This window comes from Lates calcarifer, linkage group LG2, assembly GCF_001640805.2.
Source record: "Lates calcarifer isolate ASB-BC8 linkage group LG2, TLL_Latcal_v3, whole genome shotgun sequence".
NCBI lineage: Eukaryota > Metazoa > Chordata > Actinopteri > Centropomidae > Lates > Lates calcarifer.
In genome coordinates, this window is record NC_066834.1 from 15,353,594 (window position 1) to 15,423,568 (window position 69,975).

The following is a 69,975-nucleotide window of genomic DNA, read 5'->3' on the forward strand; positions in this document are numbered from 1 at the left end:
AATAATATAAAATATGTCTTCATAGCATGATGAAAGTTATGATTATTGACAAATTGTGTACATTCATACATTAACACTTAAAATACAACTACATTATAGTGTAAATGTTTATATAGTGCTCAATAATGCTAAATGAGGAGGGAGTTAAGTAAAGTTAGGGTGCTATATTGGATGATTGCACAGTATTGTAGTGTATATAAAACTAGCCCTCACAGCTAGTAGCTTCACAGTTTTTGGCAGATAAATAAAAATAAATCTTAAACCTGCTCCACAAAGTTTGCCCCTGTGTGTTTTATATCACACATACAGTATGAATAGTATTTAATGTGAAATCCCACACACAGGTGTTATGTTGACATGTGTTAATCCATCCAGAAAAAGCAGCAGTTTTATCAGATTCACTCCCCATATTGGCACATCCCAGCTACTGCCCAGTGTGTGCTACTGGCATCAAGTGAGGTACTTGTTTCTGTGTGTTTTGCTCTAAAAAGAAAGAGTATCACTGCCAGTGTAGCAGAAAGAGGTGTGCAGGAGAAAAAGGGTGTTAATAAGGAAGGAAGCACAGGACTGAACAGTAATAACAAGAGCTTGAAATCAGAGCGAAATTCAGAGTATGTACAAACATTGCATGCCAGCTAGAGACGTTCTCATCAGAGGGTTGTGACTTATCACTTGGTACTGGACTTTGTAATTATCTCATTCTGTGTTGAAGAATGAATTTTCAACTTAACCTATTAAAATAAATCAGGTTACAAGGAACCAAACATAGTTATTTCTGACAGATTTACAGTAATACATCTCACCAGTAATCCACCTGCATTGTCTATGCATTTATGCAACTGTTATGGAAATTTTCCGGTCTGCCTGTAGAGAGTCAAAGAACAAGACTGGTAAGGTAGCATGCACCAAGATGTTTAATCTCTATAGAGAGGAAGCAACACACAGAACCACACGGCAGTAAGCAGTTCAGAGGTGTGCCCCCTGACCAAACTTTTCACTTCCCTTTTATACTTTGTAGTATGTCTCTGGCCCTCTGATTGAACTGCCAGATAACATTTCTTTTGCAACTCAGTAAACACTTGGGGTACAATAAAAGACAGTTGTGACCTCTATCAGGAATTTACAACTGGTGTAATCTCCTGTGCTGATGAAGATACCATTTGCCATCTTCTTCTTCAGGAAGGTATTTACGGTGGGATTATAATAGTAAGTTCATCAGGTCATCCTTGATGAGTAAAACAGCACAACTAAAGCTACAGACTAATTACACTAAGAATATAAGATAAATTCATTGTAATACAAAGCATGCAAAATTCCACCACACAACTAAAATAGCTTGCCTAGTAATTACTGTCTCATTGTTATGTTGATTAATGACATATAACTTTTGATGACAAGTGGCTCAACGCGCTCTAATGAAGACATGTATAATAGACATTATTGTTTACACCTCTACATGTTTTAAATCATGGCAAATAACCTTTTAGAATAAAGGAAGAAAGGCTGAGACCTGCTTATCTCAGCTTTCTGTCAGAAATCTTAAGTCACATCAACTCAATAAAACCATATGTATACATTTTCTTTACAGTCAAGTATTTTTTATTCAGTTTTTAAATTTTTATTTCATTTCTTTTGAATTGGTTTCTGTCCTTCTAATTTGTGTTTTTTGTTTGTTTTCATCACAATACCTAAAGCACCTTGAATTACATTTGTGTATGAAATGTGCTGTAGAAATAAAGCTGTCAAAATCTTTTTATTTCCTGGAAAACTGGAAGACCACACGTTAACCAGCCAACATGCTGATCATCATGCATATTAATTTATTGTAAGCAGGAAAAATACAGATTGTCCCATGATACACACAGTAACTGGTGACAGTGTGTTTTTAGTTATGTTATCCTCTTGCTGTACAGTATTATATTACTACACTGGAGTGAAGACAAGGTGGATCATTTCTGGTGGAAATACCATCATCATTCAAACTTTCTGCATAATCAGTCAAAAATCACCCCTCGTTAATAGATAAATTGCCTTATCTTGTGTACAAGTTGCAATTAAGTCAGACAACTCACATTTGAATTGAGTGTTACAGCAGCACATAGTTAGAATTTGGCATCTAGGCTCTGATCTCAGGAGCAAATATTTTAAAGCCCTGCTGCTGGATGCTGGGGTGGTGGTGGGGCTGAAACAACAGGCAGCAATACAGATGCAGGGCAACAGTGGTGTTGACAGGGAAAGGGAGAGAAGCTTAAAGGGTGGTTCTTAAAAGTTTGTAGCTCACTCCTTTGTGCGACTGTTGTCACACATACGTATGTTCACCTGAATGTGTAGATTGAAAGATTATGCAAGTTTAGTTATATTATCTGATTAAGATTACAGATGAATTAACACGTTGTAGCAGCTAATTTTGACTGTTTGAATAGTTATTTGACTGTATAATGTAGCTTTAACTGGATGACAATCAAGTGTCACAAACAGAAAGTGATAGTATGTTAAGGTTTTCTTTTAACTAATAGTCTTCAGTAATTCCCTCCTCTAGACTAAGTTGATGCCAAGATTCACCTTGTCATGTACTGTGTGACTGTGATTTCTGACATTGTCTCATGCCAGAAGTGGAAAGTTTCAACACCTCAGCTCACAGATGTGTCCCTCCATACAATGACATGCAGGTTTAAAAAAACCTAAAAACAGACAGAGTACATTTCAATTGAATTGTTTTTTTTCCCAATCCCCTGAACTGTATCCTGGTCCCCAAAAAATGAAGCCATGACCCCGCATTACTGCCATAGACTGTTGCATGCATGCTTCGTCAGTACACACCCATCAAAGCCTTTTGTTCTTCCAGTGCTTGTTTGTCTATTTTGCATTTCTGCAAGTGTCGCACCCAATGAACCACTGAGACAATGCAGCGGAAAAATCCACCAAATTTTACTTGTGAATTGTTTTTACTGACAATACCTGCTGCTGATCAGCAGTGATGCATGTTCAGTCATGGCTGAAAGGCAGGTTACCATCATCCCGTAAGTTGGAGATTGTCAGTGCCCTTTGTGACATTCTTGCTTGTCACATACTTGAGATGTTCAGTTACGGGAAGCAGCTCATGTTTGAGTGAAGTTGGACACAGTTCTGATGTTAATCTGGAATTAAGAAATAAGTGTGCAAAAATGTGTGTGTGTGTGTGTGTTTCTGATGCTTCTATGCTCACTCAAGTCAAAGACAATGCAGTTTATTTTATTAAGGGTGAAAAAAGGACAGAAAAAAAAACTCAAAATGTTTAATGTTGTCCATGGTTGTTTATTTTTGTCATTTCATTTTGTGTAACTGAGCCATATTTTAACCACGCCTGACAGATAAAAATGATGTGGTTAACCACTCAAAGCCAGTTGAAAGACTGCTCAGTAACAGCCAAGATGCGTCCTCTCTGATTTAATTAGTCTTTCTTCCAGTCTGTCAACTGAAGTGCCAACTGAAAGCATATGGAAGAGCAAGAATCTCATATCACTGCTAAACAAAGAAACATTGTTCAGAGAAATTGTTGGCATGTCTAGCAGATGAGATTGTCATCTGTGAGACTAAGATTTACTGTATGCAGTTTACATTTTATTTGCACACATATATAAAAGACAATTATCACTGTGAGCATGTTTGCAGGTTGAAGCATTTATTTCAAAGCACCGCTGCATAGCAGGAGACTTCTAATGCTGTGCTGCAATTTCATTCTACATACTGAATATATACAGTATACTGTATAATGTACATTCATTGTGTTAATATACTGTTTTCGCAGTTAGCATACAAAATAATTAGCATACCTAACCTCATTTTTATTTACAGGAATTATATCAATCAAGCTGCATCTTTGTCACTGATGATTAAACTTCTAAAATAAATATCTGAATGTTTTTCCAAGGATTTAATTGTTATTTTTAGTTTCTTTTAGTTTATTTGTTGACCAACTGAGAGAAGGTTCTCTTCCTCCTTTGTGCAATCCGCTGTTGGACATTACTGTATATCAACAGAACTCTGAAACAGCGTCAGTTACGCATGAATTCTACAAGATGTTGGAAACTTTCCTCTGACATTCTGCTCCATGACTAAGATGCATTATCAATCACCTGCCAGTTACATTAATACACTATCTTCAGCCATTTCTGGTATATTATATACTCAATCATATAAAGTCAAAGAAAATGCAGTTTATTTCAATTATGTGAAAAAAGGAGATAAAAGAAAACAACTTCACCTGAAGATATTAAATGTCGTCCATGGTTGTTTTTGTCATTTCATATTCTGTAACTGGGTCATACTTTAACCACGCCTGTGGGAAAACTTTAATCAGCTTTTAGAAACAGGAGAGGCAGCATTCACAGGGAAAAACAACAATATGTGGCAATTAATTAATTAATCAAATAATGTGCAGCTGTTAAATGATGGTATCACATTAGTGAATGTAAAATGCCAGCCTCAGTTCTTTGTGGACTCTACAAGATGTTGGAAATTTTCTTGTTCATGCTGCCAATTTCCTGTTCGACCACATCCCAAAAGTGTTCCACTGAAATTCACTGAACTCATGAAACCAGTTTCATGCTGGAAGTAGCCATTAGAAGATGGTAAACGGTGGCCATAATGCGATGAACATGGTCGGCAACAGATCGGCTGTGGCATTCAAACCATGACTGACCCAATGTGTGCCTAGAAAACATTCCCCACATCATTACAGCAGGACCACCAGCCTGGACTGTTGACACATGATTGGCTGATAGGATAACTGCATGAATTAGCAGGTGCACAGGTGCTATGTGAAAGTACATAAGTAATACAGTATAAACATACTTAAGAAACAGCAAAACAAACACATATGGAAATTCAGGTGGTGAAGATGCACACTGTAACATGATGTGAGAACTTCATGTCACCTCCCATCTCAAATTTCTTCCCCCTCTCTGTCTAACTTGAACTGTAGCTAATAATAAAGGCAAACATGAAACATTTGGATGAAAGGCAGCAGACTATAAAGACAGATTATGACTGAGCTGTCAGTTATCATATTACAGAAGAGAGCAGTGAGCAGAAAGTTTCTGGCAGATGTTGTTGCACGTGTCAGAAGACTTGGATGACGGTAAATGCACTCCTGCCACATGATTAGCTGATTGATATCCATGATTGTGTTACAGTAAACAGTTTCTTCCTTATGTGTCAGATGATTGGCATGAGATGAAGTTATAGGCTATGTTTCTAGTAAGTGAATTTGAATCATATATATTTGAATTGGAACTGCACAACTTGGATAATTTGAAATTGAACGTATTTGTTTGGAACTGAATTCCAATTTAAACTTAAGCCTAAATGTAATGAAAATGAATTAATTTCCCTGAAACTGGATTAGATCCTCACTGACAGCTGAAACCTCTGCATACTTCCACATTCAGCTTTCACAACTCTAAATCAGTTTACTGATGCATAAATGTGGTTACTAAGGAAAAGCCATTAATTCCAGATCCACAGAACTCCTTTTCATGATTTTAAAATTTTCTGGACTGAATTAGTAACAATATGCAAGCATAAGCATTGATAGAAAAGGACTTATTGCTGGAACTGAGACACATAGATAACCTCTACAACTGAGCCATCATCCTCCTTCAGCCATTGTGGGTTACTAAATCTAATATTCTTTAGCTTGCGCTGGAAGCTAGCTAGTAGTTTGTTAACTCTGACTAGTATGCTATCTCACCAGCCAATCAAATGACATGGAAATGCTTACATTAGCGTAGGCCTGTTAGATGGCCCCAGGATCTGTGAGGCAACAGTTTCATCACCATTGATTTGAAATTACATGGGCCTGCGCTGTCGATTCTGAAGGCCTCAAGGCAGATTTCTTTTAACTTGGCAACACAGGGCTGAAATCTGATTGGATAAAAGCTCTACATAAACAGACTGTATTGGAATCAGTGTAACCAAAAGGAAAGCTATGAGATAAAGAAAAAAGATTATTGGGAACAACTGCTAAAATTCCTCTTATAAGCTAGAGGTTTCACATTAATTGATTAAGTGGTGCCCCCTAACTCAACACAGATCAGCGTGACCAATCAAAGTGACTGCATTTTCAGTTTTCAGTGACACATTGTGTTGTCACAATAAACAGAAAGTACTTTGGTGACATTTAACACCAATTGTCCATAAAAGTGTGTTTCTATTCAGATTTATGTATTTACGTATGTATATGTATGTATTTTGATAATTATTAAAGCATTTTATAAGCACTATTATAACTTTTTATTCTTCAAAGCATTTAAAAATCACCAAAGCTTCACAGTTCAGTTTAGTTTAGTTTAGTTTAGCTTAGCTTAGCTTAGCTTAGCTTAGCTTAGCTTAGCTTAGTTTAGCTTAGCTTAGCTTAGTTTAGCTTAGCTTAGATGATGGATGAATGTATAGGTCGGTGACTGGATGGCTACAATATTCAGTCTATGACTTTTGCAAAAGTATGAATAATTTCTAGTGAGTCAGACTCATGACTGAGCGTGTTATTTGGCTGTAGAGTGACTTACAGGTGATACACCATAAAATTTTACAGTTGCACACAAGAGGCACAAAGGTAAACCACACTCACAACATGGCAGCAAATTACAGAAAAACTGAGCTGGGTATCAACAAACAAATGAGTGACTGTGTTGGTGAAGACTGGACTGAAAAAGAGTTCTGCCAAATATCAATGTGGTGTGAAATCTACCGTGTGTGGGTAAAAGTGGACATGGACTTTATGTACGATAATCAGTATGACACTGATTATGCTGCTGTTGTCCTTATTTTCATGTACTGACTTTCAATTTTCAATCACCCAAAACAGAAAAACCACAAAAGTTATTAATTTTTGCTCATAGATTAATGATTATATACATAAAGTGTTGAATAAGTGGCAGCATCATCTTTACAAAAAATGTAATAAGTGCATGTTTTTATTTTAAATCTTCTGCAGATCAGCAGTATAACATAAGTATACTTTTTTTCATATGAACTGAATCTCAGCTGTCGTCTGGTGTTGGCAGTTCCTCCTCCAGAGTCTGTGATCAGTGTCTGATCATCTGTGCTGATCATCAGTCACAGCCCGAGCTGGGATTCCACCTTCTCATCTTGTTGTATATGCAAATAATCAGAATAATAATCAGCCCCAAATATCAATGCAACTTGTTAATGAGGAATCAAGACAAACAAAAATAAACCCACAAACACACACACACACACACACACACACACACACACAGTTAAATATGTTTATGTGATTAAGACTTTAAAGTGAGTGTCAATATAAATCATCTCAGAAAAACTGCATGTTTACTCAAACAGATTTTAAGCTAAAAATGTAACATATTATTATTAAGTGTATTTTATGTTTCAGTGGCATAATCTGTGACCCAGATGTAGACACCACCAGCTGAAAATATTTGAAGAGGCTATCACAACCAAAGTGTTTGACATGTCTTTCAATAAATAGACTAACATAACAACTAGTCACATTAAAGGTGTGTGGAGTGTGTTTACAAAAAGTTTAAGGACAGCAGCAACATAAAAATCCTGTAAAACCAGACACAGTGGAAATGTTGGCCAATCTATGAATAGTCTAAAACTGGTTAAGTGAGGTCTGAACAGCCAGGAACAGAAACCAAAATCACTTTTATTTTCTGTACGGTGCAATGACCTGAGCCTTTGACAGTGTAGAGAGACAGAGATGCATCTTAGACCAGCCCACCACCACCGTATGATGCTCCTTCATAAAGATTCTTATGAACTTTGAAAAACATTTTAAAGGACAGGTTCGCAATTTTTCCAATTTCTCTTAAAACAGTAGCCAGTAGTTCACACGAATGCTGAAACTGGTTTTGCTTGCTGTTATCATTCCTCGCATTCACACTGGTCATTAAAGGATAACTCTGGTATTTTGAACCCAAGCCTCATTTTCCCATGTTTTTGCACTATTGAGCAAGAACGGCCACTGCAATGTAATCTGATGGGCATCAAAGTATGTCCACTAAAGTCCTTGTTTTGTCACTGACTGGCTCAGTTTGTGATTCTAAGTGTCTGACAACATTTTGGATAGGATTTATATCAGACAGACAAAAACAGTAATTTTACTGGGCAGAACACAGGAGCTGCTGGAATACCACTGCCTCCATCGGTTTGTTTGTGTTGCTGTGTGACTTTCAGCGGTGGGAAAAGTATTCAGATCCTTTACATAAGTAAAAGTATGTTCTGCAAAGTAAAATGACTGTTTCAAGTTAAACAAAATGGATTTTACTCTCTGATAAGAAGGTCTATCTCTGTAGAAATCCCAGCAAGTCTCATGTTCTGCTTGATAAAATTACTGTTTTTGTCAATGGAGTCTGGTAGCCATATATAGCGATGATGTAGTCTGAGTTAGACAAACCAGGTGAGTATCCTACAGAGTTACAGTCTTGTAAGTGCTAACTTCCCTAATTGTCTCACTATCCCTCAACAGACTACTGCAGCCTCATATTAGCTTCAAATAAGCTTTGCAAATGTTCAAAACACATTAAAAGGGATCTTTAAGTGGCCAATGTGAACAGGAGGAATGATGAATGACTGTACATATAAATAATGTGAACCTGTCCTTTAATTTAAAAAAAATGGTATGTTCAACTGAGATTAGTCAGGTTTAGTTTTCCCAGCCCACTATAAGAGCATTGCGGTCCTCTTCCTGTCTCTTCTTCCTGAAGTAACGAACAAGGATGGCCATCACCACCACTGACACTAAGAAGGCGGAGGCGAAGAAGATGGTGCTGATGTTGGTATTGAGGAGCTGCTTGATTTCCCAATGTCCTCCGTTTGATTTGGTGTCTGGAGAAACTGGTGGAGGAATAATCACTGGAAGACAACAACAGAACAGGTTTTAGATGGATAGATAGATCGATAGATCGATAGATCGATAGATAGATAGATATTAACCTGCAGGGGCCTCCTCACTCTTTTTTACCACATTGTTGTCATCAACGGCTGCACCGGGGTCTGCCAGTCTGACAAACTGCAAAGGACCCTGGGTAATGTAGTGGCTGCCCGTCTCCCTGCCCAGCCCTCGTCTGCGTCTATGGGATGGGTTCTTCAAACAACCCTGGGCACATCTGGAAAAGGGACTGTCGGGTTCACACAGGATGACGGAGCAGGTGATGTACACCTGTGAGGAGGCAAGAGAGAGTTTTTTGTTTGTTTGTTTGTTTTAGTTCATAAGTAATCGAGTAATGAAGTAATCCTTTAATTTTGTATTCAACTAAACTGCATCAGCAAACAAGTTAAACACTGAATGGATGATGCTCAGGATGAGTGTTTGTTTTGTTTTTTAAATGAATGAATGAAGCACTACTTTTATTTAAGGCAGCAGAATCAGCAGTAGGTGGGTTGGGCTGGATGGCAGGTCAACAAAGGGCACAACTGCCACGCAAGAGACCAGGTTCACATCCAAAGTCCTGTCTGTGGTTCAAACATCTAAAGCTCTTTGGTTAACATCAGGAAAAGATGGTGGTTTTACTTCAATATAAATGAACAGGTTATGTCTGAAGTCACTGTGAACTTTTTCTCTAGTAAACCAGACCAGGGTCTGACAGAAAATGTTATACTGTAGTTTTTTTGTATATGAATGTAGTTTCTAGAAGACATAGAGCCTTGGCTCCTCTTGAATGCAACCTTGTCTATATGTACCTAGCCCCACCCCTTTTCTTCCCTTCTCTGGTAGCCCTTTCACCTGGAAGTACTTGGCAATAAACCAAATACAAGGGCCACATGCTCAAACATACAAAAGAATAGTGAGGAAAAAGCCACTAGAAGTATGTTGCATTGTTTTAGCCTTGTATTGTATGTATGTATGGACATATATATTCTTGTACTTGAGGTGAATCAACTTTGATTGGGTGACCATGGAGTAACAAAGAAAGGCAAAAGAGTCCTAGACTAGTCCTGCTTCACCTGGTGTAAAGCCACTGCTATACTATCAGCAAAAGAAAATAAATGCACATTTGATATTTTTGAGTTTGCTGTGATTGTAGTGTGTATGTGTTGGAGGTGGTTATACACAACTACAGGCAGACTTTGGCGTCTTTTCTCTTGGTCCCGTTCAGGCATTGCTGTCCCCAAAACCTTCATTACTCTTCTTGGTTGAATCCTAGAGATCCAATTAAAAACTTTGTGTCTTTTTTTTTTTGATGATTTTATGCTAAATCTGTCAACTTTAAAGGTTAAAAGCCTAATTTCTCTTGTTAATTCAAATCCACTTTTATGGCATCCTTACCATACCATTTGGTATGATTTAGCATTCAGTCTTGTCCACAGTTACCTGTTCATAGTTTCCGGTAAATTTGAAAGCTTGAACCTCAAAGTTGAATGACGTTTGGTCAGATGGGTGAACTCTAACTGTTTCATCCTCCAGACACCTGTAAGAAAAATGACTTGTAAGAAATCACACACTGACCTGAAAGACTGTCATTACCTTCTAGAGATAATGGAGACAATCAACTAGATAAGAAAATAAAAAGGTTCCCATAATGCATCAGCACACTCGCCCGTTTTTGATGATGTCGTAGGAGAGGGTGTTTTCAGGGTTGTCATCAGGAGTGGCTTTGCATGATTCGACAAACAGTTTCACATCAGGTAGTTCAGACTGGGCTTGGATGCCCATGTAGATGGTCTCCAGCAGCTTGACCTCCACTGGATAAGCTTTAGCTTCCACCTTATTAGTGAAGTTTTCATTGCGGAAAATCTCAAAGGTGTAGCCAAAGCTGCCAAAGCTGGACTCAGTGAAGATGTAGTCAGACTTGTGGAGATTGTAGTAGTTGGAGATGCTGAGGCTTTTGGGAAACTGGCAAGAGAACCCGATCTTAACTGTTCTTCTGCGGGTTATAACCTCGTTGGGAAGCTCGAAGGAGTTGATCTCATTCTTGAAAGCGATAAAGTCGCCTTTATCCTGTATTTATGAAAAGACAAGTGAGAGGAGAGAAGCAGTGAGTAGCTGAGAAGAGAAACGTAATTCTTCTTCTCATTCATCATTTGGATTTTTGTATAGATGTTTTTCCACACCTCAAATCTGGTGCCACAGGTGCTGAGCGACATGCTGCCCATGATGTGAGTGCTGTTGGAAGTGAGAGAGCATGATGGGTCGTTCAGCTTCAGGTAGGTCTCGTCGATGCCGGGCATGGAGGCTTTGTTCAGGGCCACCGTCATCTTGTTGGGGGAGCACTCAACAGTCGCTTTGCCTTTAAATCACAGGGACGATATCATTTCAGAGTATTAATAGCAAACTCATATTCAAACAATGTTTTTAAACATAGATAACTGATGATAAACAAACCTTGAATGACAGATGCTTGGGTCACCATGACAACAACACACCTCATCTCTGACTGGCTGAATGACAAAAGGAAGAAAATATGTTTCAGTGCAAAACTACACAATTCTAATTATTTATGTCACTGATAACACCTGGTGCAACAATTTAGTGAATAATTTAAATGCTTTACCAACAGGGAAGAGATTTTTAAAACATTTGTTCTGTTAGATCAGTTTTGACTGTAAGCATGTAGGCTAGGATCTGGAAAATGCAAAAAAGAAACCAAAGAGATTTGATGTCTTAAACCAATAGATTCACATTTTTTCCTTCATTAGTGCTGGCTAAAACCCACAGTGAAGGGTTTGATAAAGGTTTCATTAAATCCTTTATCCACAAACTCATATCTTGTAGATATTAAAAAGCTTAACTCGTTACACACCTACAAAATTGTTAAACATATGTAGTATATTCAGTTTATAATTCTAAACATTTGTGACCATGAAAACATAAGAACATTGACATTCCTACTGCCCACTGTCTATTTATTTGTTATTCATATGTTAATTGTTTTGTCCTTGGACTTGCTGTTTTTTTTAATCTTGTGGTGTATTATTTTGGACAACAATGGAAATACTCCTTCAGGCTTTATTGTGTTTTTATTGATCATTGAATAAATTCATTCTCTGCTGCCATGACACAAATGAGTAAACAGGAAATTATGATACAGACTTTTCCAGTTCATGCACATAAAAACACTCACGTTTCATTTGTCTCTGCGGTGAAGCAGACTGGGACGAATCTGTACAGATCGCTGTGCTGTGGCATCCAACTCACTGTCACTTCAGCTTTTCCATTTTCATCATCTTTGAACACTTTGCTCATGTTCTGAGGCCCGCTGATCTGGAAGTCGTGTATGCTTAAGGAAAGAAACATTATTATCCTCTCTTTTCCAGAGATGATGGGTTTTTCACTGTCATGGTTAACAAATGTGAGAACTAAATACCTGGCATGATGAGCCTGTGCTTGGGCGTAAAGCTGGAACATCTGACCCACAGTGGCATGAAGAACATCGCTGTGTGACGGAGTCTTAGACAAGAACATGGGCTGCACATGACCGACTTCACAGCTGGGTATAGGTGGAAGGACTGATACAGAAACAAGAGGCTATTCCACAGCAATTCACAGGGAAATTAAGTATTTACTTCCCCCAATTTATTTTACTGCCATAGTTAGTAGTTGCTGTGATGTGCTCATTGTAACTTGTCCCAAAACTAACAGAAAAACCCCTGAAAACATTATTTTCTAGCTTGTTGTACAAGATAAAAACTTATCATCCTTCAGGACTTTGGGTGATCCATAAACACTTTGAATGGGGCCATTCCTCACAATGAGTACTTTTACTTTAAGTACATTTTGCAGATAAAACCTATTTATTTACTTAACAAGAAGATTGTTTTAGTTTGTAGCATTGGTTCTTTGTTGCACAGTTGCAAATAACAGTCAATATTTTAGGAAAAAGGCAAGACAGAGAATAAAAGGTGGGAAAATATAATGAGGAAGTTGGTGTAATGTTGTGATATTATGGAAATACAATCACAATATTTTTGAGGAAAATTTTACTGTGAAGTCTCATTAAAATGTGATAAAATATTGACATATGTTCTCTCTATAATCACAACTTAATTATCATCAAAGATCAACTTCACAATGATCACATTCATGTATTTTACTCCATTAGATGTAAATTTTCTGGACTTTGTGTATGTGTGACTTACTCTCCACTGAGAACTGGAGCTTTACTTTGCACAGAGGCTGTGAGTTTGTGTCTGCAGCCTCTCGAAACACTGATGATCCATCAGCGTAGGTCAGAGTGATGTTTTTGGTTGAGAAGTCCTCCAGCATCAGCTCAAACACATGGACACCAACACTGACTTCACCTGAACTCATCAGTGTGCACGCAGCCTGGGAGGACATAAAGGAGTTAAATGAAGGTTTGAGTGTTTGATGATTTCAGCCCCTGTGAGTCTGTCTTGATGTGATGTGGATTTACCTTGTCCAGAGTAAAGTTTGAGGGAACTGAGGCGTCTGAACTGAAGCGGCACCTCACGTTGTCTCCGTCTGGATCATGGGCCAGAAGACGAACCCTCGAGAAACAGTTCTGAGGAACCCTGTGTGAAAACACAACATATTTTAATCACCTGATGAAACTTTTGTAAAAATAACCCAACAGCCATTTTTCATGTACATGCATTTAGTGTTTTTTTGTTGTGGTTTTATCAACATTTGGACCACCTGACATCTTGGCTTGTTTGGGGTTTTTGTTTGCTTGTCTGTTCCTGTAGCAACTATGGGATTTGCAGAAGAATAATTATAAATATTATAAATGTTTATCACACTGTTCTAAGGATTTTATACTCAAAGGAAATTTAAAAAAAATACTTGAATACACTTGAAAACCTGTAATTCTGTAGTTCTGTAATTTGCTGTGCCACACATTTTGTTCAGTGAGAAAATGAAAACAAACAAGCAAATGAACAAGAATCCTGTCTGAAACATTAATTTAAATGTAAATACAAATAATGAACAAAGGGAAAAAGAAAAAAGAAAAACTAGGAAAAACAGTGATCAGGTTTCTTCCCATTTGTTTTTGCATCTATTGTTACCAATTTTCTGTTATTCTGTTTCCCCTGACAGATACTGAATATTGTTAATGGTGTTGTTTGTGTTCAGTTTTATCTGCTCCGCATTCTTCATATTTTGTGTGAAAATCAGAGGTTTGTACCTCAGAGAAGACACCGTTGTTGTGACTGGACAGCTGTTGAGGGCGTGCGAGTCAGATCGAGTTCCAAGGTCCAGCTCTGCTTGAGTCGTCCAGTTTGTGTTTCCGTTGACATTAGACACCCAGCAGCAGCCAGAGCCCCTGAACAGAGAGAGGAGGGAGGTGGAACCATTCAAAAATATTTTCAGAAATATAATTACAATCAGGTTACAGCCCTGACAGCTGAGAGCTGAAAGAGATGGAGATGTATCACAACTTACCTGAACTCTGCACCTTATAAATTACACCTACACACAGAGAGTAATGCATTCTCCTCTATATTATTATTCCTATTCCACCTGCTGCTTGGTACCACATAATTAAAGGGACATTTACTGTATATTCGTAAGGCTTGGTTTTGCTTGCATATAAAATGTACATTATTTTTAAACAAATATTGTATAACAAGTGTCATGTTGAGCTTCAGTTCATAACTGAAATAAACATAAAACAAAACATGAGAGAGAAAAAGGCAATAAAGTGGCAGAAAGTTATCAAAAAAACAGCACGATTAAACAAAAAGAAATTCAATCTCTGAGAAACTTTCATATCAAATATACAAACATGTCCTGTAAATTAAAGAAATCAAAATAAATTACCTAAAATACATAAAATATCCCAGGAGTTAGTTAGCCTGACATTACTATAAGATTCAACACAAAGGAGGAAAAAAAGAAACTGGTTTATGATTGGCAGAGGACAGGAGTTTGATTTAAATCAGATGAAACTACTGTGTACTGTGTCTGATATTTACTGCAGCTGATAGGTGAGATGCAACAGAATATCTGATGATTTTACATTAAACAAACTAATAGACATTCACCAAAACAGTATAGAGCCAGTTTGGGTTTGAAATGGTGTACCTTTTCTAATCTAAGCCAAGATTATAAGTGTCTGTGATCAGTATTTGTGAAAGTAGAATAACAACTAATAACAATTAAAGTCCTGGACAAGAACAATGTGTTTATCACATATTTCTGACAGAAATATAAGAAAGTGATTTTACAGCAGCTGCTCTTTGAATGTGAATGTCCTAACTACACTGACCTGCTTCCTTGATATTTTTATATTTTTCTATAGAAAAGAATGGGTGAGCAGCCACCAACCAAACTCTGCTAAAGTGACTTAGTAATTAAAACACATCACACTACATTTATTCATTTAATGTTTCTATCATATTCTCTGTACATTTTATTTAACTGCATTGTTTCAAGCCCGTCTCAGTCTCTACACCGTCATGTCCTGTAAATCTGGTGGAAAATACGAAGCAACTTTTTAACCTTGACACTATCAAATTTGATGATTAAAAAATATTAAAATGTTCCTTTAAAACGTAATATTAGAATATTAAAGCCCATTAAATGATGACTACAGCCTTGACAGAATAAATCTTTTATTATTATATTATTGTTTTGGGGCTTTTTTGCCTTCATTAGATAGGACAGTGGAGAAAGACAGGAATTTAGTCTATTTTAAGCCTTCATTTCCTTCATGAAATTATTTTATTGTTGTGGCATGTGTTCAGTTGAGTTTTTGAAGAACTGTGAAGTATTTCATGATTTTATTTTGAAGTCATGCACAAATAAAGGTTATTACTACTGTTAAATTATCCATACAATGTTTTACTTGCTTTGTTGTTGTAAGTCAAGCACTGAGTTTTACTTGTTTTAATATCCCATGATTTTGTCTCTACGCACAGACAGAATTCCCAAAACACCACAAACATCCACAGGCCTGATGCCAGAAATGCTTCCACCTGTGAACTGGACTCACCTCAGAGTGAAGGAGGTTTTATTGGTCGACATGGTCACCGTCGTGAGTCCTTCGGTCTGGCACCACCTGCCCTGACCTGTGCCACCCTGATCTGTCTGCAAGACACTTGACTTGTTGAAGCTTGTGCAGACGCCGCCATCACAGGTAAAGGACGACTGATCCTGACAGCTGCTCCTGCCGTTCTGCCTGTGGTGGAAGGTCACCTGCAGGGTTAAAGTAAAGCATTGATACTGTGCAGAAAGGAGAATCAACCTAATCTGGATTAAATAAATAAATTTGTCTCTGCAGTTTGCAAAAAATCCAGAAAGTTTTGTAGAAGCAAGTCATTTAATATTTTATAGATGACAACCATACACCTGCTACATGGCTGCATGGTTCCTTAAGAATGTAAACTTGCACTACAGACTGCAGACTTAGACACACTACAGACTAAGAAAGCACAATTACACTGATTTTAACAACATTTACAGCATAAGTCATCATTAAATAAGGTTTTTTGTTTTGTTTTTACTCTTTTGTTATGATTCATTTTCCACTTCTCTTTTATATAAAAATATGATAAATATGAAAGATTAAAGCAGATTAAAGAAGGTAACAATAGAACTACTGTACCCTAAAAGTCCCATCCTTCTTCCTCTGTGGTGGCATGAAACTAATGCTGTCTCCATAAAAGCTGAGAGTCCGACGTGGTGCCCAGTAAGGCGACCAGCAGTAGGAGATGAGCACCTGCCTCCATCATGTCTCACAGAGTCTGATTGTGTGAAAGCTTGTTCAGGTGGTTTCAGCAGCAATGGGAGAGGCAGCTCCCACAGAACAGGACTAACCAGATCTGGACTGAACTGAAACAATTAATGGTTTTACTTTTTGTTTTCTTCTATTGTGATAAGCTATGAGAACAGATTACACATACATTTTGTTCCTGGATGGTATGTGTTATTTCTTAATTGCTTGTGTTAGTAGAGAAAATGTCATTATTCCCTTCAGGCTTTGCTCTTATGACCCTAATAATGAAATTTAGAAATTCATCTATTTGTATTTCTGTGTAAAAACAGGCAAATTTGCACATTTTCATTTACATTAGGTCTGAATACAACAGCATATGAATCAAGATTTACATGTATTTATACTAAAATTACACAAAAATGAGTAGTTTGTTGAGTCTCCTATCATGTTCTCGTTATACGCTCAAAGTACAGTATATCTTGGAAAGACCTTGAGTATGAACTCATGTTCTCCATGAATTTATCAAGGATATGAACTTTCAGGGACATCCTGCAGCCAATTTTACCATAGTTCTTCACCAGAGGTTAGATTAGATTCCATTTAACTTTATTGTCCACCTAGAAATTTGTCTTTGACTTCTCTCCAAACACAATGAAGAATTACAGAAGTACATACGTAATCCAGAAGTATAATATCCAGCATAAACTACATACAATAGTGCAACAAGCAGATAACAGCAATGTCAAAAAGCAGGTCTTATAAATAACAATGTGTCATTCTGTGTTCAGGGCCTGTATGACATTAGGAATAAAAGATGTCTTGTATACGATCCAGCTCTTGGGATTGACAGCTCTGAACTGACAGCCAGATGTGAGCAGCTCAGACTCTGGGTGTGGAGGGTGTGCGGTATCTGCAATTATGTGCTTAACCTTCTAGTCAAATATGTTGCAAACTTGTTTTTGTGACTTGCCAATCACCTTCTCTGCAATTTGAACAATTTTGGAGAGCTAGTTTTTGGTCTTTAGACTCAAGTTACTGTATCAGGCTGTTATGTTAAATGATAATATACTTTTAATCAGGCTCCTGTTGGTCATTTCAAGTATCTGTTGGCTATTGCCAAAGCTCCTCAGCTCCCCTAAAATGCTCTCTGAGTTTTCATTAAAAGTTAGGGTTTGATCAATAATTCCCAAGTTCTTAAAATGTTCTGCCTCCTCTACAGGTTGGTTATTGAAAACAAGATAGTGGCAGTCTCTATCAACACATTCTACAGCCAAGATCAAGATAAAATAGCAGAGGAACAAAATCTGATTAGAGTTTACCATTGAAATGTGTTTTCTTTATGCCTAGCTTGATATGGGAACAAATATGGCAATAAATATGCAGCAGGACCATTCATGACCATTTAAATAAATTAAACTAAACTAAACTAATACTTGATTTTTCATCTTTCTGGCTGCTTATTCATCATTTCAACGAGAGACGAGTTACAAAAAGTTGAACAATCATTAAGGCTTTTAGATGTATTGCATTGTATGCAATTTCGTTTTTGCACAGTCATGTTCAGACATTGTTTATAATTTATAGGCTTTATACACTGATGACTTTATTTAGTTATACAGTAAATATACCAATTGTCCCCACTTGCTTCCTGTTCAAAGACATAGTTTAGTTTTTATACTGATCAGCTGAAACTAATCCCAAAGAGCTAGGAGAAATTAAAAATGTAAATAAAAATCGGGTCGTAGGAGGTTAATACTTTAACTGCAATGTCTATTTTCACCTTTACTGCCGAATTTGTATTCTTTCTATTATTTTTTTAGTACAAGCTGATAAAACCCCTTGTATACTATATTAAATCTACTTATTCTGAATAAATGTGATATTTCATGTTAAGAATCGGGAAGAAGCCGATTGTCAACTGTTGAACTGACAAATAAAGGTTTGACCAAAAAAAAAAAAAAAAACGCTCGACACTTCCGGGTCAACTCAAATCCGAGCAGTGTCGTTGTTATTATTTAATTTGCTCACAGTAGACTTATGACTAAAGAAGATTAAAGATAAGACAAGACGCGAGAATCTAATCCTGACAAAATGGCGACCACTATCAGCACTCAGCGGGGACAGGTACATGCTTTAAATTATTTAATTCAGTTTATTGTGAGAATCACAGTCGTTACAGCTAGGCGGAACTAGCCGGGTTGTAGTTTTACAACATCTTTGACAGTCAACTTAACGTTAGTCATGAAACAGCAACGTACAATTAAACACTGCGGGTTAAAACACTGAAAAAACACCTTCTGTTTGTGAGAATATAAACAGTAACAACGTATATTTAACGATCTGATGCTAAGTGGGGTTAGCTAACAGTCTGCGGATTTAACGTCACTAAACCGTTACAGCAGCTCGCGGATTAAGCTGCTGTAACGGTTTATTTACGGTAAATATCCGGGTCTGATTTAGAGTACTGACTACAAATAAAACGACAACAACAAAATACGCTTGTTATAAAAGTTAGAAAACCACTGCCTTTCAGTTCAGGAGCAGCTAGCCTGTCTCCTTAGGTGGATAGAGTAGTCAGCTGTACTTGAGTAAAAGTTAACTAGGCCTACTTAATTATTACATGCGTTGGAGTATAAAAATATCTATACTTAATATAGTAGTGAGTAACTTATTAAGTAAATGAACCACTGCCCTTTCCCCACAAATGTCACTTCATCACATCTTGATTAGATAATCTGCAGCTAGGTATTTCAAAATTTCCATGTGAGTATTACAATCATATTGTACTTTATCAAAGTTACATTCTTTTTTCTTCCCACAACATATTAGCATGTGCTTTGACTTTAATTCCAGTGCTGATATACTGTATATTTGCACTTCTCATCTTAGACGCATATGGATCAGGTTTGAGTGAACCAGATCCAGGTCTCCCTGATTAAGTGAGGGCTATGTACTTGCAGAAGTGGCCAAATCCATCTCTTATTTTACTGAAAATGTAAAATATCAGATGATTCTTTCAGGAGATTAGGAGATACTGAGTTTCATTGTGGATTGCCTGTTAAATACATGTGTGTTCACTTCTTCACTTTTACCTGCAGTTTCACCACAGTTTAAATGAAAAGTCTGTTTATGTAATGTGTTCAAATTAATTAATACACTACAGCTTCTTCAGTAGTATCTATTTCTTTTTAATTTCTGTCCACAGTTAACATGAACCCTTGGTTGTACAGACTAGCTTTGTACAACCGCATCACATATATTATGTTTTATGATCAACTCTGTGTGTTTTTGTTTCACTTGGCTGCAAGACATTTTTTCCTTGAGGACAGTAAAGTTTAAGTTGATTTCACAGACATCATCACTGGTTGTAAACTCAGCACACAACCTACAACCTACTTAAGTCACATGATAAGATTCACATGATAAGGTGACTATTGTACTGTGAGGGGTTTTGGTCTGGTGATCACAGACAGCTGATGTTTGTGGTAGTCTCCAGTGAGTTTTCAATGTCTGTCCTGGTCTTTAGTCAGAGTAGTATAGTAGTAATATTGCGTGGCCACAATTCTCTTATGGTAACGAGGTCCTAGCAGCTGAATTAGTGCCTCTTGCTGATAATTCCTGGCTGTCTAATGGTGAGTGACTGAAATATGTCATTGTAATTAATTCTGAGGTTAAAATCAAGTCAAAATTGTTCATGTTTACAAGTGGCTACTGATGGGACCCTGGTGAGTAAGTCAGTAAACAACTGACTAATAAGGTCTGTGGGACCTGCCTAATATTGTGTAGGTCCACCTCATGCCGCCAAAACAGCTCTGACCCATTGGGCAATGGACCAGGACCTCTGGGGGTGTGTCCTTTGGGTCATGTGGGTTGTGGGCTTGGGGCCTCCATAGATCTGGCTTGTTCTGGATCATCCCACAGATGCTGGATCAGATTGGGATCTGGGGAGTCTGGAGGGCAGGTCAACACCTTGGGCTCTTTGTCATATTCCCCAAGACATTTTTCTGCAGTTTGTGTGGTGTGGTGGGAGCACTGTCCTGCTGGGGGAGACCCTGCCATTGGGGAGTGGTGTTGCAATGGGGTGTGTGTTTGGTCTACAATAATGTTTAGGTGGGTGATATGTGTCAACGTAACATCCACATGAATGAAGGACCCAAAGTTTCCCATCATCAATGTTATTCATTTCACCTGTCAGTGGTTTAATGTTGTGGCTGTGTGTATGTCTGTCTGTGTGTCTGTACTCAGGTGTATATTGGGGAGCTTCCCCAGGACTTCTTGAGGATCACTCCCACCCAGCAGCAGCAGCAAGTCCAGCTGGATGCCCAGGCAGCCAGGCAGCTGCAGTATGGAGGCTCAATAGGCACCATAGGACGACTCAGCATTACTGTGGTCCAGGTGCATTTTTGTATTAATGTGGATAATGTGATATTTGTACCAATAACATGTACTTTTAGGTATAAATGCATATTTGAATTACAATTTTTTTACTGGCATTTCAACAAAATTATTATTAAGCACAGTTTATATGGTTAACACACAGTCCAGCTGGACTGTGACCACCTGACTTGAACATATCATCTAACTGAGGCCTCCTTGTTTGTTTTGCTATTCAGGCAAAGCTGGCTAAAAACTACGGTATGACCCGGATGGATCCATACTGTCGGATCCGACTGGGCTACGCGGTCTACGAGACTCCAACCGCTCACAATGGAGCCAAGAACCCACGCTGGAACAAGGTGATCCAGTGCACGGTGCCTCCGGGGGTAGACTCCTTCTATCTGGAGATCTTTGATGAGGTGAGGAGGTGGAGGAGCTGTAGATCATCTGAACTGCTAAATACATTGTACTATAAAACTGAGTATCAAAACAAAAAAACAAACAAATACAGACCCCAAACTAAAACCTCAGTGAAAGTAATTGCACATCTGATTTCCAGTTAAAGTTAATTGAACAAGGTTACTCAGTTTTGGCCAGGGCTGCAACATGGCTCCTCATAGTAAGCAATTGCCTGAATAAGTAAGAAACCTGATTATGAGACACAAAGACAAAGAAGAGTTTTTAAGGGCATCAGTAGGCAACTTACCCTAACCTGAAACACAGGTGCAGCAGTGGACCTGCTGTGTTTCCCCTAGAATGACTGTTGTCGGGGAGTGGGTTGCCCAAGGTATTATAATAATATACCTTACATTATACTGCTGTAGTTATAGTTATATACGGATACCAGAGGAGGGCTAGCCTCCCTGCCAGCAAAACCACTGTTCACAGATAGCGCCTGTAAAAAGCGCTGATAATTTGGTCTGACTTTCGGATGTTTGGGATCGACGTCTGTCTATCTGTGATTTACAGACACTTACAACACTTGTCAGAGCTTTTCTTACACTGTCTCACCTGTGGCTCTTCTGCTCCTGTGTGTGTGTATATGCAGAGACACACATGAAACAGGAAGTGGGGAGAAAAATGCAAATGTAAATGATCTTTTAATTTTTGCGTTTTTTTTCCCTTTGTTTTTCTTGGGAGGGTGGGGGGTCCCATTGGTGCCAGCGGGACACCCTGCCAAGACAATGGTAGGGGAAACACTGTACCTGGCCAGGACTACCACAATAACTGTATATTGCTGACCATTTAACATGGAGGTTCAGGTTTGCTGATGTGGAGCTGTATGAGAGCAAAAGGTGTAGGAGAGATGAAGTAGTAGTAACTGTAGAGTACTGAATGAAAAGTTTCAAGCACAATTTTCTCATTTCCTGCTACAATTGACAAAATACAAAGCAATTTCAGTTTTTTAAATTATTGTTTTAAGCAATTATTTGGCTAATTGCAGAGGAAAGTCTGAAAAATATTTTACACAGTAAAGTAGTAGACATACGCTAACAGTTCTACGCCACTTTACTTTTTATTTTTTGGTAAAAACACTGAATAAAACAGCGTCACATTAATAATTTATCTTTCTCTGACACTGCTCAATGGAGCCTAGCTGCTGTTAAGCTTGTTTCTCTGATAGCGTCTGATAGCTCCAGATGTTCAGGAGGTTTTTACTGGGGACCATATTATCTGTAGAAGTCTCCCCCTCTCCAAAACAAGTGGATTAAATGTGATAAAAACACTGAATAAAGCAGGTGTTTGGTAACTCTATGACCACAGCCTCTAAGGACACAACAGTCAGGTTTATTTAGACAACTAAGGTTTAAAATGGTCTCACATTCAAACACCCCATGGAAAATCTCAGTTTTATTGCTGCCTGTTTATATGTGTGAATATAGTGATCTGATGAGTATGTAGCTTCTCGTCTGCTTCATTGTGTTCTTGCTGATGTGTCGTCCAGAGAGCGTTCTCCATGGACGACAGGATAGCATGGACTCATGTCACCATCCCTGAAGGCCTGAGGGAAGGCAGCGTGGTGGACGAGTGGTTCAGCCTCAGCGGCAGGCAGGGCGATGACAAGGAGGGCATGATCAACCTAGTGATGTCTTTTGCTGTGAGTACATTTACACACACACGCACACACACCCCAGTCAAACATATTGAAATGTGTTTGATTTGATATTGATTTAGGTACTTGTTTGGAGGAAAAGCTTCTTCTTTGTCAACTGAGACATAGAAGCCTGTTCAACAGCCAACACCTCAGCCGGGTGTGGTGAGGTTAACTGGAGGACATCCTGTAATCAAACTAAACTGTTTATGTAGCATTCTGACTATAGTAAACACTCAGTGCTGATCAGTTCACACATCTCTATAAAAGTCATTTTTTTATATAGCACAGAATCACAACATAAGTTATTTCAAGGTGCTTTTCTTATGCAGGTCTTTAGATTATTATATTTACAAAACAGAGACCCAACAGAAAAACTTCCTTTAAGAGGGAGAAACCACAAGCACAGATTGCCCAGGGTAAGAAACTCAAACTGTCTGTTTGTGTGTTTTGAATGACCTGTAATTCCTGCCTGAAGGCAGCAGGTCAAACAGATGATGTCCAGGGTGTGAACAGAGGAGAGGGAGGAAAAGGCACAAAACTACAGGAGAGACTTACAACTAGCTTACTCTGTGTTGTAGCATTTGGCAGCTGTGGTTCAGGAGGTAGAGTTGATAATCCACTTATGGTTGGTAGTTTGATCACCAGCTCCTGAACCCCAAATGGCTTCCAGCTGACCTTTTAATGCAGCTCTGGTGCCATTAGTGTCTAAATGATGCTAAATTTATCTTAATATTTACTCATAATGACAGACACAGACCTTTAAGTAAACATTATTTGTAGTCATCACAAATGATCACTTAAAGTTTTCTCTGTTTACACCATGAGCTACTCACTGTACACGTTTTATCCTTTGCTGCCCTCTGCTGGTGTGAGGATGTTACCTTCAGAGACACGCAGAGGATGCAGTTGTGATGCCAACAGGAGTTAGGCATCATATGATAAAACACATTCAGTGTGAGAGTTCAATCTTGTCTTGTTTGTGTGTTTTTGCTCTAGTCGTTACCAGCGGGGATGATGACCCAGCCTGTTGTCCTGATGCCCTCTGTGTATCAGCAAGGAGTAGGATATGTGCCCATTGCAGGTCAGATACAGATACACACACACACACACACACACACCACACACACACACACACACACACACACACTCATACTAAAAGATTTATGTTATTTCAGGACTTCAAGTCACAAGTGTGACTTGAAAATATACCCCCATTCACGGGTTGGGCACATGACCACAGCGAGTTGTTACAAAGTAGCTGAAGCTGTTTGTGTGTTTTCTATCTGACTGAGACAGACCAGTCCTCCTCTCTACCAGTGGTACCTGCAGACAGTAAATCACAGCATCAGCACACTGGTTCAGATACCGACCGATGCCCGTGTTCTTCAGTCTTTATAAACTTCACTCAGTATTTTGGTGTATTATTTATTTTTATTTATTTTACTGACATTTTAGATTTCTCTCCTGTGAGATATTATTACATTTATAGTGACTTAGCTGTTGCTGCCCTAGAAACAGTATTTAGTTTGTATTTTTAATATAAATCGATTCTAATCCTGTTCTGAATTTATTCTTTTCTTTTTCTTTTTTTAATGACAAAAAACTTAGTTCTTTATTGTTGAAATAGAACCATTAACAGTATGAGATGGACTGATAAGGGTCTGGATAGATAAAGATCATAAAAAATCAGACCCTCCCCTGTTTTGGAGGATGAGCAAATCATAGTTCAAGTCCCTTCACTCTAAGTCTTGTCTTTAACTAGTATTATTTTGTGATGTTGCTATTACAATTTTTTATGGCACACAACCACTTCACAAAAATGTGAAAGGTTACTTATTTTTTCCCATATTAAAGTTTAAACTTAAATCAATCATGTAGATTTATTAAAACTTTTTAATTTGGAATAATACAGCACATTGTTGTTTCTGTAAAAGCATTGATCAGTAATACAGTTAAGATGGGAAAAACCTCAATTTGTTGAGTTGCACATTGATTTAAGTGGTGCTCTTGAAATTTTCAGTAAGGATAAAGTTAGGCCCTGGAGCCCTGACTTTTGTTTATCTTAGCTTAGGCTCATAAACTACACATTAAAACACAAAAACCATTAGATAATAATGTGATTTTTTCATGTGTATTTAGGAACCTTTCATCTGCTCTATTAAAGTTGACTCCTCCCTCTGTGTTCCCAGGAGTGCCTACAGTCTACAACCAGGGCATGGTGCCTATGGCGATGCCAGCAACCATGCCGGCTGTCGGGGGCCAGGGGCCAGTGTGCAGTGAGGAGGACCTGAAGGCTCTGCAGGACATGTTCCCCAACCTGGACAAGGAGGTGGTTCGCACAGTGTTGGACGCACAGCAGGGCAACAAGGATGCCGCCATCAACTCTCTGCTGCAGATGGCTGAGGAGCTCTAACCACAGAGCACAAGCTCACAGTGGACATCCCAACACACACACACACACACACACACACACACACACACACACACACACACATGCATGCAGCCTTCCCACACACACCCCTACACACAGAGTCCTCCCTACAGTGTGGCTGTTAGCTCACTCACACATTGCAGCCATATCTGAGCTCCTACCAGCTCCACCTGCTGGTCTGTTTCCCCTCCCCTTTACCGTACACAAGGCCTGGGCTTTCTCTGCTAACACACAACTGTGTCATCGCAACTATTTTGTTCACCTCTGGTTGTAAGAAGCCACTGGTTTGAGATGATATCAATCCTTTAAGTCATGACAGGATCATTAAGGCGTGTATCACAGCAGATGTGATGGGTATTATAAATCCTACCAGCCCAAATAATTTTGGTGATTCTTTCAGTGTCACAATCTCTCGCTGCATCCACAGTAACCCAGTCTGTTCTCTCCCCTCTGATCACAGGATTTGATTTGCACAGTTTGAGCTGCAGAGAGTTCATGTCTATCACGTCCATCTTCTGTTGTTCTGATGTTGTTGTTACTAGTGTGTGGAGAACTGCTTCTGTTTCATATATATAACTCTAAAAATGTTTAATGCATTCAAAATCTGATAAATTATTATGGAAGTATTTAATTATACAGAATTCTACATGGTGAAAAGAGAATGAACAAATTAATGCCACATCACTACACTGAGTCAATTTTCAAAGTGGTAAAATCCCTATTTGCCTGTTTTCTGTCAGTGAAGTAAGGATGTTATAAAGTAATATCCTGTGGAGTCACTTTTCTTTAAGTAAGTGTAAAGATGCAGGGTAATGAGTAGGGTTGCACATTTCTAAGTTGGAAACTTTCCATGGGAATTAACAGGAATAAACAGGAAGTTGCAGGTTAGCCTGTAACAGACAACCTAAATATAATTGGGAAAAAAAATCTTGCAACATAATCTTCGTTAAAAACAACCAGATTTAATGCAAATTCAGTTGAATTTCTACCCTAGACTGTGTATTCCTGTAGGCATAGTGAATATTCATATTTTATTCAACATGTCATGTTTTTTCTTCAGTGAAAAAATCAATTTAACTTCTATTCACAAATAACTAATAAGTCAAAATTAAAAATCTTAATGTAAAAATTGTGATGTACAAAATAAAATACTTATATTTATGTTTGCACGATACAGTATGTACAATTTACCCAAAAAATTCTAGTTAATTCCTGTTAATTCCCATGAAAAGTTCCCAGAAATTTTCCACCACCTTGTGACCCGAGTGATGACATGAGAAGATGACCTGTGTGACCTGTGTGTTCTGAAGCTGAGCATGATGTCGTATGTTGACCAAAACATGTCCATCCAGGTCGTCTACACAGTGATCCAGATAGAAATTCAGTTTAATGAGCTGCATATCCACAGCTGTTTTCAGAAATATTTCCCCCCTGAGCAGTGATGCCTGAGATGACAGTGACCAGACTTCCATGAAGTGTGCCATGAATGTTCATGGTCCCCAGAGGATGACCCCTTTATTTTTACTTTAGTGCCACCATCATGTTAATACTTGGACATGGGGAGCTCACTCGCGCTTCATAGTATCACCACAGGCAGAACTTTAAATGTTTTTCAGCTGCAGTATTTCTCTGTGTTGTAGCTCCTAAAGCTTTCTATTGACACTTGTAGGTTTCAAGGTCTTGTTAATGTGCTGTCTGCCAAAGGTTTCACTTTAAGATTTGTTATCTCCTTGTGACTTTTCACTTGTGGTTTCACAACTTTCACAACTGTTTAGATTCTTTAAAATGTCACAGTTATTTTTATTGTGTCATGTGGTTCTGTTATTTTTAATTCAGTGCTGAACAGTATCTGGAAGTGGAAATACTTTGGTCTTAAGTTTGATTTGCATTTTTAAAAAATGTTAATTTATTAAAGTTCTGGCATGAACCACAAAATTTTAAGCCAGAAAACAAAACTGTGCAGCACAGGTGTTTAGTTTTTACGTCACAGGCTGAAATAGTTTAATTTTGTGTTCTTTGTTAATATTGATCGTTCCCCAGGGATCAATAAGAATATGGACTCAAGTGTTCATATAGCAGAAATATAATTTTAATAATTCTCATTTAAGAAATCCAAAGCTTAAAAAGATTACATCACAATAGTGTGTTGTGAGAATGAAAGATGGTATTTAGGACCATAAATAAAACCTGAAGAAAAAGAGGATTTAAGGTTTAGTCATGCACAGTGTAGTTAATAAGTAAGTGATTAGCTTCTCCTGCGGCGCTGTGGTTTGGACGTCGTCCCCGGCACACACTCTGCTTTGCTGCAGCTGCACGTGTCCACAACCGTGTAGCTGTGCTGGACCCTGGAGCCGTTGGCACAGATCAGCTCCACCTGTTTCTGACTGGTGGTGGCCTCTCGGCAACACTCACACTGGTGCATCATCTTGTTGGCTGCTGCAGAATACCTGCATGTGCACACAGACAACAAGCTCTTATTCTCTGAGAAAATAGCTCATTCAACAGTCAGTTAAACATTGATGGGTCTGTATTAATTTGGGGGGGGGGGGGTTATATTGTTTTTTTCTGGAGGATTTGGGCTGCAAAAAGAATTTAAATTTCTCTGTACAGGCTGTCCCTGCAATGGACTGGTGATCTGTCCAGGGTGTACCCCGATTCTCACCCAATGTCAGCTGGGACAGGATGTAGCCCCTCCTGCGACCCTTAATGGATAAGCAGTATAGAAAATGAATGACTGAATGAATGTTTTTGTTTCTGTTCTTCCCTGTAAGGCTACAAAACCAACAAGTAAAAGAAAAGCACAGAAAACTCAATGAAATATGTATAAAATAACCAATCTGACAGAGACACTTTCAAAACCGGGAAAGACAATTATTTAAACAAGTCTGTGTTCATTTTAGTCATATTCCTTTCTTCTTTTAGTCAGTTTTTAAGTGACAAAAACTGGACATTGTTGTCTTTTACAAAAAAGTCACCATAGCTCCCATTAAGCTGATCCACATCTATTTTGACGGACAATCAGAGGCCTAGCAGGTCAGGTCATCGCCACCTCACGTTACTCCATTGCCATTAATAGTTGGTTTAAGATAGCTTTAAATGTACTGTTACATTATTTAATGGTTTAATGTTAACTCAGTTTCTGTGTGATGCGTCTCAACGTGTCCCAGCAATTTTGCAGCTACAGGACTTCACTACTGGAAAAATGTTACACACTCACTTTTCTCTTGATAGCAATATATTTAAAGTGAGACCAAATGTCTACCTATTTTTTGATGACCAAGCCCTGCTTGGTGTAATTTCACATCCTTGTTTTTCACCAACAAAAACATAGAAAGAAACTTAAAAGTTTGTTGAAGTTTCACATCTTTCTTTCAAGAATAACGCATCTAGATTCAGTCATAACTAATGTTAATGATGCTAGCATCTTGTCTTTGTCATCAGAAAGAGGTTATTGACAGATTGCTTTATTTTGTCAAAATGTTTGTCAACAAAATTAACTAAAATAGTTATTCATTGTAAAGCAACATTATGCAACGTTAAAGTAACAGCTTCAAAAGAGATGGACTCACATGGACGAGCTTCCACAGTGTCCGGCACAGGATGTCATGTTGATTGGCTGTGCACTCTTACAGTCATTGACCTTGATGACTGACTCTTTGCTCTGGACCTCACAGACACTACGTATCTCACCTGGAACAACACAGCAACATGTTAGGCTACAACAACAACATGACAAACAACTTTGCCCTCCAAAGTCAACTTAACATTCTTAAAAAGTATTCATGATTTCAGGTCAAATACCACGACCCTGACTAACTTACAGGTTTTGCAGCATCCATTAGCGTCAGTTTTCTCTGTACCCTGGAGGAGGAAGACATTACACATTGTGTGTTAGACATGAATGGCATGTGGTAAGCAGTGAGGAGGGATATCAGCTGTTTGATTAACTCACAGGTTTACAGTCCAAGGGGTTAAAGTGAGGACATGTGGTCTTTGTCTCCTTGGTGACAGGCTTTCCATTGATCTCCTCACAGGTGTATTGCACACACTTGTCACTAGGGGGTACATACGTGCTGTTGACCTATACCAGCAGATTAAAAATTAAAATGCTTCTGTTAAGTCTTACCTTCATTAACAAATATTTAAATTGTTAATTGGTAAAAGTAAAGAACCTTCTTGCTACAGGTAACATCCTTTTTTCTCATATTCTTGGCTTTAAAAATGTGAGGCAACACACACAGCTGCAGTACTGACCTTAATGATATGCTTTGTCTTGTCAGGTGTGGTGAAAATACAGCTTGTTTGAACACATTTCCCGCAGCACTTGTTAGATTCAGTCTGATATTCATAACCCTGGAGGCAGAGTGAGAGAACAAGGGAGACAGAGAAAAATGAAATAATAATAATATGAATAAATCTGTCAGATTCTGTCACTGGAACCTTAGAAACTTGAAAGACAGGATTGTGTTGCGGTACAGATCTTGGGAAGAATACAAAAATTTTCTGATGCACTGATTCTTTCCCAAGAGCCCAGTGGCCACCAAAACTCTAACATGGAAGAAGCCTGGAACCACCAAGACTCTTCCTAGGCCCGGTTGCCCGCCCAAACTGAGCAATCAGGATAGAGTTCAAATCTATAAATGGGGTCTTTCTTAAGCCACTGTATATACTCAGTGGTCACTTTATTAGATACACCTGCACAGTCTAATGTAATCCACTACAATAGTGCTATCCTAAATTCTGTCTTTATAAAGCTTTAAATGTTCTGTTTTTGTTGACACTGTCAAAAAACAGCCAATTCAAGTACGTTTATTATGAGGCCAATTTGTGATACTGTTATATTGGACTGCATTATACAGAAAGGTACACAACATTTACATATACAAGCCCAGAACCAGTCCAACAACAATAGCTACAAGATACGTTAGTACAGACACTAGTGTCAGTGTCTGTTCCAATGGGAGTGATGCTTTTGTGTAAGAATGAACTTACTTCAGAGCAGTTTTTGTTGCAGACAATAGGTGTGCATGTAATGATGTGCAGCTTTGTGATGGGATCCACTTTGGGGCCACAGTAACACTTCTGGCAGGGCCCTGGTTTAAAGAACTCTGATGTAGGTCCCTGTGTTTCTCCCTTTCCTGATGGTGCCGTTGTCGTTCCTGATGGTTGTCCCTTTCCTGATGGTTGTCCCTTTCCTGATGGTGCTGTTGTCGTTCCTGATGGTTGTCCCATTCCTGACGGTGCTGTCGTTCCTGATGGTTGTCCCTTTCCTGATGGTTGTCCCTTTCCTGATGGTGCTGTCGTTCCTGATGGTTGTCCCTTTCCTGATGGTTGTCCCTTTCCTGATGGTGCCGTTGTTGTTCCTGATGGTTGTCCCTTTCCTGACGGTGCTGTCGTTCCTGATGGTTGTCCCATTCCTGATGGTGCTGTTCTTGTTCCTGGTGGTGCTGTTGTTGTTGGTGTTGATGGTGTTTCTGGTGTTGGTATCTTGGCACCAGGCTATAAAATACATAGATCAACACTTTACTTTTAATCAGTGTTCTAAGGAAGCATTCACACCAGCACTTCAGTTAATTTCTTGTGGACTGAGGAAATCCACGGTTGCTGTTCAGTTCTGTTCTTTTTCATGTTCACACTGATTTAGCACAAGTTTGCCAAGCAGTATAAAGTTTTGGTGACTGTAATACGGCATCATCAATGTTTTGTGGACCCACTGGTAAAACAAATGTAAACATTTGTTGTGACACTAAACTGCTTACTGGTTGTGTTTATTTTGTTTAATTGGGGCCACAAAGAGCTGATGAAGAAATGGGTGGTTGGTTATGAGTACTGTGGAGAATAACTGGACCTCATATATCTTAAATAAGGACAAACAGCTAGAAAAAGGAGTATTTACTTTTGGATGTATCAGAGAAAATTATGTTGCTATGGTTATGAAACAACATTCATACAGATGCTAAGAGAGGGTTTTCCAACAGGAGGTGGGAGGGTATAAAGGGGGCAGCGAGAAAGATGGATATTAGATGCATGTTAAGCAAAGAGGAAACAGAGGAATACAAATTTAATCTTGACTCGACACACACACACTGTAGTTCACAACACAGATACACGTTAACCGCGTCCATGGGCGTAACCACGTAAGTATTTTTCCTGCATGCCGCTACTCCGTATAACGTTACAGCCAATCACCGGCAGCATTATCAGATCTTGATCACGTGAGTAACTCCTTGGTGTCGAAACTTGGCACCGAAAGACAAGGCATCTTTTGATACCAGGCAGTATCGAAGCATTTCGGTGGGTGCCACAAAAGAACCGACGTTCGGTACCCAGCCCTAGCTATGACCAGAGGCTATGGCAAGTGGGGCGCTCCTGAGAGCCAGTTGCCAGTTGTTAATGTTGGTTGAGGTCGGTGATGCGCATCCGCGTCCGCGAGTTCGAGTGGGTGGAGCTTCTGAAGGGAGGTGAGTTTGTTTTGCCGCTGTATTCGAATGTCATTTCATAACCATGGTAATAGGTATGCACGTCACACGTGTATGATAAAGGGATAAAGAGTAAGAACAGAGCTGTGTTGTGCCTGTACCATGTACTAATCTATGTATTGTGGGGGTGTTATTTGACAGTAACAATCATTCTTGTCCTGTCACTGTTTGTCATAATTTGTGACAGATAAGGTTCAGTTCCAGTCTCAACAAAGGACTGGATTTTGTGAGTTTGTTAGCCTGTTGGCCCTGCTGAATTGTAAGGCTGCTCATTGTATGTATTACATTGTACATACTGAATATGTATGTAGGACTCTCTTCCCTCCCTGTTGTACCTGTGAGGCTGTGGACTGTTTACTTACCTTGTACTCAGTCATGTCATAGACACATACGCCTTTAGGAACTGCAGAGACAAATACAAAAACATTAGTTTATTTGATTAGTAATGCAGACGTGTGATAAGATAGACTAATATATATCTGTATTTGATGCGCTGATATGTGATGTGATGATTAATTGTTTCAGATTTAAAACTCTAATAATAAATGGTGAGTAAATATTAGAACTTTCAAATCACCTCTCCTCCTTTCAAGACTAAATAGTGCATGTTTCAATTTACTGACACTGCCTTCCCATTAAAATCAGGTTTATATGCTACTGATATTGTAAATGCTATCCTTCACATCTATGACTGTTTTGCTCAGACAGAAGGAATTAGGCAGATGACTAGTGGTAAATCTAAAAATGACTCCTTTGTAGCCAATTCATGACGGATATTAATATAGATATGATATAGATATGAAAATTGACACTGCATAAAAATAATGCAAACAATTCTTCCACAAAAGGGCCTCCACCAATCTGCCCAACATTCAACAGATTGAACCATGAGTAATGCCAATGACATATGACAGTTCTGCATTGTATGTTGTACACCATAAAATAACACTATGTTGATAGACTAGAGTCACGTACCACACTTGTAGGATTGGCAGCAAGTGCCGTTGGTGACCTCTTGTTGGAAACCCAGCTGGCAGGTCTTAGGATGAGGACACAGGTTTACATTACATTCTGTTGGGGACAAAAGGTATGTGAATGTAGAGATTTGCCAAAATGTATCTTTGATAACAACAACTTAAACAATCATCAGTTTAACAGCAGCAGCTGGTGGGAGACTTTGCCCTGGCTCTCTCTTTCATAAAGACCTAGAAGCTGTCTAGTATAACCAGTTTGATTTGCAACCAGCAGCTCCTCTGGTATTATCATGATATGGCACAGCCCTAATTTGCACTGACCCATGTTTTTCCTGATCCAGATTTAGATATGCAGATGCAGATCACATGTTAATATCAGGTGAAGATAACTTATAAGATTAAAAGTTCTGCAGCAATCCAATGAAGAGAAATCCTGTGAGTTAATCTTCATCAACTGTCACTTTGCACCATCAACAATAATATCTATCTCTGTGACACTACAACTGACCACATGTCTCTGTTGTGCAGCAGCCATCCGTCTTGTTGACCAGCTGCTGGCCAGGCTTGGTGCAGTTGCGGCTCTGTGTTGAGTCTGTACTGCATTTGACAGGCGTACACTGGATGCTCATGGAGTCTGCATCACACACACATGTTTTGCAGTTACTTGTCCATGTGTCACCAGGCTGGTCAAGAGAAGAAAGAACCAGTTCAGACACACAGCTCATGTTTTGCTAGTGTACGCAAATATATTTAGGCAGAGTTCTCACTTTTTTGGGTTTTCCATCAGGTCCAACACAATCTGAAATTCAAAGAAAAACAAGGGTTTTTAGATTTGTAGGTGTGAAAAATATTCCATGACCCAGTCAACACAAGTTTTTTTTTTTGTGTAGTATCTCTTCTTACCACAGTAGGTAACACATATGTCCTCAACGGCATTGAATAATTTGGTGCCCTCAGGACAGAAGCAACCCTCCATAGTGTAGTTACTGGATGCCTTGCTGTCTGCCTTGTACTTCTTGTTGTATCTGATGTCAAAAATGGAATTACTTGTTATTGCAGTAGTGTGTAGACTTGATGTGTTTTGAAAGATTGTCCCAAAACAAAGATTTGAGAGTACAGACTGTCACTAATGGTGATTTCTCCAAACTTACACTAAAACAGGAAATAATAGTAAAGTTTCTGATAGTTTTGCATTAACCTGCACTCATATCAGTCACTTTTATCAATTGGCATGTGTCTCAAAATCCATTCAGTGGTTTTTGAGATATCCAGCTCTCATAATGACATGAAACAGAACAATCTCCTATACTATACTGTTGACATACAGTATACTTTACCTGTCATTGCATGTAGACTCTACAGGGGGGCCACAAGCCCTGTACACTTTGTTGCTTGGGCAGTCAGGCTCTATAAGATAGAGATATGTTCACGTACACATTTTCCAGAACTCAACACAACTTTAGCATTGTACACTATTGATTATTTATCTCACCACACTCCCCCTTGGTAGCATTCCTCCAATTGATGCAGACCCCTCTCTTAGCACACTCAGTGGCATAGGCCTCCAGGCTGGAGCAGCTATTATTGCCACCATTACAAATGTGAGATCTACACGATTTCACAAATGGCCCTGGGGCTATGATTTCATGGCATGGTTCAAATATGCTAGAGGGGGGACATACAAGCCAGGACAGTATATCAGATAGATATCAGAAGATAAAAGCAATAAAATAGACCCATGATGAACATCCCTTTTCTGTTCCCATCAGAATTTTAACAATTTTTGAATGGGTCCAAAGCTCACTTAATTGCATGTTTATGGTCCTATTTTTTGCTCTCACCTGCTGGATAGGAGATCACAGATGGGAGTTTCGCAATGAGATGGTGTTGTTGAGGGTGGTACTGTTGAGGTGGTTGAGGGTGCTGTAGTAGTTGGTGGGGTTGTGGGGGTGACACAGGGTGTACCAGGGACATGCCACTTGTCTGCAGAGTCAGAGCAGCTTTCCACCTGGCCATTGGGAGAACGGCAGTCATTGTTCTTGGAGTTGTCACAGGTTCCTGGAAAAAGGAGAGGCAGTAAGATGAAAACAGAGCACTGAGCCTCATGTACAAATTTAAGTGAATTTTCCCAGGCCTCACCAGTCAATTCAAAGTAATATTCTGTTCACCATATTATCATCAAAATGGATTACCTATTCACTTAGATGTTTTGTCACAGCAACTATGACATGTTTGTGTTAGTTAAGAAGAGAAATTAGAAAATGAAAATGCCTTTGCTTGTTTTTTTGTTTTTTTTTAGCAGCCCTATGTTGTTGACTTAACTTGAATTTAAACCTTAGCTTCGATGTCTTGAGTCACGGTCTTATTTATGGTTCACGCATAATCCTGTTCCCTATGAATCATGAAGGGACTGTCCTGTTCATCTGACCATTTAGGTTGTACCATCTCTGTGAATTGTTGTATTGACTATTTGAATTGCACTTCTACACACTTTTTCAGGGTGTTTCAGGGTCTTTCTTTAAGTGTTCTGGTAACGCACCACATTGTCCTTCAGTGTTCCCATTAAAGAGGGAATAGGGAAGGTTGATGCTGAATGATGAGTTCCTATAGACCACTTCTGTCTTTATCACTGGTATCTCCAATGTGATCACCATATCTGTGCCAGTGATCCACAGGACAGAATTGCTGTAGGCAGGGTAGATGCGTTTGTCATTGACATATACCTATAGGATGAGGAGACAAAACACATTAACAGACACTGTGAACCAAGCACAGCAGTATTTCTAACTCCAACTGACACTAAATGAACAGAATTGTTTCTTACCACATTAACTGCTGTTCCTGAAGAAGACTTCAAACTAGTAAAAACTACCTTGTAGGATTGGTATATAACAATTAGAGCCTGGGGACAGAATGAACCGTCTGAAGGATCACAGTCATGGTTATTTACTATAATAGTCAAATTATATTTAGTAATAATCTCTTTGACCAGGTAGTAAGAGCAGTTTTCTTTGAAATCGTATGTCTCTCCATCAAATGTCATGTATTGGGATCCACCCATGACACTGCACACACCTGTAGGAGAAGAAACATGTGTGGAAATTATGAATAAGCACTGGAACAGGCAGAAAACATAATTTGCAAGGGGAAAAAAGGACTCTCTGCTGCATATAATAGTCAAAAGTGGTAACCTTTGTTGATGGTTTACATGTTCAACTTACATTCACATTCATTTTGGTAGCAGCATCCGTTTTCACCGCTGATCTTGACAGGTTTGCGCCCATTGGTACAGATGGGATTTTGTACTGTGGGACAGGCAGTAGGTATCTCTGTGACCTTGCCATTAGAGCATATAGCTGTGGTGCAGTTGTCAATCCTCCAGGTTTCTCCATTCTGGAAGGGGATTAAAATGCAGTGAGTAGGTGGGAAAGCATGTGTAACTGATGAAAGATGTGACTCTAGATGCGACTCTAAAGGTGTAAAGTGAATGAAAAACTGCTTCATCAATTTAAAAAAAGGAATTGCTATCATGAATGAAAACATATTTTATGTATGTAACACCTTTTTTGACACATTATAGCAGTCCAGAATAGTTGTAGATGGGATTGTTGATGGAGTGGGAGTAGAGGTAGGAGTAGTTGTTGGGGTAGGAATTGAGCTTGACGTTGTGGCCTTTGCAGTGGTGCTGAACACTGCAGTAGTAGAACGTATGGTTGTGCTTGGTGTTGGTGTTGTGGGACAGGGACTGGAGTGTATCTCCACTTTACAAGATGCATTGCAGTATGCAACAAAACACCACCCAAAGCCATCTGTGACATTGTACACCATGTCCCCTGAAAAAAAAAGAAAAAAGAGTAGAGATAAAAGTTTAGTGCACAAAATTAAAGGAATACTAATCCATCAGGAATGACCCATAAACTTAATTTAAACTTAATTTAAATGTTAAAATGAGTAAATATCTCACCAAAAGTCAAAGATTTCATTTCAAACAAAAATGGGTGAACCATTATTATACATCAGCCTAACATTTGTCTACTAACATGTGGCCCTGCCTCTCTTTGTCTAAGTTACTACACAGCTGCATTGCTGAAAAACTTGTTTGTCCACCTCTCTTTTCTGGCTGTCATTCAGACTGAGCATATCATCAAATTAGCGTAACTGCCAAACACACACACAGGGGTTAGGGAGGTGGGACTTGTATTACAGCACAAGAGCTTTTAACTGTTTGTGTACCAAATACATTGACAAGACACTGACAGACAATGGTAATTGTGACAGCTAATGATTAAATAATTGTCATTAATATATTGGCTGATTTTTCAGTTAATCAAGAACAACTTATGAAGAAAGCGGTCAATATGTTAATTCATAGATATATAGATCTGTGAATTTAAAAAACATTGATATTTTGGTTTTACTTTCAGATATTTGGGTCAGTGTCATTTTACAGAGACTTATAATGCTTGTAGCAACATTTACTGCTAATGCTATTGTACAATCTTGCACATTACCATTCAGGACATAGTTATAGGCATCTAAAGATTTATATACACTGCAATTCTCTTTAGTATACATGCTTGGTTTCCCAATCAGGTGTAAATGTCATGGACTATAATCATGTTAGATCATCCATCTTGAGTTAGTATGGGTCAGTCATTCCGATACCACTTGTTAATGTTACCTTTTTCAAGTAAAACTCATGGTTGGCAAGAGTGAGTGAAGTTACATATTCAGATTAACTCATATTTTGTTCAACCGTTGCAAAAAAAAAAAAAAAAAATTAAATCTAATGATTTATTAATATAGTACGTCCTGGTGAGTTTTCTAGTAATTCATCATCTATCATATAGTCCCCAATTACAGGGCTATTCAGGAGCTACTTATTAATGACTCATTCATTATTGAATCATTTGTCATTCTTTTCTCACTCTTTCCTAGTAAATGCTCACAAAATTATGTAACCTATTGTGAAGTGTTTCACAATGAAGAAATGACATGAATGTAAAAAAAGAAAACTGGAGTATCACCTACCAGGATGATGTGAAGTTCCATTCAAAACACAGGCACATGATGTTGTAGATATGGTAACAACTGTGGTACTGGTTGTAGATTCAGAAACAGGCACTGAGGTTGTAGTTTCAACAACAGCTGTGGTCGAGGTTGTGACTGGGCCAGTGGTGACTGTAGGTGGTTTTGTTGTCTTACTCACAGTTGTTGTTTCTTCTGATGTGGTTGTTTCAACTGGTTTAGCTGTCGTTCCTGTAGTTGCAGGTATTTTAGTGGTTGTGGTACTAACTGTTGGTGTTGATGTTACAACTGTTGTTTCTGGGCTTGTTGTTGTGACAGCAGGCACTGAGGTTGTAGTTTCAACAACAGCTGTGGTCGAGGTTGTGACTGGGCCAGTGGTGACTGTAGGTGGTTTTGTTGTCTTACTCACAGTTGTTGTTTCTTCTGATGTGGTTGTTTCAACTGGTTTAGCTGTCGTTCCTTTAGTAGTTGTTGAGGATACTTTAGTGGTTGTAGTACTAACTGTTGCTCTTGATGTTACAACTGTTGTTTCTGGGCTTGTTGTTGTGACAGCAGGCACTGAGGTTGTAGTTTCAACAACAGCTGTGGTCGAGGTTGTGACTGGGCCAGTGGTGACTGTAGGTGGTTTTGTTGTCTTACTCACAGTTGTTGTTTCTTCTGATGTGGTTGTTTCAACTGGTTTAGCTGTCGTTCCTGTAGTTGCGGGTACTTTAGTGGTTGTGGTACTAACTGTTGCTCTTGATGTTACAACTGTTGTTTCTGGGCTTGTTGTTGTGACAGCAGGCACTGAGGTTGTAGTTTCAACAACAGCTGTGGTCGAGGTTGTGACTGGGCCAGTGGTGACTACTTTAGGTGGTTTTGTTGTCTTACTCACAGTTGTTGTTTCTTCTGATGTGGTTGTTTCAACTGGTTTAGCTGTCGTTCCTTTAGTAGTTGTTGAGGATACTTTAGTGGTTGTAGTACTAACTGTTGCTCTTGATGTTACAACTGTTGTTTCTGGGCTTGTTGTTGTGACAGCAGGCACTGAGGTTGTAGTTTCAACAACAGCTGTGGTCGAGGTTGTGACTGGGCCAGTGGTGACTGTAGGTGGTTTTGTTGTCTTACTCACAGTTGTTGTTTCTTCTGATGTGGTTGTTTCAACTGGTTTAGCTGTCGTTCCTGTAGTTGCAGGTACTTTAGTGGTTGTGGTACTAACTGTTGCTCTTGATGTTACAACTGTTGTTTCTGGGCTTGTTGTTGTGACAGCAGGCACTGAGGTTGTAGTTTCAACAACAGCTGTGGTCGAGGTTGTGACTGGGCCAGTGGTGACCACTTTAGGTGGTTTTGTTGTCTTACTCACAGTTGTTGTTTCTTCTGATGTGGTTGTTTCAACTGGTTTAGCTGTCGTTCCTTTAGTAGTTGTTGAGGATACTTTAGTGGTTGTAGTACTAACTGTTGCTCTTGATGTTACAACTGTTGTTTCTGGGCTTGTTGTTGTGACAGCAGGCACTGAGGTTGTAGTTTCAACAACAGCTGTGGTCGAGGTTGTGACTGGGCCAGTGGTGACTGTAGGTGGTTTTGTTGTCTTACTCACAGTTGTTGTTTCTTCTGATGTGGTTGTTTCAACAGGTTTGCTTGTAGTTCCTTTAGTAGTTGTTGAGGATACTTTAGTGGTTGTGGTACTAACTGTTGCTCTTGATGTTACAACTGTTGTTTCTGGGCTTGTTGTTGTGACAGCAGGCACTGAGGTTGTAGTTTCAACAACAGCTGTGGTTGAGGTTGTGACTGGGCCAGTGGTGACTGTAGGTGGTTTTGTTGTCTTACTCACAGTTGTTGTTTCTTCTGATGTGGTTGTTTCAACTGGTTTAGCTGTCGTTCCTGTAGTTGCAGGTACTTTAGTGGTTGTGGTACTAACTGTTGGTGTTGATGTTACAACTGTTGTTTCTGGGCTTGTTGTTGTGACAGCAGGCACTGAGGTTGTAGTTTCAACAACAGCTGTGGTCGAGGTTGTGACTGGGCCAGTGGTGACTACTTTAGGTGGTTTTGTTGTCTTACTCACAGTTGTTGTTTCTTCTGATGTGGTTGTTTCAACTGGTTTAGCTGTCGTTCCTTTAGTAGTTGTTGAGGATACTTTAGTGGTTGTAGTACTAACTGTTGCTCTTGATGTTACAACTGTTGTTTCTGGGCTTGTTGTTGTGACAGCAGGCACTGAGGTTGTAGTTTCAACAACAGCTGTGGTTGAGGTTGTGACTGGGCCAGTGGTGACTGTAGGTGGTTTTGTTGTCTTACTCACAGTTGTTGTTTCTTCTGATGTGGTTGTTTCAACTGGTTTAGCTGTCGTTCCTGTAGTTGCAGGTACTTTAGTGGTTGTGGTACTAACTGTTGCTCTTGATGTTACAACTGTTGTTTCTGGGCTTGTTGTTGTGACAGCAGGCACTGAGGTTGTAGTTTCAACAACAGCTGTGGTCGAGGTTGTGACTGGGCCAGTGGTGACTGTAGGTGGTTTTGTTGTCTTACTCACAGTTGTTGTTTCTTCTGATGTGGTTGTTTCAACAGGTTTGCTTGTAGTTCCTTTAGTAGTTGTTGAGGATACTTTAGTGGTTGTAGTACTAACTGTTGCTCTTGATGTTACAACTGTTGTTTCTGGGCTTGTTGTTGTGACAGCAGGCACTGAGGTTGTAGTTTCAACAACAGCTGTGGTCGAGGTTGTGACTGGGCCAGTGGTGACTGTAGGTGGTTTTGTTGTCTTACTCACAGTTGTTGTTTCTTCTGATGTGGTTGTTTCAACAGGTTTGCTTGTAGTTCCTTTAGTAGTTGTTGAGGATACTTTAGTGGTTGTAGTACTAACTGTTGCTCTTGATGTTACAACTGTTGTTTCTGGGCTTGTTGTTGTGACAGCAGGCACTGAGGTTGTAGTTTCAACAACAGCTGTGGTTGAGGTTGTGACTGGGCCAGTGGTGACTACTTTAGGTGGTTTTGTTGTCTTACTCACAGTTGTTGTTTCTTCTGATGTGGTTGTTTCAACTGGTTTAGCTGTCGTTCCTGTAGTTGCAGGTACTTTAGTGGTTGTAGTACTAACTGTTGCTCTTGATGTTACAACTGTTGTTTCTGGGCTTGTTGTTGTGACAGCAGGCACTGAGGTTGTAGTTTCAACAACAGCTGTGGTCGAGGTTGTGACTGGGCCAGTGGTGACTGTAGGTGGTTTTGTTGTCTTACTCACAGTTGTTGTTTCTTCTGATGTGGTTGTTTCAACTGGTTTGCTTGTAGTTCCTTTAGTAGTTGTTGAGGATACTTTAGTGGTTGTAGTACTAACTGTTGCTCTTGATGTTACAACTGTTGTTTCTGGGCTTGTTGTTGTGACAGCAGGCACTGAGGTTGTAGTTTCAACAACAGCTGTGGTCGAGGTTGTGACTGGGCCAGTGGTGACTGTAGGTGGTTTTGTTGTCTTACTCACAGTTGTTGTTTCTTCTGATGTGTTGTTTCAACTGGTTTAGCTGTCGTTCCTGTTGAGGTACTTTAGTGGTTGTGTACTAACTGTTGCTCTTGATGTTACAACTGTTGTTTCTGGGCTTGTTGTTGTGACAGCAGGCACTGAGGTTGTAGTTTCAACAACAGCTGTGGTTGAGGTTGTGACTGGGCCAGTGGTGACTGTAGGTGGTTTTGTTGTCTTACTCACAGTTGTTGTTTCTTCTGATGTGGTTGTTTCAACAGGTTTGCTTGTAGTTCCTTTAGTAGTTGTTGAGGATACTTTAGTGGTTGTAGTACTAACTGTTGCTCTTGATGTTACAACTGTTGTTTCTGGGCTTGTTGTTGTGACAGCAGGCACTGAGGTTGTAGTTTCAACAACAGCTGTGGTCGAGGTTGTGACTGGGCCAGTGGTGACTGTAGGTGGTTTTGTTGTCTTACTCACAGTTGTTGTTTCTTCTGATGTGGTTGTTTCAACTGGTTTAGCTGTCGTTCCTTAGTAGTTGTGCAGGATACTTTAGTGGTTGTGGTACTAACTGTTGCTCTTGATGTTACAACTGTTGTTTCTGGGCTTGTTGTTGTGACAGCAGGCACTGAGGTTGTAGTTTCAACAACAGCTGTGGTCGAGGTTGTGACTGGGCCAGTGGTGACTACTTTAGGTGGTTTTGTTGTCTTACTCACAGTTGTTGTTTCTTCTGATGTGGTTGTTTCAACTGGTTTAGCTGTCGTTCCTGTAGTTGCAGGTACTTTAGTGGTTGTGGTACTAACTGTTGCTCTTGATGTTACAACTGTTGTTTCTGGGCTTGTTGTTGTGACAGCAGGCACTGAGGTTGTAGTTTCAACAACAGCTGTGGTTGAGGTTGTGACTGGGCCAGTGGTGACTACTTTAGGTGGTTTTGTTGTCTTACTCACAGTTGTTGTTTCTTCTGATGTGGTTGTTTCAACTGGTTTAGCTGTCGTTCCTGTAGTTGCAGGATACTTTAGTGGTTGTGGTACTAACTGTTGCTCTTGATGTTACAACTGTTGTTTCTGGGCTTGTTGTTGTGACAGCAGGCACTGAGGTTGTAGTTTCAACAACAGCTGTGGTCGAGGTTGTGACTGGGCCAGTGGTGACTGTAGGTGGTTTTGTTGTCTTACTCACAGTTGTTGTTTCTTCTGATGTGGTTGTTTCAACTGGTTTAGCTGTCGTTCCTGTAGTTGCAGGTATTTTAGTGGTTGTGGTACTAACTGTTGCTCTTGATGTTACAACTGTTGTTTCTGGGCTTGTTGTTGTGACAGCAGGCACTGAGGTTGTAGTTTCAACAACAGCTGTGGTCGAGGTTGTGACTGGGCCAGTGGTGACTGTAGGTGGTTTTGTTGTCTTACTCACAGTTGTTGTTTCTTCTGATGTGGTTGTTTCAACTGGTTTAGCTGTCGTTCCTTTAGTAGTTGTTGAGGATACTTTAGTGGTTGTGGTACTAACTGTTGCTCTTGATGTTACAACTGTTGTTTCTGGGCTTGTTGTTGTGACAGCAGGCACTGAGGTTGTAGTTTCAACAACAGCTGTGGTTGAGGTTGTGACTGGGCCAGTGGTGACTGTAGGTGGTTTTGTTGTCTTACTCACAGTTGTTGTTTCTTCTGATGTGGTTGTTTCAACTGGTTTAGCTGTCGTTCCTGTAGTTGCAGGTACTTTAGTGGTTGTGGTACTAACTGTTGCTCTTGATGTTACAACTGTTGTTTCTGGGCTTGTTGTTGTGACAGCAGGCACTGAGGTTGTAGTTTCAACAACAGCTGTGGTTGAGGTTGTGACTGGGCCAGTGGTGACTACTTTAGGTGGTTTTGTTGTCTTACTCACAGTTGTTGTTTCTTCTGATGTGGTTGTTTCAACTGGTTTAGCTGTCGTTCCTGTAGTTGCAGGTACTTTAGTGGTTGTGGTACTAACTGTTGCTCTTGATGTTACAACTGTTGTTTCTGGGCTTGTTGTTGTGACAGCAGGCACTGAGGTTGTAGTTTCAACAACAGCTGTGGTCGAGGTTGTGACTGGGCCAGTGGTGACTGTAGGTGGTTTTGTTGTCTTACTCACAGTTGTTGTTTCTTCTGATGTGGTTGTTTCAACTGGTTTAGCTGTCGTTCCTGTAGTTGCAGGTACTTTAGTGGTTGTGGTACTAACTGTTGCTCTTGATGTTACAACTGTTGTTTCTGGGCTTGTTGTTGTGACAGCAGGCACTGAGGTTGTAGTTTCAACAACAGCTGTGGTCGAGGTTGTGACTGGGCCAGTGGTGACTGTAGGTGGTTTTGTTGTCTTACTCACAGTTGTTGTTTCTTCTGATGTGGTTGTTTCAACTGGTTTAGCTGTCGTTCCTGTAGTTGCAGGTATTTTAGTGGTTGTGGTACTAACTGTTGCTCTTGATGTTACAACTGTTGTTTCTGGGCTTGTTGTTGTGACAGCAGGCACTGAGGTTGTAGTTTCAACAACAGCTGTGGTCGAGGTTGTGACTGGGCCAGTGGTGACTGTAGGTGGTTTTGTTGTCTTACTCACAGTTGTTGTTTCTTCTGATGTGGTTGTTTCAACTGGTTTAGCTGTCGTTCCTTTAGTAGTTGTTGAGGATACTTTAGTGGTTGTGGTACTAACTGTTGCTCTTGATGTTACAACTGTTGTTTCTGGGCTTGTTGTTGTGACAGCAGGCACTGAGGTTGTAGTTTCAACAACAGCTGTGGTTGAGGTTGTGACTGGGCCAGTGGTGACTGTAGGTGGTTTTGTTGTCTTACTCACAGTTGTTGTTTCTTCTGATGTGGTTGTTTCAACTGGTTTAGCTGTCGTTCCTGTAGTTGCAGGTATTTTAGTGGTTGTGGTACTAACTGTTGCTCTTGATGTTACAACTGTTGTTTCTGGGCTTGTTGTTGTGACAGCAGGCACTGAGGTTGTAGTTTCAACAACAGCTGTGGTTGAGGTTGTGACTGGGCCAGTGGTGACTACTTTAGGTGGTTTTGTTGTCTTACTCACAGTTGTTGTTTCTTCTGATGTGGTTGTTTCAACTGGTTTAGCTGTCGTTCCTTTAGTAGTTGTTGAGGATACTTTAGTGGTTGTAGTACTAACTGTTGCTCTTGATGTTACAACTGTTGTTTCTGGGCTTGTTGTTGTGACAGCAGGCACTGAGGTTGTAGTTTCAACAACAGCTGTGGTCGAGGTTGTGACTGGGCCAGTGGTGACTGTAGGTGGTTTTGTTGTCTTACTCACAGTTGTTGTTTCTTCTGATGTGGTTGTTTCAACTGGTTTAGCTGTTGTTCCTGTAGTTGCAGGTACTTTAGTGGTTGTGGTACTAACTGTTGCTCTTGATGTTACAACTGTTGTTTCTGGGCTTGTTGTTGTGACAGCAGGCACTGAGGTTGTAGTTTCAACAACAGCTGTGGTCGAGGTTGTGACTGGGCCAGTGGTGACTGTAGGTGGTTTTGTTGTCTTACTCACAGTTGTTGTTTCTTCTGATGTGGTTGTTTCAACTGGTTTAGCTGTTGTTCCTGTAGTTGCAGGTACTTTAGTGGTTGTGGTACTAACTGTTGCTCTTGATGTTACAACTGTTGTTTCTGGGCTTGTTGTTGTGACAGCAGGCACTGAGGTTGTAGTTTCAACAACAGCTGTGGTTGAGGTTGTGACTGGGCCAGTGGTGACTACTTTAGGTGGTTTTGTTGTCTTACTCACAGTTGTTGTTTCTTCTGATGTGGTTGTTTCAACTGGTTTAGCTGTCGTTCCTGTAGTTGCAGGTATTTTAGTGGTTGTGGTACTAACTGTTGCTCTTGATGTTACAACTGTTGTTTCTGGGCTTGTTGTTGTGACAGCAGGCACTGAGGTTGTAGTTTCAACAACAGCTGTGGTCGAGGTTGTGACTGGGCCAGTGGTGACTGTAGGTGGTTTTGTTGTCTTACTCACAGTTGTTGTTTCTTCTGATGTGGTTGTTTCAACTGGTTTAGCTGTTGTTCCTAGTAGTTGTTGCAGGTACTTTAGTGGTTGTGGTACTAACTGTTGCTCTTGATGTTACAACTGTTGTTTCTGGGCTTGTTGTTGTGACAGCAGGCACTGAGGTTGTAGTTTCAACAACAGCTGTGGTCGAGGTTGTGACTGGGCCAGTGGTGACTGTAGGTGGTTTTGTTGTCTTACTCACAGTTGTTGTTTCTTCTGATGTGGTTGTTTCAACTGGTTTAGCTGTCGTTCCTGTAGTTGCAGGTATTTTAGTGGTTGTGGTACTAACTGTTGCTCTTGATGTTACAACTGTTGTTTCTGGGCTTGTTGTTGTGACAGCAGGCACTGAGGTTGTAGTTTCAACAACAGCTGTGGTTGAGGTTGTGACTGGGCCAGTGGTGACTGTAGGTGGTTTTGTTGTCTTACTCACAGTTGTTGTTTCTTCTGATGTGGTTGTTTCAACTGGTTTAGCTGTCGTTCCTTTAGTAGTTGTTGAGGATACTTTAGTGGTTGTGGTACTAACTGTTGCTCTTGATGTTACAACTGTTGTTTCTGGGCTTGTTGTTGTGACAGCAGGCACTGAGGTTGTAGTTTCAACAACAGCTGTGGTCGAGGTTGTGACTGGGCCAGTGGTGACTGTAGGTGGTTTTGTTGTCTTACTCACAGTTGTTGTTTCTTCTGATGTGGTTGTTTCAACTGGTTTAGCTGTCGTTCCTGTAGTTGCAGGTACTTTAGTGGTTGTGGTACTAACTGTTGCTCTTGATGTTACAACTGTTGTTTCTGGGCTTGTTGTTGTGACAGCAGGCACTGAGGTTGTAGTTTCAACAACAGCTGTGGTTGAGGTTGTGACTGGGCCAGTGGTGACTACTTTAGGTGGTTTTGTTGTCTTACTCACAGTTGTTGTTTCTTCTGATGTGGTTGTTTCAACTGGTTTAGCTGTCGTTCCTTTAGTAGTTGTTGAGGATACTTTAGTGGTTGTGGTACTAACTGTTGGTCTTGATGTTACAACTGTTGTTTCTGGGCTTGTTGTTGTGACAGCAGGCACTGAGGTTGTAGTTTCAACAACAGCTGTGGTTGAGGTTGTGACTGGGCCAGTGGTGACTGTAGGTGGTTTTGTTGTCTTACTCACAGTTGTTGTTTCTTCTGATGTGGTTGTTTCAACTGGTTTAGCTGTCGTTCCTGTAGTTGCAGGTACTTTAGTGGTTGTAGTACTAACTGTTGCTCTTGATGTTACAACTGTTGTTTCTGGGCTTGTTGTTGTGACAGCAGGCACTGAGGTTGTAGTTTCAACAACAGCTGTGGTTCGAGGTTGTGACTGGGCCAGTGGTGACTGTTAGGTGGTTTTGTTGTCTTACTCACAGTTGTTGTTTCTTCTGATGTGGTTGTTTCAACTGGTTTAGCTGTCGTTCCTTGTAGTTGTTGCAGGTACTTTAGTGGTTGTGGTACTAACTGTTGCTCTTGATGTTACAACTGTTGTTTCTGGGCTTGTTGTTGTGACAGCAGGCACTGAGGTTGTAGTTTCAACAACAGCTGTGGTCTGAGGTTGTGACTGGGCCAGTGGTGACTGTAGGTGGTTTTGTTGTCTTACTCACAGTTGTTGTTTCTTCTGATGTGGTTGTTTCAACTGGTTTAGCTTGTAGTTCCTGTAGTAGTTGCAGGATACTTTAGTGGTTGTAGTACTAACTGTTGCTCTTGATGTTACAACTGTTGTTTCTGGGCTTGTTGTTGTGACAGCAGGCACTGAGGTTGTAGTTTCAACAACAGCTGTGGTTCGAGGTTGTGACTGGGCCAGTGGTGTACTGTTAGGTGGTTTTGTTGTCTTACTCACAGTTGTTGTTTCTTCTGATGTGGTTGTTTCAACTGGTTTAGCTGTCGTTCCTGTAGTTGCAGGTATTTTAGTGGTTGTGGTACTAACTGTTGCTCTTGATGTTACAACTGTTGTTTCTGGGCTTGTTGTTGTGACAGCAGGCACTGATGGTTGTAGTTTCAACAACAGCTGTGGTTGAGGTTGTGACTGGGCCAGTGGTGACTACTTTAGGTGGTTTTGTTGTCTTACTCACAGTTGTTGTTTCTTCTGATGTGGTTGTTTCAACTGGTTTAGCTGTCGTTCCTGTAGGTTGCAGGTATTTTAGTGGTTGTGGTACTAACTGTTGCTCTTGATGTTACAACTGTTGTTTCTGGGCTTGTTGTTGTGACAGCAGGCACTGAGGTTGTAGTTTCAACAACAGCTGTGGTCGAGGTTGTGACTGGGCCAGTGGTGACTGTAGGTGGTTTTGTTGTCTTACTCACAGTTGTTGTTTCTTCTGATGTGGTTGTTTCAACTGGTTTAGCTGTCGTTCCTAGTAGTTTGCAGGTACTTTTAGTGGTTGTGGTACTAACTGTTGCTCTTGATGTTACAACTGTTGTTTCTGGGCTTGTTGTTGTGACAGCAGGCACTGAGGTTGTAGTTTCAACAACAGCTGTGGTCGAGGTTGTGACTGGGCCAGTGGTGACTGTAGGTGGTTTTGTTGTCTTACTCACAGTTGTTGTTTCTTCTGATGTGGTTGTTTCAACTGGTTTGCTTGTAGTTCCTTAGTAGTTGTTGAGGATACTTTAGTGGTTGTAGTACTAACTGTTGCTCTTGATGTTACAACTGTTGTTTCTGGGCTTGTTGTTGTGACAGCAGGCACTGAGGTTGTAGTTTCAACAACAGCTGTGGTTGAGGTTGTGACTGGGCCAGTGGTGACTCGTAGGTGGTTTTGTTGTCTTACTCACAGTTGTTGTTTCTTCTGATGTGGTTGTTTCAACTGGTTTAGCTGTCGTTCCTGTAGTTTGCAGGTACTTTAGTGGTTGTAGGTACTAACTGTTGCTCTTGATGTTACAACTGTTGTTTCTGGGCTTGTTGTTGTGACAGCAGGCACTGAGGTTGTAGTTTCAACAACAGCTGTGGTTGAGGTTGTGACTGGGCCAGTGGTGACTAGTTAGGTGGTTTTGTTGTCTTACTCACAGTTGTTGTTTCTTCTGATGTGGTTGTTTCAACTGGTTTAGCTGTCGTTCCTGTAGTTGCAGGTATTTAGTGGTTGTGGTACTAACTGTTGCTCTTGATGTTACAACTGTTGTTTCTGGGCTTGTTGTTGTGACAGCAGGCACCTGAGGTTGTAGTTTCAACAACAGCTGTGGTCGAGGTTGTGACTGGGCCAGTGGTGACTGTAGGTGGTTTTGTTGTCTTACTCACAGTGTTGTTTCTTCTGATGTGGTTGTTTCAACTGGTTTAGCTGTCGTTCCTTTAGTAGTGTTGAGGATACTTTAGTGGTTGTGGTACTAACTGTTGGTCGTTGATGTTACAACTGTTGTTTCTGGGCTTGTTGTTGTGACAGCAGGCACTGAGGTTGTAGTTTCAACAACAGCTGTGGTTGAGGTTGTGACTGGGCCAGTGGTGACTGTAGGTGGTTTTGTTGTCTTACTCACAGTTGTTGTTTCTTCTGATGTGGTTGTTTCAACAGGTTTGCTTGTAGTTCCTTTAGTAGTTGTGAGGATACTTTAGTGGTTGTAGTACTAACTGTTGCTCTTGATGTTACAACTGTTGTTTCTGGGCTTGTTGTTGTGACAGCAGGCACTGAGGTTGTAGTTTCAACAACAGCTGTGGTTGAGGTTGTGACTGGGCCAGTGGTGACTACTGTAGGTGGTTTTGTTGTCTTACTCACAGTTGTTGTTTCTTCTGATGTGGTTGTTTCAACTGGTTTGCTTGTAGTTCCTTTAGTAGTTGTTGAGGATACTTTAGTGGTTGTAGTACTAACTGTTGCTCTTGATGTTACAACTGTTGTTTCTGGGCTTGTTGTTGTGACAGCAGGCACTGAGGTTGTAGTTTCAACAACAGCTGTGGTTGAGGTTGTGACTGGGCCAGTGGTGACTTGTAGGTGGTTTTGTTGTCTTACTCACAGTTGTTGTTTCTTCTGATGTGGTTGTTTCAACTGGTTTAGCTGTCGTTCCTGTAGTTGCAGGTATTTAGTGGTTGTGGTACTAACTGTTGCTCTTGATGTTACAACTGTTGTTTCTGGGCTTGTTGTTGTGACAGCAGGCACTGAGGTTGTAGTTTCAACAACAGCTGTGGTCTGAGGTTGTGACTGGGCCAGTGGTGACTGTAGGTGGTTTTGTTGTCTTACTCACAGTTGTTGTTTCTTCTGATGTGGTTGTTTCAACTGGTTTAGCTGTCGTTCCTGTAGTTGCAGGTATTTTAGTGGTTGTGGTACTAACTGTTGCTCTTGATGTTACAACTGTTGTTTCTGGGCTTGTTGTTGTGACAGCAGGCACTGAGGTTGTAGTTTCAACAACAGCTGTGGTCGAGGTTGTGACTGGGCCAGTGGTGACTGTAGGTGGTTTTGTTGTCTTACTCACAGTTGTTGTTTCTTCTGATGTGGTTGTTTCAACTGGTTTAGCTGTCGTTCCTGTAGTGTGCAGGTATTTAGTGGTTGTGGTACTAACTGTTGCTCTTGATGTTACAACTGTTGTTTCTGGCTTGTTGTTGTGACAGCAGGCACTGAGGTTGTAGTTTCAACAACAGCTGTGGTCGAGGTTGTGACTGGGCCAGTGGTGACTGTAGGTGGTTTTGTTGTCTTACTCACAGTTGTTGTTTCTTCTGATGTGGTTGTTTCAACTGGTTTGCTTGTAGTTCCTTAGTAGTTGTTGAGGATACTTTAGTGGTTGTAGTACTAACTGTTGCTCTTGATGTTACAACTGTTGTTTCTGGGCTTGTTGTTGTGACAGCAGGCACTGAGGTTGTAGTTTCAAACAACAGCTGTGGGTCGAGGTTGTGACTGGGCCAGTGGTGACTACTTTAGGTGGTTTTGTTGTCTTACTCACAGTTGTTGTTTCTTCTGATGTGGTTGTTTCAACTGGTTTAGCTGTCGTTCCTTTAGTAGTTGTTGAGGTACTTTAGTGGTTGTAGTACTAACTGTTGCTCTTGATGTTACAACTGTTGTTTCTGGGCTTGTTGTTGTGACAGCAGGCACTGAGGTTGTAGTTTCAACAACAGCTGTGGTTGAGGTTGTGACTGGGCCAGTGGTGACTGTAGGTGGTTTTGTTGTCTTACTCACAGTTGTTGTTTCTTCTGATGTGGTTGTTTCAACTGGTTTAGCTGTCGTTCCTGTAGTTGCAGGTACTTTAGTGGTTGTGGTACTAACTGTTGCTCTTGATGTTACAACTGTTGTTTCTGGCTTGTTGTTGTGACAGCAGGCACTGAGGTTGTAGTTTCAACAACAGCTGTGGTTGAGGTTGTGACTGGGCCAGTGGTGACTGTAGGTGGTTTTGTTGTCTTACTCACAGTTGTTGTTTCTTCTGATGTGGTTGTTTCAACTGGTTTAGCTGTCGTTCCTGTAGTTGCAGGTATTTTAGTGGTTGTGGTACTAACTGTTGCTCTTGATGTTACAACTGTTGTTTCTGGGCTTGTTGTTGTGACAGCAGGCACTGAGGTTGTAGTTTCAACAACAGCTGTGGTCGAGGTTGTGACTGGGCCAGTGGTGACTGTAGGTGGTTTTGTTGTCTTACTCACAGTTGTTGTTTCTTCTGATGTGGTTGTTTCAACTGGTTTAGCTGTCGTTCCTGTAGTTGCAGGTATTTTAGTGGTTGTGGTACTAACTGTTGCTCTTGATGTTACAACTGTTGTTTCTGGGCTTGTTGTTGTGACAGCAGGCACTGAGGTTGTAGTTTCAACAACAGCTGTGGTCGAGGTTGTGACTGGGCCAGTGGTGACTGTAGGTGGTTTTGTTGTCTTACTCACAGTTGTTGTTTCTTCTGATGTGGTTGTTTCAACTGGCTCTTGATGTTACAACTGTTGTTTCTGGGCTTGTTGTTGTGACAGCAGGCAGGTGTAGTTTCAACAACAGCTGTGGTCGAGGTTGTGACTGTGGTGAGGTGGTTTTGTTGTCTTACTCACAGTTGTTGTTTCTTCTGATGTGGTTGTTTCAACTGGTTTGCTGTAGTTCCTTTAGTAGTTGTTGAGGATACTTTAGTGGTTGTAGTACTAACTGTTGCTCTTGATGTTACAACTGTTGTTTCTGGGCTTGTTGTTGTGACAGCAGGCACTGAGGTTGTAGTTTCAACAACAGCTGTGGTTGAGGTTGTGACTGGGCCAGTGGTGACTGTAGGTGGTTTTGTTGTCTTACTCACAGTTGTTGTTTCTTCTGATGTGGTTGTTTCAACTGGTTTAGCTGTCGTTCCTGTAGTTGCAGGTACTTTAGTGGTTGTAGTACTAACTGTTGCTCTTGATGTTACAACTGTTGTTTCTGGGCTTGTTGTTGTGACAGCAGGCACTGAGGTTGTAGTTTCAACAACAGCTGTGGTTGAGGTTGTGACTGGGCCAGTGGTGACTGTAGGTGGTTTTGTTGTCTTACTCACAGTTGTTGTTTCTTCTGATGTGGTTGTTTCAACTGGTTTAGCTGTCGTTCCTGTAGTTGCAGGTATTTAGTGGTTGTGGTACTAACTGTTGCTCTTGATGTTACAACTGTTGTTTCTGGGCTTGTTGTTGTGACAGCAGGCACTGAGGTTGTAGTTTCAACAACAGCTGTGGTCGAGGTTGTGACTGGGCCAGTGGTGACTGTAGGTGGTTTTGTTGTCTTACTCACAGTTGTTGTTCTTCTGATGTGGTTGTTTCAACTGGTTTAGCTGTCGTTCCTTTAGTAGTTGTTGAGGATACTTTAGTGGTTGTGGTACTAACTGTTGCTCTTGATGTTACAACTGTTGTTTCTGGGCTTGTTGTTGTGACAGCAGGCACTGAGGTTGTAGTTTCAACAACAGCTGTGGTTGAGGTTGTGACTGGGCCAGTGGTGACTGTAGGTGGTTTTGTTGTCTTACTCACAGTTGTTGTTTCTTCTGATGTGGTTGTTTCAACTGGTTTGCTGTAGTTCCTTTAGTAGTTGTTGAGGATACTTTAGTGGTTGTAGTACTAACTGTTGCTCTTGATGTTACAACTGTTGTTTCTGGGCTTGTTGTTGTGACAGCAGGCACTGAGGTTGTAGTTTCAACAACAGCTGTGGTTGAGGTTGTGACTGGGCCAGTGGTGACTACTTTAGGTGGTTTTGTTGTCTTACTCACAGTTGTTGTTTCTTCTGATGTGGTTGTTTCAACTGGTTTGCTGTAGTTCCTTTAGTAGTTGTTGAGGATACTTTAGTGGTTGTAGTACTAACTGTTGCTCTTGATGTTACAACTGTTGTTTCTGGGCTTGTTGTTGTGACAGCAGGCACTGAGGTTGTAGTTTCAACAACAGCTGTGGTTGAGGTTGTGACTGGGCCAGTGGTGACTGTAGGTGGTTTTGTTGTCTTACTCACAGTTGTTGTTTCTTCTGATGTGGTTGTTTCAACTGGTTTAGCTGTCGTTCCTGTAGTTGCAGGTATTTTAGTGGTTGTGGTACTAACTGTTGCTCTTGATGTTACAACTGTTGTTTCTGGGCTTGTTGTTGTGACAGCAGGCACTGAGGTTGTAGTTTCAACAACAGCTGTGGTCGAGGTTGTGACTGGGCCAGTGGTGACTGTAGGTGGTTTTGTTGTCTTACTCACAGTTGTTGTTTCTTCTGATGTGGTTGTTTCAACTGGTTTAGCTGTCGTTCCTGTAGTTGCAGGATTTTAGTGGTTGTGGTACTAACTGTTGCTCTTGATGTTACAACTGTTGTTTCTGGGCTTGTTGTTGTGACAGCAGGCACTGAGGTTGTAGTTTCAACAACAGCTGTGGTCGAGGTTGTGACTGGGCCAGTGGTGACTGTAGGTGGTTTTGTTGTCTTACTCACAGTTGTTGTTTCTTCTGATGTGGTTGTTTCAACTGGTTTAGCTGTCGTTCCTGTAGTTGTTGAGGTACTTTAGTGGTTGTAGTACTAACTGTTGCTCTTGATGTTACAACTGTTGTTTCTGGGCTTGTTGTTGTGACAGCAGGCACTGAGGTTGTAGTTTCAACAACAGCTGTGGTTGAGGTTGTGACTGGGCCAGTGGTGACTGTAGGTGGTTTTGTTGTCTTACTCACAGTTGTTGTTTCTTCTGATGTGGTTGTTTCAACTGGTTTAGCTGTTCTTCCTGTAGTTGAGGATACTTTAGTGGTTGTGGTACTAACTGTTGCTCTTGATGTTACAACTGTTGTTTCTGGGCTTGTTGTTGTGACAGCAGGCACTGAGGTTGTAGTTTCAACAACAGCTGTGGTCGAGGTTGTGACTGGGCCAGTGGTGACTGTAGGTGGTTTTGTTGTCTTACTCACAGTTGTTGTTTCTTCTGATGTGGTTGTTTCAACTGGTTTAGCTGTCGTTCCTTTAGTAGTTGTTGAGGTACTTTAGTGGTTGTGGTACTAACTGTTGCTCTTGATGTTACAACTGTTGTTTCTGGGCTTGTTGTTGTGACAGCAGGCACTGAGGTTGTAGTTTCAACAACAGCTGTGGTTGAGGTTGTGACTGGGCCAGTGGTGACTGTAGGTGGTTTTGTTGTCTTACTCACAGTTGTTGTTTCTTCTGATGTGGTTGTTTCAACTGGTTTAGCTGTCGTTCCTGTAGTTGTTGAGGTACTTTAGTGGTTGTAGGTACTAACTGTTGCTCTTGATGTTACAACTGTTGTTTCTGGGCTTGTTGTTGTGACAGCAGGCACTGAGGTTGTAGTTTCAACAACAGCTGTGGTTGAGGTTGTGACTGGGCCAGTGGTGACTGTAGGTGGTTTTGTTGTCTTACTCACAGTTGTTGTTTCTTCTGATGTGGTTGTTTCAACAGGTTTGCTGTCGTTCCTTTAGTAGTTGTTGAGGATACTTTAGTGGTTGTAGTACTAACTGTTGCTCTTGATGTTACAACTGTTGTTTCTGGGCTTGTTGTTGTGACAGCAGGCACTGAGGTTGTAGTTTCAACAACAGCTGTGGTCGAGGTTGTGACTGGGCCAGTGGTGACTGTAGGTGGTTTTGTTGTCTTACTCACAGTTGTTGTTTCTTCTGATGTGGTTGTTTCAACTGGTTTAGCTGTTGTTCCTGTAGTTGCAGGTACTTTAGTGGTTGTGGTACTAACTGTTGGTGTTGATGTTACAACTGTTGTTTCTGGGCTTGTTGTTGTGACAGCAGGCACTGAGGTTGTAGTTTCAACAACAGCTGTGGTTGAGGTTGTGACTGGGCCAGTGGTGACTGTAGGTGGTTTTGTTGTCTTACTCACAGTTGTTGTTTCTTCTGATGTGGTTGTTTCAACTGGTTTAGCTGTTCCTTTAGTAGTTGTTGAGGATACTTTAGTGGTTGTGGTACTAACTGTTGCTCTTGATGTTACAACTGTTGTTTCTGGGCTTGTTTTGTGACAGCAGGCACTGAGGTTGTAGTTTCAACAACAGCTGTGGTCGAGGTTGTGACTGGGCCAGTGGTGACTGTAGGTGGTTTTGTTGTCTTACTCACAGTTGTTTTTCTTCTGATGTGGTTGTTTCAACTGGTTTAGCTGTCGTTCCTGTAGTTGCAGGTACTTTAGTGGTTGTGTACTAACTGTTGCTCTTGATGTTACAACTGTTGTTTCTGGGCTTGTTGTTGTGACAGCAGGCACTGAGGTTGTAGTTTCAACAACAGCTGTGGTTGAGGTTGTGACTGGGCCAGTGGTGACTGTAGGTGGTTTTGTTGTCTTACTCACAGTTGTTGTTTCTTCTGATGTGGTTGTTTCAACTGGTTTAGCTGTCTGTTCCTTACTCACAGTTGTTGTTTCTTCTGATGTGGTTGTTTCAGTTGTTGTTTCTTCTGATGTGGTTGTTTCAACTGTTGCTGTTTCCTGTAGTGCAGGTAAGTGGTTGTGCTAACTGTTGCTCTTGATGTTACAACTGTTGTTTCTGGGCTTGTTGTTGTGACAGCAGGCACTGAGGTTGTAGTTTCAACAACAGCTGTGGTTGAGGTTGTGACTGGGCCAGTGGTGACTGTAGGTGGTTTTGTTGTCTTACTCAGTTGTTGTCTTCTGATGTGGTTGTTTCAACTGGTTTAGCTGTCGTTCCTTTAGTAGTTGTTGAGGTACTTAGTGGTTGTGGTACTAACTGTTGCTTGATGTTACAACTGTTGTTTCTGGGCTTGTTGTTGTGACAGCAGGCACTGAGGTTGTAGTTTCAACAACAGCTGTGGTTGAGGTTGTGACTGGGCCAGTGGTGACTGTAGGTGGTTTTGTTGTCTTACTCACAGTTGTTGTTTCTTCTGATGTGGTTGTTTCAACTGGTTTAGCTGTCGTTCCTTTAGTAGTTGTTGAGGATACTTTAGTGGTTGTAGTACTAACTGTTGCTCTTGATGTTACAACTGTTGTTTCTGGGCTTGTTGTTGTGACAGCAGGCACTGAGGTTGTAGTTTCAACAACAGCTGTGGTTGAGGTTGTGACTGGGCCAGTGGTGACTACTTTAGGTGGTTTGTTGTCTTACTCACAGTTGTTGTTTCTTCTGATGTGGTTGTTTCAACTGGTTTAGCTGTCGTTCCTGTAGTTGTTGAGGATACTTTAGTGGTTGTAGTACTAACTGTTGCTCTTGATGTTACAACTGTTGTTTCTGGGCTTGTTGTTGTGACAGCAGGCACTGAGTTGTAGTTTCAACAACAGCTGTGGTCGAGGTTGTGACTGGCCAGTGGTACTTTAGGTGTTTTTTTGTCTTACTCACAGTTGTTGTTTCTTCTGATGTGGTTGTTTCAACTGGTTTAGCTGTCGTTCCTGTAGTTGCAGGTACTTTAGTGGTTGTGGTACTAACTGTTGCTCTTGATGTTACAACTGTTGTTTCTGGGCTTGTTGTTGTGACAGCAGGCACTGAGGTTGTAGTTTCAACAACAGCTGTGGTCGAGGTTGTGACTGGGCCAGTGGTGACTGTAGGTGGTTTTGTTGTCTTACTCACAGTTGTTGTTTCTTCTGATGTGGTTGTTTCAACTGGTTTAGCTGTCGTTCCTAGTTGCAGGTATTTTAGTGGTTGGTACTAACTGTTGCTCTTGATGTTACAACTGTTGTTTCTGGCTTGTTGTTGTGACAGCAGGCACTGAGGTTGTAGTTTCAACAACAGCTGTGGTCGAGGTTGTGACTGGGCCAGTGGTGACTGTAGGTGGTTTTGTTGTCTTACTCACAGTTGTTGTTTCTTCTGATGTGGTTGTTTCAACTGGTTTAGCTGTCGTTCCTGTAGTTGCAGGTACTTTAGTGGTTGTGGTACTAACTGTTGCTCTTGATGTTACAACTGTTGTTTCTGGGCTTGTTGTTGTGACAGCAGGCACTGAGGTTGTAGTTTCAACAACAGCTGTGGAGGTTGTGACTGGGCCAGTGGTGACTGTAGGTGGTTTTGTTGTCTTACTCACAGTTGTTGTTTCTTCTGATGTGGTTGTTTCAACTGGTTTAGCTGTCGTTCCTTTAGTAGTTGTTGAGGATACTTTAGTGGTTGTAGTACTAACTGTTGCTCTTGATGTTACAACTGTTGTTTCTGGGCTTGTTGTTGTGACAGCAGGCACTGAGGTTGTAGTTTCAACAACAGCTGTGGTCGAGGTTGTGACTGGGCCAGTGGTGACTGTAGGTGGTTTTGTTGTCTTACTCACAGTTTGTTGTTTCTTCTGATGTGGTTGTTTCAACTGGTTTAGCTGTCGTTCCTGTAGTTGCAGGTACTTTAGTGGTTGTGGTACTAACTGTTGCTCTTGATGTTACAACTGTTGTTTCTGGGCTTGTTGTTGTGACAGCAGGCACTGAGGTTGTAGTTTCAACAACAGCTGTGGTTGAGGTTGTGACTGGGCCAGTGGTGACTACTTTAGGTGGTTTTGTTGTCTTACTCACAGTTGTTGTTTCTTCTGATGTGGTTGTTTCAACTGGTTTAGCTGTCGTTCCTGTAGTTGCAGGTATTTTAGTGGTTGTGGTACTAACTGTTGCTCTTGATGTTACAACTGTTGTTTCTGGGCTTGTTGTTGTGACAGCAGGCACTGAGGTTGTAGTTTCAACAACAGCTGTGGTACTGGGCCAGTGGTGACTGTAGGTGGTTTTGTTGTCTTACTCACAGTTGTTGTTTCTTCTGATGTGGTTGTTTCAACTGGTTTAGCTGTCGTTCCTGTAGTTGAGGTACTTTAGTGGTTGTTACTAACTGTTGCTCTTGATGTTACAACTGTTGTTTCTGGCTTGTTGTTGTGACAGCAGGCACTGAGGTTGTAGTTTCAACAACAGCTGTGGTCGAGGTTGTGACTGGGCCAGTGGACTGTAGGTGGTTTTGTTGTCTTACTCACAGTTGTTGTTTCTTCTGATGTGGTTGTTTCAACTGGTTTGCTGTTGTTCCTGTAGTTGCAGGTACTTTAGTGGTTGTGGTACTAACTGTTGCTCTTGATGTTACAACTGTTGTTTCTGGGCTTGTTGTTGTGACAGCAGGCACTGAGGTTGTAGTTTCAACAACAGCTGTGGTCGAGGTTGTGACTGGGCCAGTGTGACTGTAGGTGGTTTTGTTGTCTTACTCACAGTTGTTGTTTCTTCTGATGTGGTTGTTTCAACTGGTTTAGCTGTCGTTCCTTTAGTTGCAGGTACTTTAGTGGTTGTGGTACTAACTGTTGCTCTTGATGTTACAACTGTTGTTTCTGGGCTTGTTGTTGTGACAGCAGGCACTGAGGTTGTAGTTTCAACAACAGCTGTGGTCGAGGTTGTGACTGGGCCAGTGGTGACTGTAGGTGGTTTTGTTGTCTTACTCACAGTTGTTGTTTCTTCTGATGTGGTTGTTTCAACTGGTTTAGCTGTCGTTCCTGTAGTTGCAGGTACTTAGTGGTTGTGTACTAACTGTTGCTCTTGATGTTACAACTGTTGTTTCTGGGCTTGTTGTTGTGACAGCAGGCACTGAGGTTGTAGTTTCAACAACAGCTGTGGTTGAGGTTGTGACTGGGCCAGTGGTGACTGTAGGTGGTTTTGTTGTCTTACTCACAGTTGTTGTTTCTTCTGATGGTTGTTTCAACTGGTTTGCTGTAGTTCCTTTAGTAGTTGAGGATACTTTAGTGGTTGTAGTACTAACTGTTGCTCTTGATGTTACAACTGTTGTTTCTGGGCTTGTTGTTGTGACAGCAGGCACTGAGGTTGTAGTTTCAACAACAGCTGTGGTCGAGGTTGTGACTGGGCCAGTGGTGACTGTAGGTGGTTTTGTTGTCTTACTCACAGTTGTTGTTTCTTCTGATGTGGTTGTTTCAACTGGTTTAGCTGTCGTTCCTGTAGTTGGAGGATACTTTAGTGGTTGTTACTAACTGTTGCTCTTGATGTTACAACTGTTGTTTCTGGGCTTGTTGTTGTGAGCAGGCACTGAGGTTGTAGTTTCAACAACAGCTGTGGTTGAGGTTGTGACTGGGCCAGTGGTGACTGTAGGTGGTTTTGTTGTCTTACTCACAGTTGTTGTCTTCTGATGTGGTTGTTTCAACTGGTTTAGCTGTCGTTCCTTTAGTAGTTGTTGAGGATACTTTAGTGGTTGTGTACTAACTGTTGCTCTTGATGTTACAACTGTTGTTTCTGGGCTTGTTGTTGTGACAGCAGGCACTGAGGTTGTAGTTTCAACAACAGCTGTGGTCGAGGTTGTGACTGGGCCAGTGGTGACTGTAGGTGGTTTTTGTCTTACTCACAGTTGTTGTTTCTTCTGATGTGGTTGTTTCAACTGGTTTAGCTGTCGTTCCTGTAGTTGAGGATACTTTAGTGGTTGTAGTACTAACTGTTGCTCTTGATGTTACAACTGTTGTTTCTGGCTTGTTGTTGTGACAGCAGGCACTGAGGTTGTAGTTTCAACAACAGCTGTTGAGGTTGTGACTGGGCCAGTGGTGACTGTAGGTGGTTTTGTGTCTTACTCACAGTTGTTGTTTCTTCTGATGTGGTTGTTTCAACTGGTTTGCTTGTTTCCTTTAGTAGTTGTTGAGGATACTTTAGTGGTTGTAGTACTAACTGTTGCTCTTGATGTTACAACTGTTGTTTCTGGCTTGTTGTTGTGACAGCAGGCACTGAGGTTGTAGTTTCAACAACAGCTGTGGTTGAGGTTGTGACTGGGCCAGTGGTGACTACTTAGGTGGTTTTGTTGTCTTACTCACAGTTGTTGTTTCTTCTGATGTGGTTGTTTCAACTGGTTTAGCTGTCGTTCCTGTAGTTGCAGGTATTTAGTGGTTGTGGTACTAACTGTTGCTCTTGATGTTACAACTGTTGTTTCTGGGCTTGTTGTTGTGACAGCAGGCACTGAGGTTGTAGTTTCAACAACAGCTGTGGTTGAGGTTGTGACTGGGCCAGTGGTGACTGTAGGTGGTTTTGTTGTCTTACTCACAGTTGTTGTTTCTTCTGATGTGGTTGTTTCAACTGGTTTAGCTGTCGTTCCTGTAGTTGCAGGTACTTTAGTGGTTGTGGTACTAACTGTTGCTCTTGATGTTACAACTGTTGTTTCTGGGCTTGTTGTTGTGACAGCAGGCACTGAGGTTGTAGTTTCAACAACAGCTGTGGTCGAGGTTGTGACTGGGCCAGTGGTGACTGTAGGTGGTTTTGTTGTCTTACTCACAGTTGTTGTTTCTTCTGATGTGGTTGTTTCAACTGGTTTAGCTGTCGTTCCTGTAGTTGCAGGTACTTTAGTGGTTGTGGTACTAACTGTTGCTCTTGATGTTACAACTGTTGTTTCTGGGCTTGTTGTTGTGACAGCAGGCACTGAGGTTGTAGTTTCAACAACAGCTGTGGTCGAGGTTGTGACTGGGCCAGTGGTGACTGTAGGTGGTTTTGTTGTCTTACTCACAGTTGTTGTTTCTTCTGATGTGGTTGTTTCAACTGGTTTAGCTGTCGTTCCTTTAGTAGTTGTTGAGGTACTTTAGTGGTTGTAGTACTAACTGTTGCTCTTGATGTTACAACTGTTGTTTCTGGGCTTGTTGTTGTGACAGCAGGCACTGAGGTTGTAGTTTCAACAACAGCTGTGGTTGAGGTTGTGACTGGGCCAGTGGTGACTGTAGGTGGTTTTGTTGTCTTACTCACAGTTGTTGTTTCTTCTGATGTGGTTGTTTCAACTGGTTTAGCTGTCGTTCCTGTAGTTGCAGGTATTTTAGTGGTTGTGGTACTAACTGTTGCTCTTGATGTTACAACTGTTGTTTCTGGGCTTGTTGTTGTGACAGCAGGCACTGAGGTTGTAGTTTCAACAACAGCTGTGGTTGTTGTGGTGACTGTACTTACTCACTCACAGTTGTTGTTTCTTCTGATGTGGTTGTTTCAACTGGTTTAGCTGTCGTTCCTGTAGTTGCAGGTACTTTAGTGGTTGTGTACTAACTGTTGTCTTGATGTTACAACTGTTGTTTCTGGGCTTGTTGTTGTGACAGCAGGCACTGAGGTTGTAGTTTCAACAACAGCTGTGGTCGAGGTTGTGACTGGGCCAGTGGATGACTGTTAGGTGGTTTTGTTGTCTTACTCACAGTTGTTGTTTCTTCTGATGTGGTTGTTTCAACTGGTTTAGCTTGTCGTTCCTTTAGTAGTTGTTGAGGATACTTTAGTGGTTGTGGTACTAACTGTTGTCTTGATGTTACAACTGTTGTTTCTGGGCTTGTTGTTGTGACAGCAGGCACTGAGGTTGTAGTTTCAACAACAGCTGTGGTTGAGGTTGTGACTGGGCCAGTGGTGACTGTAGGTGGTTTTGTTGTCTTACTCACAGTTGTTGTTTCTTCTGATGTGGGTTGTTTCAACGTGGTTGTAGCTGCTTAGTTCCTGTAGTTGCAGGTACTTTAGTGGTTGTGGTACTAACTGTTGCTCTTGATGTTACAACTGTTGTTTCTGGGCTTGTTGTTGTGACAGCAGGCACTGAGGTTGTAGTTTCAACAACAGCTGTGGTCGAGGTTGTGACTGGGCCAGTGGTGACTACTTGTAGGTGGTTTTGTTGTCTTACTCACAGTTGTTGTTTCTTCTGATGTGGTTGTTTCAACTGGTTTAGCTGTTGTTCCTGTAGTTGTTGCAGGTACTTTAGTGGTTGTGTACTAACTGTTGCTCTTGATGTTACAACTGTTGTTTCTGGGCTTGTTGTTGTGACAGCAGGCACTGAGGTTGTAGTTTCAACAACAGCTGTGGTTGAGGTTGTGACTGGGCCAGTGGTGACTACTTTAGGTGGTTTTGTTGTCTTACTCACAGTTGTTGTTTCTTCTGATGTGGTTGTTTCAACTGGTTTAAGCTGTCGTTCCTGTAGTTGCAGGTATTTTAGTGGTTGTGGTACTAACTGTTGCTCTTGATGTTACAACTGTTGTTTCTGGGCTTGTTGTTGTGACAGCAGGCACTGAGGTTGTAGTTTCAACAACAGCTGTGGTCGAGGTTGTGACTGGGCCAGTGGTGACTGTAGGTGGTTTTGTTGTCTTACTCACAGTTGTTGTTTCTTCTGATGTGGTTGTTTCAACTGGTTTAGCTTGTCGTTCCTTTAGTAGTTGTTGAGGATACTTTAGTGGTTGTGGTACTAACTGTTGCTCTTGATGTTACAACTGTTGTTTCTGGGCTTGTTGTTGTGACAGCAGGCACTGAGGTTGTAGTTTCAACAACAGCTGTGGTCGAGGTTGTGACTGGGCCAGTGGTGACTGTAGGTGGTTTTGTTGTCTTACTCACAGTTGTTGTTTCTTCTGATGTGGTTGTTTCAACTGGTTTGCTGTCGTTCCTGTAGTTGCAGGTATTTTAGTGGTTGTGGTACTAACTGTTGCTCTTGATGTTACAACTGTTGTTTCTGGGCTTGTTGTTGTGACAGCAGGCACTGAGGTTGTAGTTTCAACAACAGCTGTGGTTGAGGTTGTGACTGGGCCAGTGGTGACTGTAGGTGGTTTTGTTGTCTTACTCACAGTTGTTGTTTCTTCTGATGTGGTTGTTTCAACTGGTTTAGCTTGTCGTTCCTTTAGTAGTTGTTGAGGATACTTTAGTGGTTGTAGTACTAACTGTTGCTCTTGATGTTACAACTGTTGTTTCTGGGCTTGTTGTTGTGACAGCAGGCACTGAGGTTGTAGTTTCAACAACAGCTGTGGTTGAGGTTGTGACTGGGCCAGTGGTGACTGTTAGGTGGTTTTGTTGTCTTACTCACAGTTGTTGTTTCTTCTGATGTGGTTGTTTCAACTGGTTTAGCTGTCGTTCCTTAGTAGTTGTTGAGGATACTTTAGTGGTTGTAGTACTAACTGTTGCTCTTGATGTTACAACTGTTGTTTCTGGGCTTGTTGTTGTGACAGCAGGCACTGAGGTTGTAGTTTCAACAACAGCTGTGGTTCGAGGTTGTGACTGGGCCAGTGGTGACTGTTAGGTGGTTTTGTTGTCTTACTCACAGTTGTTGTTTCTTCTGATGTGGTTGTTTCAACTGGTTTAGCTGTCGTTCCTGTAGTTGCAGGTACTTTTAGTGGTTGTGGTACTAACTGTTGCTCTTGATGTTACAACTGTTGTTTCTGGGCTTGTTGTTGTGACAGCAGGCACTGAGGTTGTAGTTTTCAACAACAGCTGTGGTCGAGGTTGTGACTGGGCCAGTGGTGACTGTAGGTGGTTTTGTTGTCTTACTCACAGTTGTTGTTTCTTCTGATGTGGTTGTTTCAACTGGTTTAGCTGTTGTTCCTGTAGTTGCAGGTACTTTAGTGGTTGTGGTACTAACTGTTGCTCTTGATGTTACAACTGTTGTTTCTGGGCTTGTTGTTGTGACAGCAGGCACTGAGGTTGTAGTTTCAACAACAGCTGTGGTTGAGGTTGTGACTGGGCCAGTGGTGACTACTTTAGGTGGTTTTGTTGTCTTACTCACAGTTGTTGTTTCTTCTGATGTGGTTGTTTCAACTGGTTTAGCTGTCGTTCCTGTAGTTGCAGGTATTTTAGTGGTTGTGGTACTAACTGTTGCTCTTGATGTTACAACTGTTGTTTCTGGGCTTGTTGTTGTGACAGCAGGCACTGAGGTTGTAGTTTCAACAACAGCTGTGGTCGAGGTTGTGACTGGGCCAGTGGTGACTGTAGGTGGTTTTGTTGTCTTACTCACAGTTGTTGTTTCTTCTGATGTGGTTGTTTCAACTGGTTTAGCTTGTCGTTCCTGTAGTTGCAGGTATTTTAGTGGTTGTGGTACTAACTGTTGCTCTTGATGTTACAACTGTTGTTTCTGGGCTTGTTGTTGTGACAGCAGGCACTGAGGTTGTAGTTTCAACAACAGCTGTGGTTGAGGTTGTGACTGGGCCAGTGGTGACTGTAGGTGGTTTTGTTGTCTTACTCACAGTTGTTGTTTCTTCTGATGTGGTTGTTTCAACAGGTTTGCTTGTAGTTCCTTTAGTAGTTGTTGAGGATACTTTAGTGGTTGTAGTACTAACTGTTGCTCTTGATGTTACAACTGTTGTTTCTGGGCTTGTTGTTGTGACAGCAGGCACTGAGGTTGTAGTTTCAACAACAGCTGTGGTCGAGGTTGTGACTGGGCCAGTGGTGACTGTAGGTGGTTTTGTTGTCTTACTCACAGTTGTTGTTTCTTCTGATGTGGTTGTTTCAACTGGTTTAGCTGTCGTTCCTGTAGTTGCAGGTACTTTAGTGGTTGTAGTACTAACTGTTGCTCTTGATGTTACAACTGTTGTTTCTGGGCTTGTTGTTGTGACAGCAGGCACTGAGGTTGTAGTTTCAACAACAGCTGTGGTTGAGGTTGTGACTGGGCCAGTGGTGACTACTTTAGGTGGTTTTGTTGTCTTACTCACAGTTGTTGTTTCTTCTGATGTGGTTGTTTCAACTGGTTTAGCTGTCGTTCCTTTAGTAGTTGTTGAGGATACTTTAGTGGTTGTGGTACTAACTGTTGCTGTTGATGTTACAACTGTTGTTTCTGGGCTTGTTGTTGTGACAGCAGGCACTGAGGTTGTAGTTTCAACAACAGCTGTGGTTGAGGTTGTGACTGGGCCAGTGGTGACTGTAGGTGGTTTTGTTGTCTTACTCACAGTTGTTGTTTCTTCTGATGTGGTTGTTTCAACTGGTTTAGCTGTCGTTCCTGTAGTTGCAGGTACTTTAGTGGTTGTAGTACTAACTGTTGCTCTTGATGTTACAACTGTTGTTTCTGGGCTTGTTGTTGTGACAGCAGGCACTGAGGTTGTAGTTTCAACAACAGCTGTGGTTGAGGTTGTGACTGGGCCAGTGGTGACTACTTTAGGTGGTTTTGTTGTCTTACTCACAGTTGTTGTTTCTTCTGATGTGGTTGTTTCAACTGGTTTAGCTGTCGTTCCTTTAGTAGTTGTTGAGGATACTTTAGTGGTTGTGGTACTAACTGTTGGTGTTGATGTTACAACTGTTGTTTCTGGGCTTGTTGTTGTGACAGCAGGCACTGAGGTTGTAGTTTCAACAACAGCTGTGGTTGAGGTTGTGACTGGGCCAGTGGTGACTGTAGGTGGTTTTGTTGTCTTACTCACAGTTGTTGTTTCTTCTGATGTGGTTGTTTCAACAGGTTTGCTTGTAGTTCCTTTAGTAGTTGTTGAGGATACTTTAGTGGTTGTAGTACTAACTGTTGCTCTTGATGTTACAACTGTTGTTTCTGGGCTTGTTGTTGTGACAGCAGGCACTGAGGTTGTAGTTTCAACAACAGCTGTGGTTGAGGTTGTGACTGGGCCAGTGGTGACTACTTTAGGTGGTTTTGTTGTCTTACTCACAGTTGTTGTTTCTTCTGATGTGGTTGTTTCAACTGGTTTAGCTGTCGTTCCTGTAGTTGCAGGTATTTTAGTGGTTGTGGTACTAACTGTTGCTCTTGATGTTACAACTGTTGTTTCTGGGCTTGTTGTTGTGACAGCAGGCACTGAGGTTGTAGTTTCAACAACAGCTGTGGTTGAGGTTGTGACTGGGCCAGTGGTGACTACTTTAGGTGGTTTTGTTGTCTTACTCACAGTTGTTGTTTCTTCTGATGTGGTTGTTTCAACTGGTTTAGCTGTCGTTCCTGTAGTTGCAGGTATTTTAGTGGTTGTGGTACTAACTGTTGCTCTTGATGTTACAACTGTTGTTTCTGGGCTTGTTGTTGTGACAGCAGGCACTGAGGTTGTAGTTTCAACAACAGCTGTGGTCGAGGTTGTGACTGGGCCAGTGGTGACTGTAGGTGGTTTTGTTGTCTTACTCACAGTTGTTGTTTCTTCTGATGTGGTTGTTTCAACTGGTTTAGCTGTCGTTCCTGTAGTTGCAGGTATTTTAGTGGTTGTGGTACTAACTGTTGCTCTTGATGTTACAACTGTTGTTTCTGGGCTTGTTGTTGTGACAGCAGGCACTGAGGTTGTAGTTTCAACAACAGCTGTGGTCGAGGTTGTGACTGGGCCAGTGGTGACTGTAGGTGGTTTTGTTGTCTTACTCACAGTTGTTGTTTCTTCTGATGTGGTTGTTTCAACTGGTTTGCTTGTAGTTCCTTTAGTAGTTGTTGAGGATACTTTAGTGGTTGTAGTACTAACTGTTGCTCTTGATGTTACAACTGTTGTTTCTGGGCTTGTTGTTGTGACAGCAGGCACTGAGGTTGTAGTTTCAACAACAGCTGTGGTTGAGGTTGTGACTGGGCCAGTGGTGACTGTAGGTGGTTTTGTTGTCTTACTCACAGTTGTTGTTTCTTCTGATGTGGTTGTTTCAACTGGTTTAGCTGTCGTTCCTGTAGTTGCAGGTACTTTAGTGGTTGTAGTACTAACTGTTGCTCTTGATGTTACAACTGTTGTTTCTGGGCTTGTTGTTGTGACAGCAGGCACTGAGGTTGTAGTTTCAACAACAGCTGTGGTTGAGGTTGTGACTGGGCCAGTGGTGACTACTTTAGGTGGTTTTGTTGTCTTACTCACAGTTGTTGTTTCTTCTGATGTGGTTGTTTCAACTGGTTTAGCTGTCGTTCCTGTAGTTGCAGGTATTTTAGTGGTTGTGGTACTAACTGTTGCTCTTGATGTTACAACTGTTGTTTCTGGGCTTGTTGTTGTGACAGCAGGCACCGAGGTTGTAGTTTCAACAACAGCTGTGGTCAAGGTTGTGACTGGGCCAGTGGTGACTGTAGGTGGTTTTGTTGTCTTACTCACAGTTGTTTCTTCTGATGTGGTTGTTTCAACTGGTTTAGCTGTCGTTCCTTTAGTAGTTGTTGAGGATACTTTAGTGGTTGTGGTACTAACTGTTGGTGTTGATGTTACAACTGTTGTTTCTGGGCTTGTTGTTGTGACAGCAGGCACTGAGGTTGTAGTTTCAACAACAGCTGTGGTTGAGGTTGTGACTGGGCCAGTGGTGACTGTAGGTGGTTTTGTTGTCTTACTCACAGTTGTTGTTTCTTCTGATGTGGTTGTTTCAACAGGTTTGCTTGTAGTTCCTTTAGTAGTTGTTGAGGATACTTTAGTGGTTGTAGTACTAACTGTTGCTCTTGATGTTACAACTGTTGTTTCTGGGCTTGTTGTTGTGACAGCAGGCACTGAGGTTGTAGTTTCAACAACAGCTGTGGTTGAGGTTGTGACTGGGCCAGTGGTGACTACTTTAGGTGGTTTTGTTGTCTTACTCACAGTTGTTGTTTCTTCTGATGTGGTTGTTTCAACAGGTTTGCTTGTAGTTCCTTTAGTAGTTGTTGAGGATACTTTAGTGGTTGTAGTACTAACTGTTGCTCTTGATGTTACAACTGTTGTTTCTGGGCTTGTTGTTGTGACAGCAGGCACTGAGGTTGTAGTTTCAACAACAGCTGTGGTTGAGGTTGTGACTGGGCCAGTGGTGACTACTTTAGGTGGTTTTGTTGTCTTACTCACAGTTGTTGTTTCTTCTGATGTGGTTGTTTCAACTGGTTTAGCTGTCGTTCCTGTAGTTGCAGGTATTTTAGTGGTTGTGGTACTAACTGTTGCTCTTGATGTTACAACTGTTGTTTCTGGGCTTGTTGTTGTGACAGCAGGCACTGAGGTTGTAGTTTCAACAACAGCTGTGGTCGAGGTTGTGACTGGGCCAGTGGTGACTGTAGGTGGTTTTGTTGTCTTACTCACAGTTGTTGTTTCTTCTGATGTGGTTGTTTCAACTGGTTTAGCTGTCGTTCCTGTAGTTGCAGGTATTTTAGTGGTTGTGGTACTAACTGTTGCTCTTGATGTTACAACTGTTGTTTCTGGGCTTGTTGTTGTGACAGCAGGCACTGAGGTTGTAGTTTCAACAACAGCTGTGGTCAAGGTTGTGACTGGGCCAGTGGTGACTGTAGGTGGTTTTGTTGTCTTACTCACAGTTGTTGTTTCTTCTGATGTGGTTGTTTCAACTGGTTTAGCTGTCGTTCCTTTAGTAGTTGTTGAGGATACTTTAGTGGTTGTAGTACTAACTGTTGGTGTTGATGTTACAACTGTTGTTTCTGGGCTTGTTGTTGTGACAGCAGGCACTGAGGTTGTAGTTTCAACAACAGCTGTGGTCGAGGTTGTGACTGGGCCAGTGGTGACTGTAGGTGGTTTTGTTGTCTTACTCACAGTTGTTGTTTCTTCTGATGTGGTTGTTTCAACTGGTTTAGCTGTTGTTCCTGTAGTTGCAGGTACTTTAGTGGTTGTGGTACTAACTGTTGCTCTTGATGTTACAACTGTTGTTTCTGGGCTTGTTGTTGTGACAGCAGGCACTGAGGTTGTAGTTTCAACAACAGCTGTGGTCGAGGTTGTGACTGGGCCAGTGGTGACTAGTTAGGTGGTTTTGTTGTCTTACTCACAGTTGTTGTTTCTTCTGATGTGGTTGTTTCAACTGGTTTAGCTGTCGTTCCTTTAGTAGTTGTTGAGGATACTTTAGTGGTTGTGGTACTAACTGTTGCTCTTGATGTTACAACTGTTGTTTCTGGGCTTGTTGTTGTGACAGCAGGCACTGAGGTTGTAGTTTCAACAACAGCTGTGGTCGAGGTTGTGACTGGGCCAGTGGTGACTGTAGGTGGTTTTGTTGTCTTACTCACAGTTGTTGTTTCTTCTGATGTGGTTGTTTCAACTGGTTTAGCTGTCGTTCCTTTAGTAGTTGTTGAGGATACTTTAGTGGTTGTAGTACTAACTGTTGCTCTTGATGTTACAACTGTTGTTTCTGGGCTTGTTGTTGTGACAGCAGGCACTGAGGTTGTAGTTTCAACAACAGCTGTGGTTGAGGTTGTGACTGGGCCAGTGGTGACTGTAGGTGCTTTTGTTGTCTTACTCACAGTTGTTGTTTCTTCTGATGTGGTTGTTTCAACAGGTTTGCTTGTAGTTCCTTTAGTAGTTGTTGAGGATACTTTAGTGGTTGTAGTACTAACTGTTGCTCTTGATGTTACAACTGTTGTTTCTGGGCTTGTTGTTGTGACAGCAGGCACTGAGGTTGTAGTTTCAACAACAGCTGTGGTCGAGGTTGTGACTGGGCCAGTGGTGACTGTAGGTGGTTTTGTTGTCTTACTCACAGTTGTTGTTTCTTCTGATGTGGTTGTTTCAACTGGTTTAGCTGTTGTTCCTGTAGTTGCAGGTACTTTAGTGGTTGTGGTACTAACTGTTGGTGCTTGATGTTACAACTGTTGTTTCTGGGCTTGTTGTTGTGACAGCAGGCACTGAGGTTGTAGTTTCAACAACAGCTGTGGTTGAGGTTGTGACTGGGCCAGTGGTGACTGTAGGTGGTTTTGTTGTCTTACTCACAGTTGTTGTTTCTTCTGATGTGGTTGTTTCAACAGGTTTAGCTTGTAGTTCCTTTAGTAGTTGTTGAGGATACTTTAGTGGTTGTAGTACTAACTGTTGCTCTTGATGTTACAACTGTTGTTTCTGGGCTTGTTGTTGTGACAGCAGGCACTGAGGTTGTAGTTTCAACAACAGCTGTGGTCGAGGTTGTGACTGGGCCAGTGGTGACTGTAGGTGGTTTTGTTGTCTTACTCACAGTTGTTGTTTCTTCTGATGTGGTTGTTTCAACTGGTTTAGCTGTCGTTCCTTTAGTAGTTGTTGAGGATACTTTAGTGGTTGTAGTACTAACTGTTGCTCTTGATGTTACAACTGTTGTTTCTGGGCTTGTTGTTGTGACAGCAGGCACTGAGGTTGTAGTTTCAACAACAGCTGTGGTCGAGGTTGTGACTGGGCCAGTGGTGACTGTAGGTGGTTTTGTTGTCTTACTCACAGTTGTTGTTTCTTCTGATGTGGTTGTTTCAACAGGTTTAGCTTGTCGTTCCTTTAGTAGTTGTTGATGGATACTTTAGTGGTTGTAGTACTAACTGTTGCTCTTGATGTTACAACTGTTGTTTCTGGGCTTGTTGTTGTGACAGCAGGCACTGAGGTTGTAGTTTCAACAACAGCTGTGGTTGAGGTTGTGACTGGGCCAGTGGTGACTGTAGGTGGTTTTGTTGTCTTACTCACAGTTGTTGTTTCTTCTGATGTGGTTGTTTCAACTGGTTTAGCTGTCGTTCCTGTAGTTGCAGGTATTTTAGTGGTTGTGGTACTAACTGTTGCTCTTGATGTTACAACTGTTGTTTCTGGGCTTGTTGTTGTGACAGCAGGCACTGAGGTTGTAGTTTCAACAACAGCTGTGGTCGAGGTTGTGACTGGGCCAGTGGTGACTGTAGGTGGTTTTGTTGTCTTACTCACAGTTGTTGTTTCTTCTGATGTGGTTGTTTCAACTGGTTTAGCTGTTGTTCCTGTAGTTGCAGGTACTTTAGTGGTTGTGGTACTAACTGTTGCTGTTGATGTTACAACTGTTGTTTCTGGGCTTGTTGTTGTGACAGCAGGCACTGAGGTTGTAGTTTCAACAACAGCTGTGGTTGAGGTTGT

At 41.0% G+C, this 69,975-nt stretch overlaps 2 protein-coding genes across 3 annotated transcripts; one reads left to right on the plus strand and one right to left on the minus strand.

Moving 5' to 3' along the window:
* Positions 1–6,935: 6,935 nt before the first annotated feature.
* On the minus strand, positions 6,936–16,692 carry LOC108894180 (uncharacterized). Of its 2 annotated transcripts, XR_007814643.1 has the most exons (14): positions 16,530–16,692; positions 15,918–16,120; positions 14,109–14,246; positions 13,377–13,494; positions 13,102–13,288; positions 12,330–12,471; positions 12,087–12,242; positions 11,348–11,403; positions 11,077–11,252; positions 10,563–10,963; positions 10,337–10,433; positions 8,959–9,184; positions 8,578–8,877; positions 6,936–8,343 (listed from the first exon to the last, which is right to left on the minus strand). XR_007814643.1 is itself a non-coding variant. In XM_018692707.2 (13 exons), exons 1-13 carry the CDS (start codon positions 16,563–16,565, stop codon positions 8,669–8,671), a joined length of 2,145 nt encoding a protein of 714 aa, XP_018548223.1. In that variant the 5' UTR covers positions 16,566–16,692; the 3' UTR covers positions 6,936–8,668. The 2 variants fall into 2 exon arrangements, 1 of the variants encoding a protein (XP_018548223.1); XM_018692707.2 differs by having other exon boundaries at positions 6,936–8,877.
* Positions 16,693–18,604: 1,912 nt separating this feature from the next.
* tollip (toll interacting protein) lies at positions 18,605–27,340 on the plus strand. Its single transcript, XM_018692712.2, has 6 exons — positions 18,605–18,764; positions 20,886–21,035; positions 21,254–21,436; positions 22,963–23,115; positions 24,109–24,193; positions 25,302–27,340. Exons 1-6 carry the CDS (start codon positions 18,732–18,734, stop codon positions 25,523–25,525), a joined length of 828 nt encoding a protein of 275 aa, XP_018548228.1. The 5' UTR covers positions 18,605–18,731; the 3' UTR covers positions 25,526–27,340.
* Positions 27,341–69,975: the final 42,635 nt, after the last annotated feature.

Bases quoted from the DNA above. Each gene is read 5' to 3' on its own strand.
- LOC108894180 (XM_018692707.2), bottom strand. From the start codon at position 16,565: ATGCCACCACAGAGGAAGAAGGATGGGACTTTTAGG. The intron at 13,495-14,108 runs GTACAAACCTCT...GTTTTCACACAG, and splicing joins ACAACGGTGTCTTCTCTGAG to GGTTCCTCAGAACTGTTTCT. The intron at 8,878-8,958 runs GTTAATATCTAT...GTTGTCTTCCAG, and splicing joins GAGTGAGGAGGCCCCTGCAG to TGATTATTCCTCCACCAGTT.
- tollip (XM_018692712.2), top strand. From the start codon at position 18,732: ATGGCGACCACTATCAGCACTCAGCGGGGACAG. The intron at 18,765-20,885 runs GTACATGCTTTA...GTCTGTACTCAG, and splicing joins TCAGCACTCAGCGGGGACAG to GTGTATATTGGGGAGCTTCC. The intron at 24,194-25,301 runs GTCAGATACAGA...CTGTGTTCCCAG, and splicing joins AGGATATGTGCCCATTGCAG to GAGTGCCTACAGTCTACAAC.